Consider the following 61,786-nt stretch of genomic DNA (forward strand, 5'->3'; position numbering starts at 1 on the left):
TGTCATATAAAGGATCTTTGAGTAGCATTTAGGCAGTAAAGTCCCCCTCTCAAATAAAGGATCTTTGAGTAGCATTTAGGCAGTAAAGTCCCCCTGTCAAATAAAGGATCTTTGAGTAGCATTTAGGCAGTAAAGTCCCCCTGTCATATAAAGGATTTTTGACTAGCGTTTTTGGCAGTAAAGTCCCCCTGTCATGTAAAGGATCTTTGACTAGCGTTTTTCTGCAGTAAAGTCCCCCTGTCATATAAAGGATCTTTGACTAGCGTTTTGGGTTGTAAAGTCCCCCTGTCATATAAAGGATCTTTGACTAGCGTTTTGGGTTGTAAAGTCCCCCTGTCATATAAAGGATCTTTGACTAGCGTTTTTCTGCAGTAAAGTCCCCCTGTCATATATAGAATCTTTGAGTTGTGTTTTTGGCAGTAAAGTCCTCCTGTCATATAAAGGATCTTTGAGTAGCATTTAGGCAGTAAAGTCCCCCTGTCATATAAAGAATTTTTGACTAGCGTTTTTGTCAGTAAAGTCCCCCTGTCATGTAAAGGATCTTTGACTAGCGTTTTTGGGCAGTAAAGTCCCCCTGTCATATAAAGGATTTTTGACTAGCGTTTTGGCAGTAAAGTCCCCCTGTCATATAAAGGATCTTTGACTAGCGTATTGGGCAGTAAAGTCCCCCTGTCATATAAAGGATCTTTGACTAGCGTATTGGGCAGTAAAGTCCCCCTGTCATATAAAGGATTATTGAGTAGTGTTTTTTTGACAGTAGGGTCCCCCTGTCTTATAAAGGATCTTTGACTAGCGTTTTTGGCATTAAAGTCCCCCTGTCATGTAAAGGATCTTTGACTAGCGTTTTGGGCAGTAAAGTCCCCTTGTCATATAAAGGATCTTTGACTAGCGTTTTGGGCAGTAAAGTCCCCTTGTCATATAAAGGATCTTTGAGTACTGTTTTTTGGCAGTAAAGTCCCCCTGTCATATAAAGGATCTTTGACTAGAGTTTTGGGTTGTAAAGTCCCCCTGTCATATAAAGGATCTTTGACTAGCGTTTTGGGTTGTAAAGTCCCCCTGTCATATATAGAATCTTTGAGTTGTGTTTTTGGCAGTAAAGTCCCCCTGTCATTTAAAGGATTTTTGACTAGCGTTTTTGGCAGTAAAGTCCCCCTGTCATATAAAGGATCTTTGACTAGCGTTTTGGGTTGTAAAGTCCCCCTGTCATATATAGAATCTTTGAGTTGTGTTTTTGGCAGTAAAGTCCCCCTGTCATATAAAAGATCTTTGACTAGCGTTTTGGTTTGTAAAGTCCCCCTGTCATATATAGAATCTTTGAGTTGTGTTTTTGGCAGTAAAGTCTTCTTGTCATATAAAGGATCTTTGAGTAGCATTTAAGCAGTAAAGTCCCCCTGTCATATAAAGGATTTTTGACTAGCGTTTTTGTCAGTAAAGTCCCCCTGTCATGTAAAGGATCTTTGACTAGCGTTTTTGGGCAGTAAAGTCCCCCTGTCATATAAAGGATTTTTGACTAGCGTTTTGGCAGTAAAGTCCCCCTGTCATATAAAGGATATTTGACTAGCGTATTGGGCAGTAAATTCCCCCTGTCATATAAAGGATCTTTGACTAGCGTATTGGGCAGTAAAGTCCCCCTGTCATATAAAGGATTATTGAGTAGTGTTTTTTTGACAGTAGGGTCCCCCTGTCTTATAAAAGATCTTTGACTAGCGTTTTTGGCATTAAAGTCCCCCTGTCATATAAAGGATCTTTGACTAGCGTTTTGGGCAGTAAAGTCCCCTTGTCATATAAAGGATCTTTGAGTACTGTTTTTTGGCAGTAAAGTCCCCCTGTCATTTAAAGGATATTTGACTAGCGTTTTTGGCAAGTAAGTCCCCCTGTCATATAAAGGATCTTTGACTAGCGTTTTTGGCAAGTAAGTCCCCCTGTCATATAAAGGATCTTTGACTAGCGTTTTGGGTTGTAAAGTCCCCCTGTCATATATAGAATCTTTGAGTTGTGTTTTTGGCAGTAAAGTCCCCCTGTCATGTAAAGGATCTTTGACTAGCGTTTTTGGCAAGTAAGTCCCCCTGTCATATAAAGGATCTTTGACTAGCGTTTTGGGTTGTAAAGTCCCCCTGTCATATATAGAATCTTTGAGTTGTGTTTTTGGCAGTAAAGTCCCCCTGTCATGTAAAGGATCTTTGACTAGCGTTTTTTGGCAGTAAAGTCCCCCTGTCATTTAAAGGATTTTTGACTAGCGTTTTTGGCAGTAAAGTCCCCCTGTCATATAAAGGATCTTTGACTAGCGTTTTGGGTTGTAAAGTCCCCCTGTCATATATAGAATCTTTGAGTTGTGTTTTTGGCAGTAAAGTCTTCTTGTCATATAAAGGATCTTTGAGTAGCATTTAAGCAGTAAAGTCCCCCTGTCATATAAAGGATTTTTGACTAGCGTTTTTGTCAGTAAAGTCCCCCTGTCATGTAAAGGATCTTTGACTAGCGTTTTTGGGCAGTAAAGGCCCCCTGTCATATAAAGGATTTTTGACTAGCGTTTTGGCAGTAAAGTCCCCCTGTCATATTAAGGATCTTTGACTAGCGTATTGGGCAGTAAAGTCCCCTTGTCATGTAAAGGATATTTGACTAGCATTTTTGGCAGTAAAGTCCCCCTGTCATATAAAGGATTATTGAGTAGTGTTTTTTTGGCAGTAGGGTCCCCCTGTCATATAAAGGATCTTTGACTAGCGTTTTGGGAAGGTAAGTCCCCCTGTCTTATAAAGGATCTTTGACAAGCGTTTTTGCCAGTAAAGTTCCCCTGTCTTATAAAGGATCTTTGACTAGCGTTTTTGGCAGTAAAGTCCCCCTGCCATATAAAGGATCTTTGACTAGCGTTTTTGGCAGTTGAGTCCCCCTGTCATATAAAGGATCTTTGACTAGCGTTTTTGGCAGTAAAGTTCCCCTGTCATATAAAGGATGATTGACTAGTGTTTTTTGCAGTAAAGTTCCCCTGTATTATAAAAGATCTTTGACTAGCGTTTTGGGCACCAAAGTCCCCCTGTCATATAAAGGATCTTTGAGTAGTGTTTTTGGCAACAAAAAAAAGTCCCCCTGTCATATAAAGCGGTGGCCCCCAACTACCGAAAGGTACCGGGCCGCACAAGAATTAAAAAATAGATAAAAATAACATTTTTTATTTTTTTATTTTTTATTTTTTTATTAAATCAACATAAAAAATACAATATTTATATTACATATCAATACAGTCTACAGGGATACAGTCCGTAAGCACACCTGATTGTATTTCTTTATGGCCAAAAAAAAAAAAAAACCTTCTCTATACGACAGAAGTGCTCTGCTGTTTTAAGGACCTACTGTACCGTCATTAAACACTGGTCAAAGATCCTCTACACGACAAAAGTGCTCTGCTTTTGTAAGGACCTACTCTACTGCCCAAAAACACTACTCAAAGATCCTTTATATGACAGGAGCACTGCTGATTTTAAGGATCTACAGCAAAACAAAACAAAAGCGAATCAATATGACAGGGGGACTTTACTGCCGAAAACGCTAGTCAAAGATCCTTTATATGTCAGGGGGACTTTAATGCCCAAAACGCTAGTCAGAGATCCTTTATATGACAGGAGCACTGCTGATTTTAAGGATCTACAGCAAAACAAAACAAAAAGCGAATCAATATGACATGGGGACTTTACTGCCCGGAACGCTAGTCAAAGATCCTTTATATGACAGGGGGACTTTACTGCCCAAAACACTAGTCAAAGATCCTTTATATGACAGGAGCACTGCTGATTTTAAGGATCACTGCAAAAAAAAAAAAAGAGAGTCAATATGACAGGGGGACTTTACTGCCCAAAACGCTAGTCAAAGATCCTTTATATGACAGGAGCACTGCTGATTTTAAGGATCTACTGCAAAAAACAAAACAAAAAAGCGAGTCAATATGACAGGGGGACTTTACTGCCGAAAACGCTAGTCAAAGATCCTTTATATGACAGGGGGACTTTACTGCCCAAAACGCTAGTCAAAGATCCTTTATATGACAGGAGCACTGCTGATTTTAAGGATCTACTGCAAAAAAAAAAAAGCGAGTCAATATGACAGGGGGACTTTACTGCCCAAAACGCTAGTCAAAGATCCTTTATATGACTGGAGCACTGCTGATTTTAAGGATCTACTGAAAAAAAAAAAAAAAGCGAGTCAATATGACATGGGGACTTTACTGCCCGAAACGCTAGTCAAAGATCCTTTATATGACAGGGGGACTTTAATGCCCAAAACGCTAGTCAAAGATCCTTTATATGACAGGAGCACTGCTGATTTTAAAGATCTACTACACACACAAAAAAAGCGAGTCAATATGACAGGGGGACTTTACTGCCCAAAACGCCAGTCAAAGATCCTTTATATGACAGGAGCACTGCTGTTTTTAAGGATCTACTGCAAAAAAAAATCGAGTCGATATGACAGGGGGACTTTACTGCCGAAAACGCTAGTCAAAGATCCTTTATATGACAGGGGAACTTTACTGCCCAAAACGCTAGTCAAAGATCCTTTATATGACAGGAGCACTGCTGATTTTAAGGATCAAAGCAAAAAAAAAAAAAAGAGAGTCAATATGACAGGGGGACTTTACTGTCCGAAACGCTAGTCAAAGATCCTCTATATGACAGGGGGACTTTACTGCCCAAAACGCTAGTCAAAGATCCTTTATATGACAGGAGCACTGCTGATTTTAAGGATCTACTGCAAAAAAAAAAAAGCGAGTGAATATGACATGGGGACTTTACTGCCCGAAACGCTAGTCAAAGATCCTTTATATGACAGGGGGACTTTACTGCCCAAAACGCTAGTCAAAGATCCTTTATATGACAGGAGCACTGCTGATTTTAAGGATCTACTGCAAAAAAAAATCGAGTTGATATGACAGGGGGACTTTACTGCCGAAAACGCTAGTCAAAGATCCTTTGTATGACAGGAGCACTGCTGATTTTAAAGATCTACTGCACACACAAAAAAAGCGAGTCAATATGACAGGGGGACTTTACTGCCCAAAACACTACTCAAAGATCCTTTATATGACAGGAGCACTGCTGATTTTAAGGATCTACTGCAAAAAAAAAAAAAGTGAGTCAATATGATAGGGGGACTTTACTGCCGAAACCTCTAGTCAAAGATCCTTTTATATGACAGTGGGACTTTACTGCCCAAAACGCTACTCAAAGATCCTTTATATGACAGGAGCACTGCTGATTTTAAAGATCTACTGCACACTCACAAAAAGCGAGTCACTATGACAGGGGGACTTTACTGCCCAAAACGCTAGTCAAAGATCCTTTATATGACAGGGGGACTTTACTGCCCAAAACACTACTCAAAGATCCTCTATATGACAGGAGCACTGCTAATTTTAAGGATGTACTGCACACAAAAAAAGCGAGTCAATATGACAGGGGGACTTTACTGCCCAAAACGCTAATCAAAGATCCTTTATATGACAGGGGAACTTTACTGCCCAAAACACTACTCAAAGATCCTTTATATGACAGGAGCACTGCTGATTTTAAGGATCTACTGCAACAACAACAAAAAAGTGAGTCAATATGACAGGGGGACTTTACTGCCGAAACCTCTAGTCAAAGATCCTTTATATGACAATGGGAATTTACTGCCCAAAACACTACTCAAAGATCCTTTATAAGACAGGAGCACTGCTGATTTTAAAGATCTACTGCACACACAAAAAAAGCGAGTCAATATGACAGGGGGACTTTACTGCCCAAAACGCTAGTCAAAGATCCTTTATATGACAGGAGCACTGCTGATTTTAAGGCTGTAATGCAAAAAAAAAAAAAAAAGCGAGTCAATATGACACGGACTTTACTGCTGAAAACGCTAGCCAAAGATCCTTTATATGACAGGAGCACTGCTGTTTTAAGGATCTACTGCAAAAAAATAAAATAAAAAAAAGCGAGTCAAAGAGGCTCTGGGCATCAGAACTAAGGACCCACTGCCAGAAACGCTCGTCAAAGATCCACCGATTGAGTTATTAAGCGGAGCTAAATGGGCTAAAAGCCACAGGCTGCCAACTCATTGTCCAGCACAGCTCTTAAGGTCACACTAGCTGGCATCAGTATTGCTTGCAGGCGTCACATCACAGTGGAACCGGGGGGGGAAACGAGCACCGAATCCTGGGCTCCTCTCGTTGAAGACGGGGGCTGGAGGCTCCATGCCGTGTGTCAGCAGGGGCCTGGGGAGGGAGATGTCTGCACCCCTCCATCGTGGTGCTTCTCCTGGGGGCTGCACCTCTCCATCGTGGTGCTTCTCTTGGGGGTTGCACCCCTCCATCGTGGTGCTTCTCCTGGGGACTGCACCCCTCCATCGTGGTGCTTCTCTTGGGGGCTGCACCCCTCCATCATGGTGCTTCTCCTGGGGACTGCACCCCTCCATCGTGGTGCTTCTCCTGGGGACTGCACCCCTCCATCGTGGTGCTTCTCCTGGGGACTGCACCCCTCCATCGTGGTGCTTCTCCTGGGGGCTGCACCCCTCCATCGTGGTGCTTCTCCTGGGGGCTGCACCCCTCCATCGTGGTGCTTCTCCTGGGGGTTGCAACCATCCATTGGAGGGTGACTCCTCCGGTTCTCTGCGGGCTCCTATGTGGCGTGGCTCATCTTCACAATGGAGGCTCCGCCATGCAGATCTGGACCACAGCTTGACTATACTGCCATCTTGTGATTGCATTTAGACAAGATGTAAATGAGACCGTGCGGTGGTCTCCGGAACCTCACCAGATGGAGACGGTGGTGGGGGGGAAAGAAAAAAAACCCCATCAATGGTTGTGAGTCACTGCAATCATTCATCCGTTTTCTGTAGTCCTCATTCAGGACACGGGTTGAGAGGAAGGAAGGGTACGCCCTGGACTGACAACCATTCCAAAGGTTTATGTTGACCAGGGGTGGCCGTCGCGTCCATGGCGGAGGGTGTGTCGGTCAAAATAGACCTAAAAATGAGCCATCATCAATCTTTACCAAGACGTCACTTTCGTCACTTGATTGACATCCACAGCACCCGAGGGTCTTATTAAGAAAAAACGACCGACAGGAAGGCGAGAAACCCTTTTTTTTTTATTTCAACCGTACCTCCCGTCGAAAAACCAAAACCGGGGGGTCAGTGACCTGAAATGTTGAAAAGAGCCATATTGGACCAAAAATACAAAAAAGAAAAAAAATCTGTCTGGAGCCGCAAAAAAATGAAAAGTCTTATATAAGTGTTATAATGAAGGCAACACATGATGTAAGTGTCTATATTAACTATACTGGCCTACTATCAAAATGACTTTAAAAGCCTTATATAAGTGTTATAATGAAGGCAACACATGATGTAAGTGTCTATATTAGTTGTATTAGCCTACTATCAAAATGACTTTAAAAGTCTTATATAAGTGCTATAATGAAGGCAACACGTGATGTAAGTGTCTATATTAGCTATATTAGCCTACTATCAAAATTACTTTAATAGTCTTATATAAGTGTTATAATGAAGACAACGCATGATGTAAGTGTCTATATTAGTTATATTAGCCTACTATCAAAATGACTTTAAAGGTATTTTATAAGTGTTATAATGAAGACAACGCATGATGTAAGTGTCTATATTAGTTTTATTAGCCTACTATCAAAATGACTTTAAAAGTCTTATATAAGTGTTATAATGAAGACAACGCATGATGTAAGTGTCTATATTAGTTGTATTAGCCTACTATCAAAATGACTTTAAAGGTATTTTATAAGTGTTATAATGAAGACAACACATGATGTAAGTGTCTATATTAGTTTTATTAGCCTACTATCAAAATGACTTTAAAAGTCTTATATAAGTGTTATAATAAAGGCAACACATGATGTAAGTGTCTATTAGCTATATTAGCCTACTATCAAAATTACTTTAAAAGTCTTATATAAGTGTTACAATGAAGGCAACGCATGATGTAAGTGTCTATATTAGCTATATTAGCCTATTATCAAAATGACTATAAAAGTCTTATATAAGTGTTATAATGAAGGCAACACATGATGTAAGTGTCTATATTAGCTATATTAGCCTACTATCAAATTGACTTTAAAAGTCCTATATGAGTGTTATGATGAAGGCAACACATGATGTAAGTGTCTATATTAGCCTACTATCAAAATGACTATAAAAGTCTTATATAAGTGTTATAATGAAGGCAACACATGATGTAAGTGTCTATATTAGCTATATTAGCCTACTATCAAAATGACTATAAAAGTCTTATATAAGTGTTATAATGAAGACAACACATGATGTAAGTGTCTATATTAGCTATATTAGCCTACTATCAAAATGACTATAAAAGTCTTATATAAGTGTTATAATGAAGACAACACATGATGTAAGTGTCTATATTAGCTATATTAGCCTACTATCAAAATGTTGAGGACAAACATGACACAAACCTTCCCAATTGTCAGAAAGCCCAGTGTTTAATATGTTTGTGTGTAAGCTTCACTGATTTGGTGAACATCGTTTTGTCCTACTATTTCCGGCCGTTCTTGAACCCATCATAGTGTGGACTGTGTTTGTTTACATGTAAAAACCTTATTTGTCTCATTTTGTCCACCAAACGTTTTAAACTGTGTGTGAATGCACAAAGGTGAGCTTTGTTGATGTTATTGACTTGTTGGAGTGCTAATCAGGCATATTTGGTCAGTGCATGAACGCAAGCTAATCGATGCTAACATGCTATTTAGGCTAGCTGTATGTACATATTGCATCAATATGCCTCATTTGTAGGTATATTTGAGCTAATTTAATATCCTTTACTTTTGTATAAATAATATGTATTGTCAAGGGAAAGCCTGCAATTCCCGAATAGGCTAAACTGTTGAAAAATGTGGAAGGTAGAGCGTGCCAAAATGTGGAGAAGAAGAAGAAGTTGAAGTTGAAGAATAAAGAGATGAACATTTTGGTGTAGAACACCATATGTGTATGGTTTTCTCAAAGCATATAATTACTTGTGGGATCTGAACCGAGGATGTCGTTGTGGCTTGTGCAGCCCTTTGAGACACTTGTGATTTAGGGCTATATAAATAAACATTGATTGATTGATTGAGTTTGTGGACGTTGTCTGGTCCACACAGTAAGTCTTTGCTGTAGTCCAGCATTCTGTTTTTGTTTACTTTGCAGCCAGTTCAGTTTTAGTTTCGTTTTGCGTAGCCATCCCTAAGCTTCAATGCCTTTTCTTAGCGGCCCTCGTCTTTTGTTTATTTTTTTGTGTTTAAGCGTTAGATACCTTTTTCACCTGCACTCTGTGGTATTTTTCCCCGACTATAAGGCGCACTTAAAATCCTTTAATTTTCTCAAAAATCGACATAATTCTGGTTGCGTTCACCGACCTGGAAGCTAATTTTTTTTGGTGCATGGTGCATAATGATAAGTGTGACCGGTAGATGGCAGTCACACATAAGAGACAGGCGTGGACTGAGGAAGCCGGAGTACTCAAACTACCAGCTGCAGCCATAGGCTAAACTGTTGAAAAATGTGGAAGGTAGAGCGCGCCAAAATGTGGAGAAGAAGTTGAAGTTGAAGAATAAACAGATGAATTTTGGTGTAGAACACCATATGTGTATGGTTTTCTCAAAGTATATAATTGCTTTGTGGACGCCGTCTGCTCCACACAGTAAGTCTTTGCTGTCGTCCAGCATTCTGTTTTTCTTTACTTTGCAGCCTGGTCAGTTTTAGTTTTGTTTTGCGTAGCCATCCCTAAGCTTCAATGCCTTTTCTTATGTATTTTATTTTTATTTTTTGGTTCACACGTTAGATACCTTTTTCACCTGTACTCTGAGGTATTTTTCCGACTATAAGGCGCACTTAAAAAATAATTTTATTTTCTCAAAAATCGACATGTACGGATAATAATTCTGGTTGCGTTCGCCAACCTGGAAGCAAATTTTTTTTTGGTGCATGGTGCATAATGATAAGTGTGAACGGTAGATGGCAGTCACACATAAGAGATACGTGTGGACTGAGGAAGCCGGAGTACTCAAACTACCAGCTGCAGCCGTAGGCTAAACTGTTGAAAAATGTGGAAGGTAGAGCGCGCCAAAATCTGGAGAAGAAAAAGTTGAAGTTGAAGAATAAACAGATGAATTTTGGTGTAGAACACCATATGTGTATGGTTTTCTCAAAGTATACAATTACTTTGTGGACGTCGTCTGCTCCACACAGTAAGTCTTTGCTGTCGTCCAGCATTCTGTTTTTGTTTACTTTCCAGCCCGTTCAGTTTTAGTTTTGTTTTGCGTAGCCATCCCTAAGCTTCAATGCCTTTTCTTATGTATTTTCTGTTTATTTTTTTGGTTTAAGCGTTAGATACCTTTTTCACCTGCACTCTGCGGTATTTTTCCGACTATAAGGCGCACTTAAAATCCTTTAATTTTCTCAAAAATCGACATGTACGGATAATAATTCTGGTTGCGTTCACCGACCTGGAAGCTAATTTTTTTTGGTGCATGGTGCATAATGATAAGTGTGACCGGTAGATGGCAGTCACACATAAGAGATAGGCGTGGACTGAGGAAGCCGGAGTACTCAAACTACCAGCTGCAGCCATAGGCTAAACTGTTGAAAAATGTGGAAGGTAGAGCGCGCCAAAATCTGGAGAAGAAGTTGAAGTTGAAGAATAAATGAATTTTGGTGTAGAACACCATATGTGTATGGTTTTCTCAAAGTATATAATTACTTTGTGGATGTCGTCTGCTCCACACAGTAAGTCTTTGCTGTCGTCCAGCATTCTGTTTTTCTTTACTTTTCTCAAAAATCGATATGTACGGAATAATTCTGGTTGCGTTCACCGACCTGGAAGCTAATTTTTTTTGGTGCATGGTGCATAATGATAAGTGTGAACGGTAGATGGCAGTCACACATAAGAGATACGTGGGGACTGAGGAAACCGGAGTATTCAAACTACCAGCTGCAGCCAATCACGATCACTAACAAGAAGTTAACAAGTTAAAATTACATTTTTTCAGTGTTTCTAGAAACTACCAGCTGCAGTCAACCATGGTTGCTAAGGAGTAGTTCACATAGACTGGGACAGAACAGTATAGATTTTTGCCTGTAATAAAAAGCTGTTCAATAATTTGCATCTGGAAAGTTATCAATTCGATCTTTATTAAGTCTGCAAAAATAAGGTTAATATAACAAAAAAGGCAATCGTTCCGTCTTTGGATCATACAAAAACCACATGGTGCCACACTTCAACCCCGGCGGACCACACCAGCTATTCCCCATAAACATTCACAGATGACACCTGCATGACAGGGAGACGAGAAAGGGGGAGGGGCCAAACAAACGTCACTCGTAAACCACGCCCCTAAGCTAGAATTTGGCACACGTAAACGTCGGCGCTGTCAATTTGTATTCAGTCTAAAAGTGGAGGAGCGGCGCCCCCCCGAAACGTGGCGGTGGCCAGAAGGCGCGGCGGCCTTCAGGGCGCGGCCACCTTGTAGGGGCTCCCGGGGACGTTGTCGTCGCCCCACTTGACGATGAGGGTGTAGCTGCCCTTGTCCTTGACGGTGTAGGTGACGTTGTAGAGCTTGTTGCCCATGTGCTTGACGTACACCTCCTCGCACGGAGTCTGGGGGCCGTGCACGCCCACCATCAGCATGTTGCTGCCTGCGCACAAGAAGCAGGATGAGGGTGAGTTAGGGCTGGGGGAGTTGACTTTTTGCCATAGGGCGCACCGGACTATAAGGCGCGCTGCCCACGAATGGTCTATTTCTGATCTTTTTTCATATATAAGGCGCGCCCGACTATAAGACGCACTGCCCACGAATGGTCTATTTCTGATCTTATTTCATATATAAGGCGCGCCCGACTATAAGACGCACTGCCGACGAATGGTTTATTTCTGATCTTTTTTCATATATAAGGCGCACCCGACTATAAGACGCACTGCTGACGAATGGTCTATTTGTGATCTTTTTTCATATATAAGGCGCGCCCGACTATAAGACGCACTGCCGACGAATGGTCTATTTCTGATCTTTTTTCATATATAAGGCGCGCCCGACTATAAGACGCACTGCTGACGAATGGTCTATTTCTGATCTTTTTTCATATATAAGGCGCACCAGACTATAAGACGCACTGCCGACGAACGGTCTATTTCTGATCTTTTTTTCATATATAAGGCGCACCGGACTATAAGACGCACTGCCGACGAATGGTCTATTTCTGATCTTTTTTCATATATAAGGCGCACCGGATTATAAAACGCACTGCCGACGAATGGTCTATTTGTGATCTTTTTTCATATATAAGGCGCACCCGACTATAAGACGCACTGCCGACGAATGGTCTATTTGTGATCTTTTTTCATATATAAGGCGCACCCGACTATAAGACGCACTGCCGACGAATGGTCTTTTCCTGATCTTTTTTCATATATAAGGCGCACCCGACTATAAGACGCACTGCCGACGAATGGTCTATTTCTGATCTTTTTTCATATATAAGGCGCACCCGACTATAAGACGCACTGCCGACGAATGGTCTATTTTTTATCTTTTTTCATATATAAGGCACGCCCGACTATAAGACGCACTGCCGGCGAATAGTCTATTTGTGATCTTTTTTCATACATAAGGCGCGCCCGACTATAAGACGCACTGCGACGAATGGTTTATTTCTGATCTTTTTTCATATATAAGGCGCGCCCGACTATAAGACGCACTGCTGACGAATGGTCTATTTGTGATCTTTTTTCATATATAAGGCGCACCCGGCTATAAGACGCACTGCCGACGTATGGTCTATTTGTGATCTTTTTTCATATATAAGGCGCACTGCAGACGAATGGTCTATTTGTGATCTTTTTTCATATATAAGGCGCACCCGACTATAAGACGCACTGCCGACGAATGGTCTATTTCTGATCTTATTTCATATATAAGGCGCACCGGACTATAAGACGCACTGCCGACGAATGGTCTATTTCTGATCTTTTTTCATATATAAGGCGCACCGGACTATAAGACGCACTGCCGACGAATGGTCTATTTCTGATCTTTTTTCATATATAAGGCGCGCCCGACTATAAGACGCACTGCCGACGAATGGTCTATTTCTGATCTTTTTTCATATATAAGGCGCACCGGACTATAAGACGCACTGCCGACGAATGGTCTATTTCTGATATTTTTTCATATATAAGGCGCACCGGACTATAAGACGCACTGCCGACGAATGGTCTATTTCTGATCATTTTTCATTTATAAGGAGCACCGGGTTATAAGGCGCACTGCTAATGAATGGTCTATGTTTGATCTTTTTTTCATATATAAGGCGCACCGTACTATAAGGCGCATTAAAGGAGTCATATTATTATGATTTTTCTAAATGTAAAAAACTTCCTTGTGGTCTACATAACATGTGATGGTGGTTCTTTGGTCAAAATGTTTTGCATAGATGATTTTTTACAGATCATCTTCAAGCCGCTTTCTGACCGTCGCTTTCCGGATGCGCCGTTTTGTGGGCGGGTCTTATTTACATGGCTCGCCTTCGGCAGCGTCTTCTCCCCGTCATCTTTGTTGTAGCGGTGTAGCGTGCAAGGACGGGAGTGGAAGAAGTGACAAAAAGATGGAGCTAACTGTTTTAAATAATTAATTAATGTATAAACATGATTAATCTGCGTATATACGTGAATAATCTGTTTATATATATGATTAATCTGCACATATACATGACTAATCTGCATCTATACATGATTAATCTGCGTATATACATGAATAATCTGCGTATATACGTGAATAATCTTCATATATACATGATTAATATGCGTACATACATGATTTGTGTACATACATGATTTGTGTATATACACGATTGATCTGCGTATATACATGATTGATCTGCGTATATACACGATTGATCTGTTTGTATACACGATCGATCTGTTTATATACATGATTAATCTGCGTATATACAGTACATGATTTGCGTATATTCATAAATAATGTGCGTATATACATGAATAATCTGCGTATTTACACGATTAATCTGCGTATATGCACGATTAGTTTGCGTATATGCACGATTGATCTGCGTATGTACACGATTTATCTGCGTATATACATGACTGATGTGCGTATATACACGATTAATCTGCGTATATAAACAAATAATCTTCTTATATACATAATTGATTTGCGTATATACACGACTGTTCTGCGTATATAAACAATTAATCTGTGTATATACATGATAGATCTACATAAATACACAATTGATCTGCGTATATACACGATTAAGCTGCGTATATACACAATTGATCTGCGTTTATTGATTGAGACTTTTATTAGTAGGTTGCACAGTGAAGTACATATTCCGTACAATTGACCACTAAATGGTAACACCCGAATAAGTTTTCAACTTGTTTAAATCGGGGTATACATGACTGATCTGCGTATATACATGATTGATCTGCGTATTAACACGACCGATCTGCTTATATACACGTTTGATCTGCGTAGATACACGAATAATCTGTGTATACACACGATTAATCTGCATATATACACGATTAATCTGGTATATACATGAATAATCTGCGTATATACATGATTAATCTGTGTATATACATGAATAATCTTCGTATATACATGATTGATCTGCGTGTATACACAAATAATCTGCGTATATTCACGATAATATGTGTATATACATGAAAAATCTGCGTATATACATGATTAATCTGTGTAAATACATGATTAATCTGTGTATATACATGAATAATCTGCATATATACATGATTAATCTGCATATATACATGATGGATCTGCGTATATACATGATTTTTTTTTTTTTAGATTTCCTTTTTATTGTCATTCAAATTTGAACTTTACAGTACAGATGAGAACGAAATTGTGTGTATACATGATTAATCTGTGTATATACATGATTTATCTGCATATATACATGAATAATCTGTGCATATACAGTACATGATTAATCTGCATATATACATGATTTGTGTACATACATGATTTGTGTATATACATGATTAATCTGCGTATACACATGAATAATCTTTTTATATACATGAATAATCTGTGTATAAACATGATTTGTGTATATACATTATTAATCTAGGTTTACACATGATTAATCTGCGTATATACATGAATAATCTGTGTACGTACATGAATAAAATGCGTATATTCACGACTGATCTGCGTATTTACACGACTAATCTGTGAATATACAGCATGAATAATCTGCGTATATATACACAAATAATCTGCGTATATACATGATTGATCTTTTTATATACATGTTTAATCTGCGTGTATACATGATTAATCTGTGTATATACATGATTAATTTGCGTATATACATGATTAATCTGCGTGTATACATGATTAATCTGCGTATATACATGATTAATCTGCGTATATACATGATTGATCTTTTTATATACATGTTTAACCTGCGTGTATACATGATTAATCTGTGTATATGCATGATTAATCTGCGTATATACATGATTAATCTGCGTATATAATGATTAATCTGCGTGTATACATGATTAATCTGCGTGTATACATGATTAATCTGTGTGTATGCAAGATTAATCTGCGTATATACATGATTAATCTGCGTGTATACATGATTAATCTGTGTATATACATGATTAATCTGCGTATATACATGATTAATCTGCGTGTATACATGATTAATCTGCGTGTATACATGATTAATCTGTGTGTATGCAAGATTAATCTGCGTATATACATGATTAATCTGCGTGTATACATGATTAATCTGTGTATATACATGTTTAATATGCGTGTATACATGATTAATCTGTGTATATACATGATTAATCTGCGTATTTACATGATTAATATGCGTGTATACATGATTAATCTGTGTATATACATGATTAATCTGCGTATATACATGATTAATCTGCGTGTATGCAAGATTAATCTGCGTAAATACATGATTAATATGCGTATATACATGATTAATCTGCGTGTATACATGATTAATCTGTGTATATACATGATTAATCTGTGTATATACATGTTTAATCTGCGTGTATACATGATTAATCTGTGTATATACATGATTAATCTGCGTATATACATGATCAATCTGCGTATATACATGATTAATCTGTGTATATACATGATTAATCTGCGTATATACATGATTAATCTGCGTATATACATGATTAATCTGCGTATATACATGATTAATCTGCGTATATACATGATTAATCTGTGTATGCAAGATTAATCTGCGTAAATACATGATTAATCTGCGTATATACATGATTAATCTGCGTATATACATGATTAATCTGCGTGTATACATGATTAATCTGCGTATATACATGATTAATCTGCGTATATACATGATTAATCTGCGTATATACATGATTAATCTGCGTGTATACATGATTAATCTGCGTATATACATGATTAATCTGCGTATATACATGATTAATCTGCGTATATACATGATTAATCTGCGTGTATACATGATTAATCTGCGTATATACATGATTAATCTGCGTGTATACATGATTAATCTGCGTATATACATGACGGCTCTAGTTCTAACGCGCTAATTCGTAACATTCCTTTTTTATATGAGGGGAATGGCAATTTCTCGTTGCCTCACAGCTGACATGTTTTTCCCACAACATGAAATTGGATCATGTTGACCTGTGCAAATTGGTAAAAAAAAAACCATTTCCTAACACGGGTGCAAAGGAAACCACGTCTGCTTTCCTTTCCAACACATCTGCCAGCTGCATCATGAAACGGGGAGCCGGGAGCTGATCTGTGTGTTGCAGGTCAGCAGCAGGTCAACATGCTTCCATGTGCAGCAGCCAGATGTTCCCGCCCAAAAAACATCCCCCACACTGCAGCCAACGAGGCAAACTGAAAAGGCGGCGTGACACGATGACTTCTTGAGGTGTGAGTACAAGACCGGCACCTGCGGGGGTGACCGCCTCACCTGCTTTGCCGCAGTCGACTGTGAAATTGTTTTTCTGGCCCACCGCCGCCTTGCTCAGACCCGTCCCGCGACAGACCACCTTGCTGGCGTCGGACGTCAGCTTGGACGTGGCGGTGGTGGACGAGGAGGAGGAGGAGGCGGAGCTGTAGGCGCCGCCCACTTTGGAGGATTTGGTAACGGTCTCAACCAGGACGGATGACGTCTCGTGGAGGCTGTGGCCGCCAGAGAGTCGGGCGCCTGCAGGGAGACGGAGAGGAGCAGGTCAGCTAATGGCATTATGGGTCAGTGCGGATGTTGCGCAACCGGGCGGATGGGAGGCGTTTCCCTTTTCTCACCAGCATTGAAACAACGTTGACAACTTGTTGAATTAGGTCCTGACATTCAGCAACTCAGAGCTAACGTTGAAACAACATACTTTTAACAACATTTAATCAATGTTGGGTTCTGACGTTGTTTTGGTCATTTCCTAACCAATTTCAAGTTGGAGTACTCCCTTTATATCTTATCTGTATTAGAACAATGAGGCTGTATTCCTTTCTGGACAGGGTGGGGGCTGTTTTCGTATTCAATAAGTTGTCTCTTCCCGTTTGAATGTTAGACCACTTCGAAATGCCGGTATGACCGCATTTGTGTGGACTGGTCTCCTAAAGCTTTAGTAAAACTTGATAATATTCCTATTCTGTCTTGATGGTCCTTCTTACTCAGCATATATGTCATCTAAAGAACTGGGGATTGACCAGTGACTTTAATTCCCGGAGAGGGAATGTTGGTCAGACGCAACACAACGTTTAATCAATGTTGGGTTCTGACTTTGATTTGATCATTGAAATTTGGTAATTTCCTGACCAATTTTCTTCAACACAAATACAACGTTGAAACAACATACTTTTAACAACGTTTAATCAATGTTGGGTTCTGACGTTGATTTGACATTGAAATTTGGCCATTTCCTAACCAATTTTCCTACAACACAACGTTGAAACAACATGCTTTTAACGACGTTTAATCAGTGTTGGGTTCTGACGTTGATTTGATCATTGAAGTTTGGTCGTTTCCTAACCAATTTTCTCTAACACAAATACAACGTTAAAACAACATGCTTTTAACGACGTTTAATCAATAATGGATTCTGACGTTGATTTGACCATTGAAGTTTGGTAATTTCCCAACCAATTTTCTATGACGCAAATACGACGTTGAAACAACATGCTTTTAACGTTTTATCAATGTTGGGTTCTGACGTTGATTTGACCATTGAAGTTTGGTCATTTCCTAACCAATTTTCTTCAACACAAAGACAACGTTGAAACAGCATGCTTTTAACGACGTTTAATCAATGTTGGGTTCTGGCGTTGTTTTGACCTTTGAATTTTGGTCATTTCCCAATTAATATTCTACAACACAAATACGATCATTGAATTTTGGTCATTTCCTAACCAATTTTCTTCAACACAAATACAACGTTGAAACAACATGCTTTTAACGACGTTTAATCAGTGTTGGGTTCTGACGTTGATTTGACATTGAAATTTGGTTATTTCCTAACCAATTTTCCTACAACACAGGATTGAAACAACATGCTTTTAACGACGTTTAATCAATGTTGGGTTCTGACGTTGATTTGACCTTTAAAGTTTGGTCATTTCCCAACCAATTTTCTTCAAGACAAATACAACGTTGAGACAACATCCTTTTAACGACGTTTATTCAATGTTGGGTTCTGACATTGATTTGACCATTGAATTTTGGTCATTTCCCAACCAATTTTCTACGACGCTAAAACAACGTTGAAACAACATGCTTTTAACGACGTTTATTCAATGTTGGGTTCTGACATTGATTTGACCTTTGAATTTTGGTCATTTCCCAATTAATATTCTACAACACAAATACGATCATTGAATTTTGGTCATTTCCTAACCAATTTTCTTCAACACAAATACAACGTTGAAACAACATGCTTTTAACGACGTTTAATCAGTGTTGGGTTCTGACGTTGATTTGACATTGAAATTTGGTTATTTCCCAACCAATTTTCCCACAACACAGGATTGAAACAACATGCTTTTAACGACGTTTAATCAATGTTGGGTTCTGACGTTGATTTGACCTTTAAAGTTTGGTCATTTCCCAACCAATTTTCTTCAAGACAAATACAACGTTGAGACAACATCCTTTTAACGACGTTTAATCAATGTTGGGTTCTGACATTGATTTGACCATTGAATTTTGGTCATTTCCCAACCAATTTTCTACGACGCTAAAACAACGTTGAAACAACATGCATACTTGCCAACCTTGAGACCTCCGAATTCGGGAGATTCCAGAATACTGGACGACAGCAAAGACTTACAGTGCGTGGAGCAGACGGCGTCCACAAAGTACATCCGTACATGACAATCAACAACGTCCCCACAAAGAAGGATAAAAACAACTTAAATAGTCTTGATTGCGTAAACAAAGCAGGTGCGGGGAAGAGCGTACAAGGAAGACATGAAACTGCTACAGGAAAATACCAACAAAACAGGAAAAGCCGCCAAAATAGGAGCGCAAGACAAGAACTAAAACACTACACACAGGAAAACCTCAAAAAAACTCAAAATAAGTCACGGCGTGATGTGACAGGTGGTGACAGTACACCTACTTTGAGACAAGAGCTACAGTGATGCATGCTTGGTTATGGTTTAAATTCAATGAAACATTTTTTGCCTTGGCTCAAAAAAGGTTGAAAAACACGGCTTTAAAGACAGCATAGTGCTCATGTAACTCTGACAAAATAAACGGACCAAAACCAAAGGTCTACTGTCGAGGACGCTGGTTCTACGGCATGTTCAAAATAAGACCTCGGTCCTTGGTTTTCTGGAAACAGTTTAGTTGACTATCCCTGCCTCCCCTTAACCTAACCCTCTCATTAATTCTACCCTGTTTCTATCTTGCATGGATAAAGAAGTACGGAGTAAAACTTGAGGCAGAATATAACAGAAGACGCTCACCGAGCATCATGAGCGAGGACATTTGATCCACAACGGAGACACGAGTCATCCGCAGACCAGCTACTAAACAGACCTGTGACTTTGGCTTTGAAGGGGCTGCCCATGATGTGCTGCGGCCCGCCGTATTTGATGGTGATGAGATAGTTTCCGGGCGCCATGGGGATGTAGGTGATTTTGTAGCCTTCGGGAGACTCGCAGCAGTCCATCTTCACCTTGGACGGCCCGTCGATGTTGACCGATAAGGTGCCCGGGCCGGCGTTGCAAGTGTTGACCGCAAACTCCGAGGGCACACCTGGACAAACAAGTCGGGTACGATTACAAGTCGACTCGCCCGGAGCTCGGTCACCTTCGGCGGCTTGTCGCAACGCACCTGTGGTTCCGCCCAGCAGGCCGGGGCCGTGCGCGGTCACCATGCCCGGATCTCCAATCAGCCCCGGGTCTCCCACCCGCACGTTGAAGGGGCTGCCGGGAATGTGGCACCCGTTGAACTTGACGTCTATGGAGTGAACGCCGTTCTCCCGTGGAATGAAGCGGATTGCGGTTTTGTCTGAAAGAAGCAGCAGACACAAGTGAACACCAAGGATGGACAGGATTGTTGTCTTAAAGCAACTGAGGGCAAATGGATTGCACTACTTGGGCGACAACCAGCGGAGGCGCTGTGGATTCAGTCTCAACTGGTTTGCTATGCATTGAATTGAAATATGAGAGCAGCCAGCATGGACGAATAGAACAGACAAGTCATTGTATTGTCTGCTCGTGGAAAACGAACATCCTAATCTACGATTTGACTCCCTCGAATGGCCTTGACGCTGGGAACAACAGGAACAGGCTGTTCTGAAAACACCCCCGAAGACACCTCAATGATGGACGCTTTTGACCTCCCTCGGCCTCAGTCTATAAACATTACATCATCACACCCAAGACAATTGGGCACATACACACACCCCCCTCCCCCACCCCACGCCTTCACCACCGCTTGTTTCCCCTCGGGGTGATGGTCGGCTGGCAGCGCTTCATAGCAGCAGTCGACCTCCGGGCCCCCCAACTCCCCGCCCCTCTGTTGCGAGTTTGTCTTGATTAAATGTAACGTGTTTATGTGTGCATTGCATGGAGGTTTTTTCCCACTCCCGACCCCCTTAGGAGCCCAGTCTAGATTGTATTTTTTTACTCATCTTCTTCCCCAGCATTTTACCTTTTTCTTATCTTTGGCGACCCATCAGCGTTCCTGTTCTGTAACCCTGTACACTGTTTGTTTGTCTAATCTTGAACGGGTTTGTGCTGAAAACATAATTTCGTTGTACTTGTGCAATGACAATAAAGTCATATCCTATCCAATGAAGGAAAGTATGAGGTCAACGATGGAGAACGCGGGAGACTTCAGTATTTTTGTGCATTCTCCCCTATTTCTCTTGATATTTTTGGACTTTTTTTTGGCCTTAAAGAGTATATTGGCTATTATTGGACTCCAGTGACCCAGTTCATGGCTAAAATGTATCGGGTCTCCTCGGATCAGAATCAGGTCTTGAGCTTAAGAGTAGAACTTTTTGAAAGAGTGGCAGCACATCACAGTAGCTCCTATGACTTCCTTCATTTTACTTTATTTTTGGTATTATTTTCAACTTTTCTTGCTTTTTTTTTATCACTTATCTTTTCCATAAACCAGTGGTCCCCAACCACCGGTTTTTTATTAAATCAACATAAAAAACACAATATATACATTATATATCAATAAAGATCAATACAGTCTGCAGGGATACAGTCCGTAAGCACATATGATTGTATTTCTTTCTGAAAAAAAAAAAATAAAAATAATGTTTTTAATTTTATTACCTATTCTGTGTTATATGTGTTTCATGTTGCACGATTGCGCCAAAAAAAATTCCTAGTTTGTGAACCCGTTCTCAAACAATGGCAATAAAACTATTCTGATTCTGATTCTGCTTGCCAGGCAACAGACCAAACACCCCGATGCCCTCGTTCTCATGCTTCTTTGGACTCAATTTTATTTGGAACAATTTCCCTTATGGTTCAATAAAGTTTGTCTAATAGACGGCAGTGTGATAGCAGAGTACGCAGACCAATCGGATACCTCGTCTTTGTCTTTTTCCAGATATGGCTGTTTTTTTTATTTTTTATTTTATTCAACTTTTATTTAACCAGGGAAAAATCAGGGTTTTGACAATTGTTCACAATTTTTTTGTGCAGAGGTTGATGAGGGGAGTTGTACCATGTGACAAACAATTTGGAACTTCTGGCTGTTGGGATTTGACCATATTATTTGCCAAGGGAGTTTACTTCTGTAATCTTCATCGGAGTGTACATCCCTCCTTCTGCAGACGAGGCTGCTATCAGACACATGAACAATAACAAGATCGGATAGCTCAGCTAGTTACAGCCCATTTTATTACCTATTCTGGGTTGTATGTGTTTCATGTTGCACGATTGCGCCAAGAAAAATTCCTAGTTTGTGAACCCGTTCTCAAACAATGGCGATAAAACTATTCTGATTCTGATTGCTAGGCAACAGACCAAACACCCCGATGCCCTCGTTCTCATGCTTCTTTGGACTCAATTTTATTTGGAACAATTTCCCTTATGGATCAATAAAGTTTGTCTAATAGATGGCAGTGTGATTGCAGAGTCCGCAGACCAATCGGATACCTCGTCTTTGTCTTTTTCCAGATATGGCTGTTTTTTTTATTTTTTATTTTATTCAACTTTTATTTAACCAGGGAAAAATCAGGTTTTTGACAATTGTTCACAATTTTTTTGTGCAGAGGTTGAGGAGGGGAGTTGTACCATGTGACAAACAACCCCGGACATCGAACTTCTGGCTGTTGGAATTTGACCATATTATTTGCCAAGGGAGTTTACTTCTGTAATCTTCATCGGAGTGTACATCCCTCCTTCTGCAGACGAGGCTGCTATCAGACACATGAACAATAACAAGATCGGATAGCTCAGTTAGTTACAGCCCATTTTATTACCTATTCTGTGTTATATGTGTTTCATGTTGCACGATTGCGCCAAGAAAAATTCCTAGTTTGTGAACCCGTTCTCAAACAATGGCGATAAAACTATTCTGATTCTGATTCTGCTTGCTAGGCAACAGACCAAACACCCCGATGCCCTTGTTCTCATGCTTCTTTGGACTCAATTTTATTTGGAACAATTTCCCTTATGGATCAATAAAGTTTGTCTAATAGATGGCAGTGTGATTGCAGAGTCCGCAGACCAATCGGATACCTCGTCTTTGTCTGTTTCCAGATATGACTGTTTTTTAATTTTTTTTAACCATTATTTAACCAGGGAAAAATCAGGGTTTTGACAATTGTTCACAATTTTTTTGTGCAGAGGTTGAGGAGGAGAGTTGTACCATGTGACAAACAACCCCGGACATCGAACTTCTGGCTGTTGGAATTCGACCATATTATTTGCCAAGGGAGTTTACTTCTGAAATCTTCATCGGAGTGTACATCCTTCCTTCTGCAGACGAGGCTGCTATCAGACACATGAACAATAACAAGATCTGATAGCTCAGTTAGTTACAGCCCATTTTATCACCTATTCTGGGTTATATGTGTTTCATGTTGCACGATTGCGCCAAGAAAAATTCCTAGTTTGTGAACCCGTTCTCAAACAATGGCGATAAAACTATTCTGATTCTGATTCTGCTTGCTAGGCAACAGACCAAACACCCCGATGCCCTTGTTCTCATGCTTCTTGGGACTCAATTTTATTTGGAACAATTTCCCTTATGGATCAATAAAGTTTGTCTAATAGATGGCAGTGTGATTGCAGTTAGTTACAGCCCATTTTATTACCTATTCTGGGTTATATGTGTTTCATGTTGCACGATTGCGCCAAGAAAAATTCCTAGTTTGTGAACCCATTCTCAAACAATGGCAATAAAACTACCGTATATTACCAAATAGTAGCCCGGGCGTTTTTTATTTCACAAAATCGATTTTGGAGACAGGCGGTTATTTGCACAAGGCTTTTATTTATTTTTGCACCAGCCTGCACCAGGCCATTATTTGGTTACAATGGTTACCGTCCAGTTTTTGTTTTTTTTCGTACAAAAAACTTTAAATGTAAAAGCTATTGAAAACATACAAACAAAAAAACAAGAGATCAACATGAGGTAGGCTATCAAAAGACAAGAGATCAACAAGGCCTCAACATAGCAGTAGTGCAACAATTGTCAAATAGAATACCAATACTAAAAATAAATAAACTTTTTAAATAAAGCAGCCTACCGGGAAAAATAAAATGATGGTACCAAGTACTCAAGTATAAAACCCACCATCAAAACAGAACAATAATACTGTCACTTAAATAAAATAAAGGCTACAGTACTCCAAGTTTTAAATAAAGCAGCATACAGGAAAAATAAAATTATGGTACCAAGTACTCTATAAAACCATCAAAACAATAATACTGCAGCAAACGCAACCCCAGTAGCATTTTAATCTAAATTATGCAAATAACAGCCCATGGGCGGCTATTTGGACATATGCGGTTATTAGGAAGAGGCGGTTAATTCACAAAATGGGGTCAGACCCCGGGCGGCTATTAGGACATGGGCGGTTATTTGCCCAAGGGCGTTTATTTGGTAATATACGGTATTCTGATTCTGATTCCGATCCTGCTTGCGACACCATTGATGCCGCTGTTGCAAGGCAACAGACCAAACACCCCGATGCCCTTGTTCTCATGCTTCTTTGGACTCAATTTTATTTGGAAAAATTTCCCTTATGGATCAATAAAGTTTGTCTAATAGACGGCAGTGTGATTGCAGAGTCCGCAGACCAATCGGATACCTCGTCTTTGTCTTTTTCCACATATGACTGTTTTTTAATTTTTTTTAACCATTATTTAACCAGGGAAAAATCAGGTTTTGACAATTGTTCACATTTTTTTTGTGCAGAGGTTGAGGAGGAGAGTTGTACCATGTGACAAACAACCCCGGACATCGAACTTCTGGCTGTTGGAATTCGACCATATTATTTGCCAAGGGAGTTTACTTCTGTAATCTTCATCTGAGTGTACATCCCTCCTTCTGCAGACGAGGCTGCTATCAGACACATGAACAATAACAAGATCTGATAGCTCAGCTAGTTACAGCCCATTTTATTACCTATTCTGGGTTATATGTGTTTCATGTTGCACAATTGCGCCAAGAAAAATTCCTAGTTTGTGAACCCGTTCTCAAACAATGGCGATAAAACTATTCTGATTCTGATTCTGCTTGCTAGGCAACAGACCAAACACCCCGATGCCGTCGTTCTCATGCTTCTTTGGACTTAATTTTATTTGGGACAATTTCCCTTATGGATCAATAAAGTTTGTCTAATAGACGGCAGTGTGATAGCAGAGTCCGCAGACCAATCGGATACCTCGTCTTTGTCTTTTTCCAGATATGACTGTTTTTTAATTTTTTTTAACCATTATTTAACCAGGGAAAAATCAGGGTTTTGACAATTGTTCACACTTTTTTTGTGCAGAGGTTGAGGAGGAGAGTTGTACCATGTGACAAACAACCCCAAATTGACCTTTAAAATAGGACAACTACAGTCACTCTAGTTTTCTGTAACGGCATTGCAGTTGATGTGCATTTTTCAAGTGCTGGCACAACAAATGTAGATCTGATAAGGTAAAGGCACTCAGTTCAAAAAGCCAGTGTTGTGCTTTGAAGTGCGGGCGCTTACCGCCATCCAGCTCGGTGACATAACATTCCTCGGAGCAGCCGGAGGGGGTGTGCACTTTGGCGTCCACCGCGCCGCGAGCCCCGCTGCGCTGCACCATAAACGAGGCTTCTTGGTTTACCTTCAAATCCTTCTCCTAAAAAAAGAACAGGTAAAAAATGTGGTCATATTATACGCACGTATTAGTGTGTGTGCGCGCTCTGTGGCCTCGGCGGGGACACCGGGCGTGTGATTCATCGTGGCCGGGGGACGGGGGACGGGAATAGACCGAGCCGTTGGGCGTTGAGAGGCAGGAAAGGTCAGAGTTTACAGCGAGGCGTTTAGTGTTCGTGCCCCGCAGGATGAGCGGCCGGAGCAGACATAAGAGCTTGCCTGACATTTCAAACGCTGCTCTGATATTGCACTTCATCCGGCGTGTAGTGGAGCCTGAAGTGGCTTTTTTTTTTTTGCTCCAGTTGAAAAAAAAAAAAAAGTGTTTTAATATTGCTGGCAGTGTGAAAGAAAATAAAAACGACCATCTGTGAAGCGAGTGGACCAATATGGTGAGTCACAGGGACACTTTAAGATCACTCACACTATTTTTTTTTATTTACACATTTGCTATGTTAACACGGACACTGCTACTCGGTACGCACTGCTACTACAACTTTAATAAACATGGTGTGGAGGGAAGTGCGTCAGCGTGCCTGCAGGAGCAAAGGTCACCGCCTCTGGCAATGGTGTCGAGGGCGGAGCACCATCAGCTAGGGCAGGGGTGGGAAATTAATTTTTACCGGGGGCCGCATGAGCAACCCGAGCACTGCTGGAGGGCCACATCGACAATATTCCAATTAAATTTTGCTCAATATTATTTTTGATATATACCGTAAGATAAATAATAATAATAACAAGACCTAAATAGAGGTATTTGTTTCATGTCTCTACGACGTTCCTACCGGAAGTTACAAGCAGTTTTGTCAGAGTTTTCCTCTGAGGAGCAGTTTTTTCTCTGTTTTTTCCAAAAATTATGTAGAGCACAATTTTGAGTTTTGGGATTCGGTTTTTTTTTTTAGATCGCAGTTTCCACCAGTCCCGATGTGTGTGAGAAATTTGGTGAGTTTTGAAGTATTTTAAGGGGGTCAAATTACAGCTCAAAAATCAAAAATGAGTGTTTTTAGTCATTTTTTGTCTTGAAGGGGAAATTGCCAACTTCCTGTTGATTTTAGCCCGAAGAAATTAATTAATGAAAAGTAGGTCTAAGCGAGACCTACATACAGGTTTTGGTTTCATGTCTCTACGACATTCCTACTGGGAGTTAGAGGCAGTTTTCTTCCTAGGGGGCGCTAGAGAGCAATTGGGATTTTTGGGGTTTGGTTTTTTCACCAAAGAGTTTTGTTCGGGTTTTTTTATTTGTGCGAAAAATTTGGAGAGTTTTGAAGCATGTTAAGGGGGGCAAAGTAGTCCGCAAAGCTGCGGAATAATAATAATAAAGAATAATAAAACATTACAATTTCAATAGGGTCCTTTCGTCCCATTGCAAAAGGACTCCCTTTGGGATTCCTTTTGAAAAGGTCCTGTGCGGACCCTAATTAAAGCTGCAAGCAGCGTTGGTCGGGCCCGCATATTTGGCTGGTGCAAGTCCTAAGTGTCCCAATACTTTTGTCCCGTGGTAGTCCTGAGTGAGACCTACATAGAGGTTTTTGTTTCATGTCTCTACGAAAGAAAGTTGTGTCTGTGTTTTTTTCCTAGGTGCTGCGGCACAGTGGTTGTTTTCTTTGAAGGCTCGTAAAATCACAGCAGCGGAGCAGCATCAGCGCAGTGGTTCTTTGAAGGCTCGTAAAATCAAAACCATAGCACTTATCCAAACTCTTTCGTCAACTTTTAATCAGAAGGGTTCAATCTCTCTCCTGTAGTAGTTTGAAGCCGAAACGACAAACGCGCTCAGAGGAGATAATGTTTGATGTTTGGTGACCGTTTTTTTTACAAGAATTTAGTTTTGAAGGAGAGATTGCAAACTTCCTGTTGATCTTTGCTGAAGGATGTCAATCTATGAAATGTAGGTCTAAGTACATAGAGGTTTTTGTTTCATGTCTCTAAGACGTTCCTACCGGAAGTTACAAGCAGTTTTGTCTGTGTTTTCCTCTGAGGAGCAGTTTTGTCTCTGTTTTATGAGCGCAATTTTGAGTTTTGGGGTTCGTTTTTTTTTTTTATTAGATCGTAATTTCCACCAGTCCTGGTGTGTGTGAAAAGTTTGGTGAGTTTTTAAGTATTTTAAGGGGGTCAAATTACAGCTCAAAGAGGCAAAAATGAGTGTTTTTAGTCAATTTTTGTCTTGAAGGGAGAATTGGCAACTTCCTGTTGGTTTTTGCCCGAGGATGTCAAATTATTATATGTAGGTCTAAGTGAGACCTACATAGAGGTTTTTGTTTCATGTCTCTACAACATTCGCACTGGGAGTTACAGGCAGTTTTCTTCCTAGGGGGCGCAATTTTCAGTTTTGGGGTTTGGTTTTTTGACTAAAGAGTTTTGTTCGCGTTTTTTTATGTGTGTCAAATTTGGTGAGTTTTGAAGCATGTTAAGGGGGGCAAAGTAGTGCGCAAAGCTGCGGAAGAATAATAAGAAAGAAAGAAATAATAATAATACAACCTTACAATTTCAATAGGTTCCTTTCGTCCCATTGCAAAAGGACTCCCTTTGGGATTCCTTTGACAATGGTCTGTGCAGACCCTAATAATAATAATAATAATTGATAATAATAATAATACTTTCATTTAACCTAACTTAACTTTATACCAAAAGCACTGCTTTGGAAATCATTTGTACCCCTTTCAGAGATCACATTTAGTTCCCCTTAAACATCCTCATGTTGCACAATGAAATGTAAGCATAGGATGAAGTGTGCATTCCTGTAACTTTCTCTAGTAACAGCATTCCATGATTAATATCAATATGTGACTGCGCTGACAAAAATAAAGGTTTCAAAAAAGTACCTTACACACCAGAATAATGTACTTCAAGCACTTATTGATACACTTACACAATTATTATGCTTTGACCTAAAATACCGGTCAAAATTGTCCAAAGATGTATCGCACCGATAAATGTGAGGATTTTTGCATTGAATTAAGAAACATTTATACAATTTTATTTAACACAAAAAGCACACTATGGTGGTAAAATAAGTGTAAAAGGTAAACAAAACAAAATTAAAAACAGATGAAACAGAAAAACGTATTGTTATTGTTTTTTTTATATTGCTATTGATATTCCAATGTATTGTTATTACTATTAGTACTTTACTTGTTGTGGATTATTTGTTACTAATTTATATCCGTTTAAAAATATATACATATTTAAAGTAAAATTTTGTTGGTACAATATTAATTTTTCAAAAATGTATGAATAATCGTGTAATTAATTGTGATTACAATAATCGTGATAATTATTTTACCCATAACTGTCCAGCCTTAACACACATGGTCACGCATTAGACAAACTTTAGTATAATAAAGAAATGTCCAAGCAAACAGTTAATTCAAAATTACACCCTTTTGAATCCCCTGCAATGCATGCTGGGAAAAAATGAATTGGGGGTTTAATCACTAAAAATGATTCCCGAGCACGGCCAGCGCTGCTGCTCACTGCTCCCCTCACCTCCCAGGGGGTGGAACAAAGGGGGGTGGGTCGAATGCAGAGGGTAATTTCACCACACCTAGTGTGTGTGTGTGTGACTATCAGTGGTACTTTTTAACTTTAAATAGTCCGTCTGCGTCAGCGCTTATAATAACAATATCACTCCCATTTGGTTGGTTTTCAGGTCATGACATGTAAATGGAGTATTGTTGGCAGTTCCTGGATGTTTTTAGAGAGTACAATGAGAGGAGCCTCCATCTGTTGCATTAATTGTTAGATATTGATTTACCATTTAGAATGCATAAAAAAGCCAAGCATGTGTTCTTGTCTTACATATACGGACTGTGAATAATAAGCACCACATCTCCTTCCAAGTTTGGCGTATTTCCAGTATGACTGTTCTGTAATATGGTCAAAATATTTGGATCGCAATATTTAAAATGGGCGACTGAATTTGCGGTATTTGGTGATGTTAAGACTAGAGATGTCCGATAATATCGGCCTGCCGATAAATGCTTAAAATGTAATATCGGAAATTATCGGTTTCAAAAAGCAAAATGAATGACTTTTTAAAACGCCGCTGTACGGAGCGGTACATATCCGGTAAAACACGGACGTAAGAAGAAGTGCAGAGCAGTTGCGTCTCCCAGTCAGCAGGGCCTCCCCTCTCCCCTCTCCCACACACAACAAGAGTGTGTTGTTGCCGGTGCTGTAGCCGTGGCTAACAACCCAGACATGGTTTGGGATTATTTTAAAGTGTCTCTGACGGATAAAAAACTGGCAATTTGCAATGACTGCAAAAAGTTGGTTATGCGAGGAGGAGCCAAGACGCCTTCCTTTAATACGAGCAATTAGATCTCCCGCCTCTTCAAGAATTATAAGGAGATACACGACGAATACAAGCGGAAGATGGATGCGAGCCCGGTTTATAATTCCCTGTTATACAGTATGCCAGCCAGCATGCACTAAAGGAGGACTATGTTATTGTTTACTTTATCACTCTAGTGTACTCTGGACTGAAGCTGTGTGCCTTCATTGTTTTTGTAGCTGTTGTTTTGAGGCATGTTCAAAAAAAATAATAATTATGCATTTTGTGAAAGTAAAAGTTTTAATAAATATGGCATTTTTTTCCCATAACTTGAGTTGATTTATTTTGGAAAACCTTGTTACATTGTTTAATGCATCCAGCGGGGGCATCACAACACAATTAGGCATAATAATGTGTTAATTCCACGACTGTATATATCGGTATCGGTTGATATCGGAATCGGTAATTAAGAGTTGGACATAATCGGATAACGGCAAAAAAGACATTATCGGACATCTCTAGTTCAGACGGTATTTTCCCATTTTGTGGATTGGATGTGTTTTAATGGATCCAATGAAACACAATGTTTTTCCACTCCACTGCTACTTTAAAGTATCGGCCTTCTCGGGAAATACCTAAGCGGACGAGGACAAGTGGCACCAAAATTGTGACATTGGAACCGAGGTATGTAACGAACCGTGACTGTGGTGGACTTGCACCCTTTAGCTCTTTAACCTCTAAAGGCTTAGTGGCCACATGCGTGGACAGCACCTTTAAGCTCTTATTTCCAAAAATTGTGTACACTACTGAATTGGGGTCTTATGGCCACTTATGTGGACACTTATACTGCCATCTGGTGGTGTCAGAAGAGTATAACATATAATGGAATTTGGAGAAAAAAGTGTAAAAATAAGAATTAGCATGTCAATAAACATGAACTACACGTTTGTGTACTTATGGACTAAGTACATCAGGGGTGTCCAAACTTTTCCCATTGAGGGCCGCACACGGAAAAATTAAAGCATGTGGGGGCCATTTTGATATTTTTCCTTTTCAAAACATAACAAAATATATGGATTTTTTAAATTATTTTACCTTTAGGGGTCCCGGGGACCATAAAGGGTCTCAGTCATTAAAATTTAAAAAATAAGTCAAATTATTATTAATATTTTTTATTTAACGCTTACAGTAAATCTCTATATCAACTTCAAGTTGATATAAAGTAAGAAAAAAAAAAGGTTTTATGGCTTTTCTGTCAAAAACAACTTTGTTTTTTATAGTAAAACTGAAATATGCAGTATTTAGTAATTAGAGCCCTAAAAGATAAATAATGCAGGACACCATTGATTTTAATTCTTTAATATTTTTGAGTAATCACAGTGAAAAAATAAATAAAATACCACTAAATATATTTGGGATCCAAAAGGTGCCCCACTCATAAAGTGATACATTTTTATTAGGTTTTTCTTTTACTTTCAACACTTAAGTTACGAGATCAACTTCAGATATATCTGGTCGATTTTACGTTTGAACTATTATTTTGTTTGTTTTATGCTCTTTTGTCAAATAAAACTTTGATTTATAAGGCAACTATAAAATATATGCAATATTTACCACATAAAACATTTTAAAGTGAAATATTTGAAGTAATTGGAGCTTTGAAAATAATTCATTATAGCGTGGATTTTTTTGTCATTATTTTTTTTTTTGAGCAATGGCAAAAAAAGAAAAATAAAGAAAGACAAAAGAAAGAAAAAAAACAGCCTGCATGGCAGCTTTGTGTCAACATTGCAACTTTTTCTCATTAGATTTCACCTCGTTTCACTTTTTTTTAATGTTCTTTTTTATTTTTGCAATAACATTTCCAGAATGTGTGGCGGGCCGGTAAACAATTAACTGCGGGCCGCAAATGGCCCCCGGGCCGCACTTTGGACATATCATACAATGGAATTTGGAAAAGAAAAGTGTAAAAATAAGAATTAGCATGTCACTAAACATGAAGTACACGTTTGTGTACTTATGGACTAAGTACATCAGGGGTGTCCAAACTTTTCCCATTGAGGGCCGCACACGGAAAAATTAAAGCATGTGGGGGCCATTTTGATATTTTTCATTTTCAAAACATAACAAAATATATGGATTTTTTAAATTATTTTACCTTTAGGGGTCCCGGGGACCATAAAGGGTCTCAGTCATTAAAATTTAAAAAATAAGTCAAATTATTATTAATATTTTTTATTTAACGCTTACAGTAAATCTCTATATCAACTTCAAGTTGATATAAAGTAAGAAAAAAAAAAGGTTTTATGGCTTTTCTGTCAAAAACAACTTTGTTTTTTATAGTAAAACTGAAATATGCAGTATTTAGTCATTAGAGCCCTAAAAGATAAATAATGCAGGACACCATTGATTTTAATTCTTTAATATTTTTGAGTAATCACAGTGAAAAAATAAATAAAATACCACTAAATATATTTGGGATCCAAAAGGTGCCCCACTCATAAAGTGATACATTTTTATTAGGTTTTTCTTTTACTTTCAACACTTAAGTTACGAGATCAACTTCAGATATATCTGGTCGATTTTACGTTTGAACTATTATTTTGTTTGTTTTATGCTCTTTTGTCAAATAAAACTTTGATTTATAAGGCAACTATACAATATATGCAATATTTACCACATAAAACATTTTAAAGTGAAATATTTGAAGTAATTGGAGCTTTGAAAATAATTCATTATAGCGTGGATTTTTTGTCATTATTTTTTTTTTGAGCAATGGCAAAAAAAGGAAAATAAAGAAAGACAAAAGAAAGAAAAAAAACAGCCTGCATGGCAGCTTTGTGTCAACATTGCAACTTTTTCTCATTAGATTTCACCTCGTTTCACTTTTTTTAATGTTCTTTTTTATTTTTGCAATAACATTTCCAGAATGTGTGGCGGGCCGGTAAACAATTAACTGCGGGCCGCAAATGGCCCCCGGGCCGCACTTTGGACATAACATACAATGGAATTTGGAAAAAAAAAGTGTAAAAATAAGAATTAGCATGTCACTAAACATGAAGTACACGTTTGTGTACTTATGGACTAAGTACATCAGGGGTGTCCAAACTTTTCCCATTGAGGGCCGCACACGGAAAAATTAAAGCATGTGGGGGCCATTTTGATATTTTTCATTTTCAAAACATAACAAAATATATGGATTTTTTAAATTATTTTACCTTTAGGGGTCCCGGGGACCATAAAGGGTCTCAGTCATTAAAATTTAAAAAATAAGTCAAATTATTATTAATATTTTTTATTTAACGCTTACAGTAAATCTCTATATCAACTTCAAGTTGATATAAAGTAAGAAAAAAAAAAGGTTTTATAGCTTTTCTGTCAAAAACAACTTTGTTTTTTATAGTAAAACTGAAATATGCAGTATTTAGTAATTAGAGCCCTAAAATATAAATAATGCAGGACACCATTGATTTTAATTCTTTAATATTTTTGAGTAATCACAGTGAAAAAATAAATAAAATACCACTAAATATATTTGGGATCCAAAAGGTACCCCATTCATAAAGTGATACATTTTTATTAGGTTTTTCTTTTACTTTCAACACTTAAGTTACGAGATCAACTTCAGATATATCTGGTCGATTTTACGTTTGAACTATTATTTTGTTTGTTTTATGCTCTTTTGTCAAATAAAACTTTGATTTATAAGGCAACTATAAAATATATGCAATATTTACCACATAAAACATTTTAAAGTGAAATATTTGAAGTAATTGGAGCTTTGAAAATAATTCATTATAGCGTGGATTTTTTGTCTTTTTTTTTTTTTTTGAGCAATGGCAAAAAAAAAGAAAAATAAAGAAAGACAAAAGAAAGAAAAAAACAGCCTGCATGGCAGCTTTGTGTCAACATTGCAACTTTTTCTCATTAGATTTCACCTCGTTTAACTTTTTTTAATGTTTTTTTTTATTTTTGCAATAACATTTCCAGAATGTGTGGCGGGCCGGTAAACAATTAACTGCGGGCCGCAAATGGCCCCCGGGCCGCACTTTGGACACCCCTGAAGTACATCATATAAAAAGATGATTCTTAGTTTTTAATTCTACAAATGTAATTAGGGTCCAATAAGCCCAAATAGCAAAGAGAAATAAAAAAAAAGCATGTAAACAAACCAGTTAATCTAGAACACTGGATTAGCAATGAAATGCTCCCCAGCGCCATAATCCAAATAAAGCCGTGTTATTGTTGTCCTTGTACCCATTGACTAGCAGCCAGCGCTGCTCCACATGAGCAAGGCACAGTTAATCCTGACCTTCATCGTTGGCCAGCTTCATCCTATTCCACTGGCGACTCTGGTCCATTACCACTTCCCGGGCAAAACGCGGCTAAACGCAGCGTGTTACACGCCTCAGTCAAACACTTTTTCTTTCTTTTTCTAAATGCAAGAGATCCAAATTCTCCATGTGGGTCGTGCGGAGGTTCTCACCTGCAGGCTTGTGAAGGTGAGCCTGCGGGCTTCGTCTGACAGCGTCGCGATGGGAACAATGAAGGGGCTGTCGGGGATGTGCTCGTTGTTGAACTTAATTGACACCTCGTAGTCACCTGGGGGGGGGGGGGACAGATGGCTCATTAGTTTTCACTAGCAGGGCGAAACTGGAGCAGATTATAAGACCAAATCTAGATCAGGACCAACGTTCCCTCTAAGGTGCGCCTGTCCTCTGTGCACGGCAAATCCATGCCGCGCACAAAATCAAATACAAGGATAAGCGCGTGACAATTTTCAAAGTAACTGACGACAAACTTATTGTAACGTCTGTCGCGGAAAAAGTTTCTATCTAGCAAAACTGGTCCTTTTCTGCCGTACGAACCAGACCAAAACCAACTTTGTCATCGGTCGTATCAACAGCACCCGCTCGCTCTTTCTCACTTGCACCAACACATGCACTTGTTAAGTCACTTAGCCGGTGATGCGTTTACAGCAGTCCTGGGCAAATTAAGGCCCGCATGCGGCCCGTTAAGCTTTTCAATCTGGAACCGCCGGACATGCCCAAATATTTTTTTGGTAACACTTTATATGGGGAACATATTCACCATGCAAATTAGTAACATATTGGCTCTTAATTAGTCATTATTAAGAACTTATTAATGCCTTATTCTGCATGGCCTTATTATACAACTAACCCTAACCCTAACCCTAACCCTCTAACCCAGAGGTGTCAAACTTACGGCCCGAGGGCCGGATCAGGTTTTATCCGGCCCGCGGGATGAGTTTGCGAAGTATAAAAATTAACCTGAAATTTTTTTTATGAAAGAAACTGCTGTTCTAAATGTGTCCACTGGATGTCACAATAGCAATTCTTTGTATCTTTGTAGATGATGCTACATATGTACAAAATAAACCACATGATGTTAGTACATCAGTCGAGAAAAATGATCAAACTACATAAATAACATACTGTAATTTGATTTTGATATACATTTTTTATCTTGACAAATTGGAAATTAACACCAATGAGTTGACTGATGAAAATAAAAATAACGACTAATAATGTATACTATTAACCGCAACAGGTAATTGTAAAAGAAACCCAACAACATTATGATTTGTACAATTTCAGAATGTGCTTGTTCTATTTTTAAACAAAGAAAACAATCTGAAGTTGTCTTTATTTTTAAGTTATCGTGCCGTGATTTTACCAGTCCGGCCCTCTTGGGAGTAGATTTTTCTCCATGTGGCCCCGATCTAAAATGAGTTTGACACCCCTGCTCTAACCATAACCTTAACCCTAACCCTAACCCTAACCAAATAACTCTAAATTAAGTCTTTGTTACTTAAAATATGTTCCCCATACTAAAGTGTTACCAATTTTTATTAGATCTTTAAGATAGAAACTGCCATTATGATGTTTTTAAATGACCGTAAGTCTTGAACTACACAAAGTATTTCAATGGTTGGAATCTGCGCTTTTGCATGATATACTTACCAAGCCCCTAAAGGGACATGGGCGAAAAATTTTTTTAAAAATATATATATATATTTTTTTTTTAGACATGTATCTTGTGCGCACGAGAAACTTTCTTGTGTGCACGAGATACATGTCTACAAAAAAATAATAATAAAATATACATATAAATTATTATTTTTTAATTTTTTTTAGACATGTATCTCGTGCGCACAAGATAGTTTCTCGTGCGCAGGAGATACATGTCTAAAAAAATAAATAAATTAAAAAAAAGCAAAAATGTTTTTGATTTTTTTTTATAACTTAATAAAAAGGAGATACATGTCTACAAAAAAATTATAATAAAATATATATATAAATTATTATTTTTTATTTTTTTTTAGACATGTATCTCGTGCACACAAGATAGTTTCTCGTGCGCAGGAGATACATGTCTAAAAAAATAATAATAATAAAAAAAAAATCTAAAAAATTTTTCTTTTTTTTTTATAACTTTATAAAAAGTTTCTCATGCGCACGAGATACATGTCTAAAAAAAAAAAAATTTAATAAAAAAATATTTTAAAAAAAAATTCCCCCATGTCCCTTTAGGTTACTATGGTAGTCTAATTAGTTACGATGGTAATCTAAGTCACAGCAGCTCAGACGAGGTACCAAGCAGTGTGGAACAGACGCGGAAGGAGATTTTTACAACAAAGTTCTAAAGCTTAGTGATATATCAGATATATCAGATTATAGGTGGGGTTTTTATTTTTACCCTTTGCGTTCATATTTCGCTGTTTGTTGCATTTTTGTCGCGTGTTGCTTGATTGTAAAACATGTCATATGTTGTCAATATTCAGTGTTTTATCGTTCATAGTTAATATTGTAAATCCCACATTCTTTATGTTCATGTACATTCTGGGTGTCTCATTCAGTAAAAAAAAATTAAAATTCCATCCCGTTTTTTAAGGCGGTCTGTCGTAACATTTTAAGTATTCAATCAGACATTATTGTGAGATTTTGTATTAGAATAGGACCCAAACACACATACTGTATAGCAGATTTTCACAGTTTACATATATATATATATATATATATATGTATATATATATATATTTTTGTATATATATATATACACTACCGTTCAAAAGTTTGGGGTCACCCAAACAATTTTGTGGAATAGCCTTCATTTCTAAGAACAAGAATAGACTGTCGAGTTTCAGATGAAAGTTCTCTTTTTCTGGCCATTTTGAGCGTTTAATTGACCCCACAAATGTGATGCTCCAGAAACTCAATCTGCTCAAAGGAAGGTCAGTTTTGTAGCTTCTGTAACGAGCTAAACTGTTTTCAGATGTGTAAACATGATTGCACAAGGGTTTTCTAATCATCAATTAGCCTTCTGAGCCAATGAGCAAACACATTGTACCATTAGAACACTGGAGTGATAGTTGCTGGAAATGGGCCTCTATACACCTATGTAGATATTGCACCTAAAACCTGACATTTGCAGCTAGAATAGTCATTTACCACATTAGCAATGTATAGAGTGTATTTCTTTAAAGTTAAGACTAGTTTAAAGTTATCTTCATTGAAAAGTACAGTGCTTTTCCTTCAAAAATAAGGACATTTCAATGTGACCCCAAACTTTTGAATGGTAGTGTATATACACACATATATGTATATATATATATATATATATATATATATATATATATATATATATATATATATATATATATATATATATATATATATATATATATATATATATATATATATATATATATATATATATATATATATATATGTGTGTGTATATACATATATATGTATGTATGTATATATATATATATATATATATATATATATATATATATATATATATATATATATATATATATATATATATATATATATATATATATATATATATATATATATATATACTCCCACTAGGAAGGTCGTAGAGACATGAAACAAAAACCTATATATATAAATATATATATATATATATATATATATATATATATATATATATATATATATATTATACACATATATGTATTAATACATATATATATATATATATATATATATATATATATATATATATATATATATTATACACATATATGTATTAATACATATATATATATATATATATATATATATATATATATATATATATATATATATATATATATATATATTTATATATATAGGTTTTTGTTTCATGTCTCTACGACCTTCCTAGTGGGAGTTACAGGCAGTTTGTTTTTGTTTTTTCCTAGGGGGCGCTAGAGCGCAATTTTGAGTTTTGGGGTTGTTGTTTTTTATTAGATGGCAATTTTCGCAGGTCCTGATGTGTGTGTCAAATTTGGTGAGTTTTGAAGCATGTTAAGTGGGTCGAATCAGAGTTTTTTGTGGCGGCGGAATAATAATAATAATAATAATAAAACCTTACAAATTCAATAGTGTCCTTTGTCCCTGTACAAAGGACTCCCTGTGGGAGTCCTTTATACAGGGTACATGCGGACCCTAATAATAATAATAATAATAGATTTTATTTGTAAAAAGCACTTTACATTGAGTAAAAAACCTCAAAGTGCTACAGTGTATTAAAAAAAATAAAAAAAATAAAAATAATACAAAATAAATACAAATTAAAAAATAGAACAGCCAAATAGCTAAAACTAGTATGCATATACAGTATCTAAAAAAAGGCTTTTTTCAAAAGAAGGGTTTTTAAGCCTTTTTTAAAAGCATCCACAGTCTGTGGTGCCCTCAGGTGGTCAGGGAGAGCGTTCCACAGACTGGGAGCGGCGGAGCAGTTCTTATTTAGAGGGAACATTGATCAGGACCATTTGACAACGTGTAAGTTCTACCTGGTTCTTTTACAATGTAGGAGACGCCGCAGGAACCGTCCTTCCTGTCCTCAAAGGATATCTCCGCCTTGCTCGGCCCCTCGACGGCAATGGAAAGCCCTCCAGCACCGGCCTCTCTGGTCCAGATGCTAAATTCAGCTGGAATACAAAAGAAATTAAACCCAGTAAATTCCAACTCGTACGGCACCACGCCGCGACTTACAAGGTGCTCCAGCCACGCCTCTCTCCAGCCCGGAGCCTCCGGCACGGACCTTGTGCGGCCCTCCCTCCCCCATGGGCCCCACGGTGAACTGGAAGGGGCTCCCGGGGACATGCTGGCCCCTGTACTTGACGTTGACAGTGTGCGCCCCCATTTCCTGGGGGATGAAGCGCACGCTGTAGGTGCTGTTTCCTCCGTCCACCAGGTCGGCGTCCGTTATCTTCCCGCTGGGGCTGGTCACCTGGGCTGTCATGGCCTGCGAGCCTCCCTCCGCTGGAGAGGTGGAACCGCACGGCGGGTGAGGTAGGAAAATAGCTCAAAGATACGTGAAGATGTAAGAGGAGGGCGGAGCGTCTCACCCTCAGGTCTGGCGGTGATGCCGGCGAAGCTGCTGAGGCTCTCTCGGCCCAGGAAGTCTCCAAACACATCTCTGAAGGGGCTTCCTCCTCCGCCCACCTGGGTGCTCTCCTCCACCCGGACCTCCCGCTTGGTCTCACCGCCGCGGGTTTTGCTGATCTCTGTGCGCTCGGTGCGGGTGTAGGTGTGGCTGCTGCGGGTGAACGTCCTCGTTAGTCTCTCCTGGGCGGACACCATCTGGAACCAGTTTCCTACGACAAGGAGAAGGATGTGAGGATACAGCTCAGTTCAACTTGGACTGCATATGACGTGATAGATTTACGTTGTTCGAGAGCCAATATTGGTGACCTTTCGGTATTGAACTGCAGTGATTTGGTGCCACTCCAACAATCCTTCCCGTTAAAATCGTGAATGAAACGGGAACTAACTAAATCATTACAGTGCACTGTTTCGTAATGCACTTGTCACCGGTCCTGTTCATTAACTTTAACAGAATTTCTAGGCGCAGTCAGGGTGTGGAGGGTTTCCAGTAGAGATGTCCGATAATGGCTTTTTTGCCGATATCCGATATTCCGATATTGTCCAACTCTTAATTACATATTCTGATATCAACCGATACCGATATATACAGTCGTGGAATTAACACATTATTATGTATAATTTTGTTGTGATGCATTAAACAATGTAACTTTACCATGAATTGATTAACGTGGACCCCTGACTTGGTGGTAGCGGGGGGGTGTATAGTGTAGCGTCCCGGAAGAGTTAGTGCTGCAAGGGGTTCTGGGTATTTGTTATGGTGTGTTTAAGTTGTGTTACAGTGCGGGTGTTCTCCCGAAATGTGTTTGTCATTCTTGTAATAATGCTCATTGTCATTTCTGTATTTTTTTTTTTTTTTTTTAATTTTCACTAACTGCTTATTTGCTATTACTTTTACCATCATATTTGTACATGTCGTATTTGCTGATGTTGCTCTGTTGTTGTTGTTGTTGTTGTTGTTGTTGTGTTTGCTGTTGTTGTTTTTGTCTCTCTGTCTAATCCCCCTCTTGTCCCCACAATTCCCCCCTCTGTCTTCCTTTTTCTCTCTTTCTATCCCCTCCTGCTCCGGCCCGGCTGCACCAAATGATAATATAAATACATTTAATAAAGTCATAATACAAGTAAGGCAACAAGAGAAGTATCCTACACTTCTCTTTTGTAAAGTAAATCTGAACAGCCGATATGGGCATCTACATCTGCTATATGATTTGCCCGAGAAGCTGGGCAGGACATTATAAAAAAATAAAAAAATAAAAATTAAAAAAAAATAATTAATTACCGATTCCGATATCAACCGATACCGATATATACAGTCGTGTAATTAACACATTATTATGTATAATTTTGTTGTGATGCATTAAACAATGTAACTTTACCATGAATTGATTAACGTGGACCCCCGACTTGGTGGTAGCGGGGGGGTGTATAGTGTAGCGTCCCGGAAGAGTTAGTGCTGCAAGGGGTTCCGGGTATTTGTTATGTTGTGTTTAAGTTGTGTTACAGTGCGGGTGTTCTCCCGAAATGTGTTTGTCATTCTTGTTTGGTGTGGGTTCACAGTGTGGCGCATATTTAAAACAGTGTTAAAGTTGTTAATACGGTCACCCTCAGTGTGACCTGTATGGCTGTTGACCAATACATAGCAGGGGTTTGTAACCTTTTTTGCCCTTTGCGGCCCAACTTTTCCACCACAGAGGGGCCCTGGGGTCCACTCCAATATTAACACTGAGAGGTTTCTCATTGTCATCCCATTGGGTTGAGGTTTTTTCTTGCCCTGATGTGGGATCTGAGCCGAGGATGTCGTTGTGGCTTGTGCAGCCCTTTGAGACACTCGTAAATTAGGGCTATATAAGTAAACATTGATTGATTGATTGATTGATTGAAATAGTAACCATATTTTTTATTGTATTCAATAATTTAACTTACCCACTTAAATTTTAACAGGATAAACATTGACAAATGATACGAAAGCATGTGTTAATTATTATCCAGGCTTAGGTCAGGCTGATTGAAAAATAAATTCTAATCAAACATGCTGCAAACGACTCATAGAAACTGATGAAAAACTAATTTACGTAGATGTGGAGTGCTAAAATAAATTTATTCTAACTGAATGAATAATAATTAATAATAATGTATATGTTTCTTAAATAAACTGTCAATAAAATTGAAGTGTAAATGAAAATATAAATATAGCTTCACCACTTTAGTCCTAATTTTTGCGCTAAATAAACTTCTGTAAGACTTCCGTTTGAGATTGTCATTACTGCCACCAGTGGTGGAAAAGTGTATTACAGGTGAGGACCGCTCAGGCCCTTATGGTCCAGAGCTGAGAAACAGATATTTTTTGGAGGCCCTGAAGGTTGCACTTGCGGCCTAACACTGGTTTATATATCAAAATTTAAAAAAATTTAAATTTATTACCACATGACCTCCATCCTCAACCCTCTAAGGCAGGGGTGTCTAAAGTGCGGCCCGGGGGCCATTTGCAGCCCGCAGGTCATTTTTTAACAGCCCCGCGGCACATTTTAAAAATACGATTGAAAAAAATAAAAAAAACATAAAAAGTGATATAAAAGCATAACAGGTGAAATGTAACAAGAAAATGTTGCAATGTTTACTCTAATAACACAAAGCTGCCTTGCAGGCGGTTTCTTTCTTTAAAAAATAATATTGAATCAAAATCAATGTCATTATGAATTATTGACCTATTCAAGGCTCCAATTACGCCACATTAAATATTCCACTTTGAGATATTCTTTGGGGAAAATGTTACATATTTTGTGTTTGCCATATAAAAAACTGAGCTGTTTTTTTTTTTTTAAAGAAGGGCCTAAAACGAACAAACAAAAAAACATAAAAAACGTATAATTGACGGATAAATCTGAAGTTGATCTCGAGATTATTGTTTTAAAAGTAAACAGTAAAAAAAAATTATATAATTCATTTTTTAACACTTTAATGAGTAGGACCCTTTTGGATCCCCAATCATTTTAGTGTGATTTGTTTTTAAGTGTCATTGCTCAAAAAATAATAATGAATTAAAATCAATGGTGTTATGAGTTCTTGACCTTTTTAAGGCTCCCATTATTATATAATCTCAAATATTCCACTTAAAAATGTTATTGGGTGAACATATTGCATATTTTGTGTTTTTTCCATAAAAAAAACAGGGTTTTCTTTGACAAAAAGAGCATACGACTTAAATCTTTAAAAATGTTATATTGACATATAGATATACCTAGTGTTGATTTAGAGCAGGGGTGTCCAAAGTGCGGCCCGGGGGCCATTTGCAGCCCGCAGGTCATTTTTTAACAGCCCCGCGGCACATTTTAAAAATACGATTGAAAAAAATTAAAAACATGACAAGTGGTATAAAAGAGCAAACAGGTGAAATGTAACAAGAAAATGTTGCAATGTTTACTCTAATAACACAAAGCTGCCATGCAGGCTGTTTCTTTCTTTAAAAGATAATAATTAATCAAAATCAATGTAATTGTGAATTATTGACCTATCCAAGGCTCCAATTACGTCACATTTAAGATATTTTTGGGGAAAATGTTGCATATTTTGTTTTCGCCATATAAAAAACTGAGCTGTTTTTTTAAAGGGCCTAAAATGAACAGACAAAAAACATAAACAACAATAAAACGTATAATTGACGGATGGATCTGAAGTTGGTCTCGAGATTATTGTGTTAAAAGTAAACAGTAAAAAAATATATATATAATTTATTTTTTAACACTATAATTATTTGGATCCCCAATAATTTTAGTGTGATTTGTTTTTAAGTGTCATTGCTCAAAAAATAATAATGAATTAAAATCAATGGTGTTATGAGTTATTGACCTTTTTAAGGCTCCCATTATTATATAATCTCAAATATTCCACTTAAAAATGTTATTGGGTGAAAATATTGCATATTTTGTGTTTTTTCCATAAAAAAACTGGGTTTTCTTTGACAAAAAGAGCATACGACTTAAATCTTTAAAAACGTTATATTGACAGATAGATATACCTAGTGTTGATCTAGAGCAGGGGTGTCCAAAGTGCGGCCCGGGGGCCATTTGTTCGCCGCAGGTCATTTTTTAACGGCCCCACGGCACATTTTAAAAATACGATTGAAAAAAATTAAAAACATGACAAGTGGTATAAAAGAGCAAACAGGTGAAATGTAACAAGAAAATGTCGCAATGTTTACTCTAATAACACTCTTTCTTTAAAAGATAATAATGAATCAAAATCAATGTCATTGTGAATTATTGACCTATTCAAGGCTCCAATTACGTCACATTTGAGATATTTTTGGGGAAAATGTTGCATATTTTGTGTTTGCCATATAAAAAACTGAGCTGTTTTTTTAAAGGGCCTAAAATGAACAAACAAAAAACATAAACAACAATAAAACGTATAATTGACGGATGGATCTGAAGTTGATCTCGAGATTATTGTGTTAAAAGTAAACAGTAAAAAAATATATATATAATTTATTTTTTAACACTATAATTATTTGGATCCCCGATAATTTTAGTGTGATTTGTTTTTAAGTGTCATTGCTCAAAAAATAATAATGAATTAAAATCAATGGTGTTATGAGTTATTGACCTTTTTAAGGCTCCCATTATTATATAATCTCAAATATTCCACTTAAAAATGTTATTGGGTGAAAATATTGCATATTTTGTGTTTTTTCCATAAAAAACAGGGTTTTCTTTGACAAAAAGAGCATACAACTTAAATCTTTAAAAACGTTATATTGACAGATAGATATACCTAGTGTTGATCTAGAGATTTAAAACTTGAATGATAATAATAATTAAAGCTGCAAGCAGCGATGGACGGGACCGACTTTGAAGGCTCATAAAATCCAAACCGGAGCAGTAATTAAAACTCTTTCATCAACTTTTAATCAGAAGGGTTCAATCTCTCTCCTGTGCTAGTTTGAAGCCGACACGACAAACGCGCTCAGAGGAGATCATGTTTGGAAAAAGGTGACTGTTTTTACACAACTTTTGTTTTGAAGGGGAAATTGCAAACTTCCTGTTGATTTTTGCTGGGGGTTGTCAGTGTATGAAATATAGATCTAAGTGAGACCTTCATAGAGGTTTTTGTTTCATGTCTCTACGACATTCCTACTGGGAGTTACAGGCAGTTTTGTCTGTGTTTTCTTCCTAGGGGGGCGCTAGAGCGCAATTTTGAGTTTTGGGGTTTGGTTTTTTGATTAGATCGCAATTTTTACCAGTCCTGATGTGTGTGTCAAATATAGTGAGTTTTGAAGCATGTTAAGGGGGTCAAATTACAGCTCAAAGAGGCGGCGGTATAATAATAAAACGCTAGAAATACAGTAGGGTCCTCTGTCCCAACTTTTGTTTTGAAGGGGGAATTGCAAACTTCCTGTTGATTTTTGCTGGGGGTTGTCAGTATATGAAATATAGGTCTAAGTGAGACCTTCATAGAGTTTTTGTTTCATGTCTCTACGACATTCCTACTGGGAGTTACAGGCAGTTTGGTCTGTGTTTTCTTCCTAGGGGGGCGCTAGAGCGCAATTTTGAGTTTTGGGGTTTGGTTTTTTGATTAGATCGCAATTTTCGCCAGTCCTGATGTGTGTGTCCAATGTGGTGAGTTTTGAAACATGTTAAGTGGGTCAAATTACAGCTCAAAGAGGCGGCGGTATAATAATAAAACGCTAGAAATACAATAGGGTCCTCTGTCCCAACTTTTGTTTTGAAGGGGGAATTGCAAACTTCCTGTTGATTTTTGCTGGGGGTTGTCAGTGTATGAAATATAGATCTAAGTGAGACCTTCATAGAGGTTTTTGTTTCATGTCTCTACGACATTCCTACTGGGAGTTACAGGCAGTTTTGTCTGTGTTTTCTTCCTAGGGGGGCGCTAGAGCGCAATTTTGAGTTTTGGGGTTTGGTTTTTTGATTAGATCGCAATTTTTACCAGTCCTGATGTGTGTGTCAAATATGGTGAGTTTTGAAGCATGTTAAGGGGGTCAAATTACAGCTCAAAGAGGCGGCGGTATAATAATAAAACGCTAGAAATACAATAGGGTCCTCCGTCCCAACTTTTGTTTTGAAGGGGGTATTGCAAACTTCCTGTTGATTTTTGCTGGGGGTTGTCTGTGTATGAAATATAGATCTAAGTGAGACCTTCATAGAGGTTTTTGTTTCATGTCTCTACGACATTCCTACTGGGAGTTACAGGCAGTTTTGTCTGTGTTTTCTTCCTAGGGGGCGCTAGAGCGCAATTTTGAGTTTTGGGGTTTGGTTTTTTATTAGATCTCAATTTTCACCAGTCCTGATGTGTGTGTCCAATTTGGTGAGTTTTGAAGCATGTTAAGTGGGTCAAATTACAGCTCAAAGAGGCGGCGGTATTAGAGATGTCCGATAATATCGGCCTGCCGATATTATCGGCCGATATATGCGTTAAAATGTAATATCGGAAATTATCGGTATCGTTTTTTTTCATTATCGGTATCGTTTTTTATTTTTTATTTTTTTTGTTTTTTTTTTATTAAATCAACATAAAAAACACAAGATACACTTACAATTAGTGCACCAACCCAAAAAAACCTCCCTCCCCCCATTTACACTCATTCACACAAAAGGGTTGTTTCTTTCCGTTATTAATATTCTGGTTCCTACATTATATATCAATATATATCAATACAGTCTGCAAGGGATACAGTCCGTAAGCACACATGATTGTGCGTGCTGCTGGTCCACTAATAGTACTAACCTTTAACAGTTAATTTTACTAATTTTCATTCATTACTAGTTTCTATGTAACTGTTTTTATATTGTTGTACTTTCTTTTTTATTCAAGAAAATGTTTTTAATTTAGTTATCTTATTTTACTAATTTTTAAAAAAAGTACCTTATCTTCACCATACCTGGTTGTCCAAATTAGGCATAATAATGTGTTAATTCCACGACTGCATGTATCGGTTGATATCGGTATCGGTTGATATCGGTATCGGTAATTAAAGAGTTGGACAATATCGGAATATCGGCAAAAAGCCATTATCGGACATCCCTAGGCGGTATAATAATAAAACGCTAGAAATACAATAGGGTCCTCTGTCCTAACTTTTGTTTTGAAGGGGGAATTGCAAACTTCCTGTTGATTTTTGCTGGGGGTTGTCAGTGTATGAAATCTAGGTCTAAGTGAGACCTACATAGAAGTTTTTGTTTCATGTCTCTACGACATTCCTACTGGGAGTTACAGGCAGTTTTGTCTGTGTTTTCTTCCTAGGGGGCGCTAGAGCGCAATTTTGAGTTTTGGGGTTTGGTTTTTTGATTAGATCGCAATTTTTACCAGTCCTGATGTGTGTGTCAAATATGGTGAGTTTTGAAGCATGTTAAGGAATTCAAATTACAGCTCAAAGAGGCGGCGGTGTAATAATAAAACGCTAGAAATACAATAGGGTCCTCTGTCCCAACTTTTGTTTTGAAGGGGGAATTGCAAACTTCCTGTTGATTTTTGCTGGGGGTTGTCAGTGTATGAAATATAGGTCTAAGTGAGACCTACATAGAAGTTTTTGTTTCATGTCTCTACGACATTCCTACTGGGAGTTACAGGCAGTTTTGTCTGTGTTTTCTTCCTAGGGGGCGCTAGAGCGCAATTTTGAGTTTTGGGGTTTGGTTTTTTGATTAGATCGCAATTTTCGCCAGTCCTGATGTGTGTGTCCAATGTGGTGAGTTTTGAAGCATGTTAAGTGGGTCAAATTACAGCTCAAAGAGGCGCCGGTATAATAATAAAACGCTAGAAATACAATAGGGTCCTCTGTCCCAACTTTTGTTTTGAAGGGGGAATTGCAAACTTCCTGTTGATTTTTGCTAGGGGTTGTCAGTGTATGAAATATAGGTCTAAGTGAGACCTACATAGAGGTTTTTGTTTCATGTCTCTACGGTATAATAATAAAACGCTAGAAATACAATAGGGTACTCTGTCCCAAAGGGACTCGGTCCCTAATAATAATACTGAATAATGACACATTTTTAATATTTTTTTTGACCAAAACCCTTTGTGGTCCCCCTGAGTGGAGGCCTAAATGTAAAAAATATCAAAATGGGCCCCGCTTGCTTTGATTTTTCAGTGTGTGGACACCCCTGCTCTAAGGTAAACACAAGCCAGACATAGTTGTAGTCCCAAAGCCTACTTAGGTGAACTGAACTGTTTGGCGGGATCTTAGCTTTAAAGTGTGCTGACCTGGAATCTTGAGGTTTAGTCCACAGGTGCTTCCCACTGAAGCGATAGAAGACGCTTGTCTCTTCCTGGTTATGCTCTCCTTGATCCTTCCTTCGCCGGTCACCTTGACTGTGAACGGACTCCCTGGGAGGACATTATTCACCAAGGTTTTAGAAGGGTTTGCTTTTCTTTTTCAGTGAAACGTTACCAAGCCCCAGATTCCCGCCGCACCTGGGATGTGCTTTTCTGCAAACTTGATGTTGACGGTGTAATTTCCGGGCTCTGTCGGACAGTAGGTGACTCTGCACGTCCCGTCCTCCATATCTTCACAGTTGATGTCCACTTTGCTCGGACCCTCGATGGACAACGCGAGTCCACCATAACCTAAAAGGACAAAAAGACTCATAAAGGTCTAGACCAGGGGTCACCAACGTAAGGACCAGATGAGTAGCCTGCTGGACTGTTCTAAAAAATAGCTCAAATAGCACTTACCAGTGAGCTGCCTCTATTTTTTTTAATTTTAATTATTTACTAGCAAGCTGGTCTCGCTTTGCTTGACATTTTTAATTCTAAGAGAGACAAAACTCAAATAGAATTTGAAAATCCAAGAAAATATTTTAAAGACTTGGTCTTCACTTGTTTAAATAAATTCATTAATTTTTTTACTTTGCTCCTTATAACTTTCAGAAAGACAATTTTAGAGAAAAAAATACAACCTTAAAAATTATTTTAGGATTTTTAAAAACATATACCTTTTTACCTTTTGAATTCCTTCCTCTTCTTTCCTGACAATTTAAATCAATGTTCAAGTAAATTAATTGTTTTTATTGTAAAGAATAATAAATAAATTTTCATTTAATTCTTCATTTTAGCTTCTGTTTTTTCGACGAAGAATATTTGTGAAATATTTCTTCAAACTTATTATGATTAAAATTTTTAAAAAAATTCTGGCAAATCTAGAAAATCTGTAGAATCAAATTTAAATCTTATTTCAAAGTATTTTGAATTTCTTTAAAAAAATTTGTTCTGGAAAATCTAGAAGAAATAATGATTTGTCTTTGTTAGAAATATAGCTTGGTCCAATTTGTTATATATTCTAACAAAGTGTAGATTGGATTTTAACCTATTTAAAACATGTCATCAAAATTGTAAAATTAATATTAATCAGGAAAAATTACTAATGATGTTCCATAAATTATTTTTTTAATTTTTTCAAAAAGATTCGAATTAGCTAGTTTTTCTCTTCTTTTTTTCAGTTGAATTTTGAATTTTAAAGAGTCGAAATTGAAGATAAACTATGTTTCAAAATTTAATTGTCATTTTTTTTGTGTTTTCTCCTCTTTTAAACCGTTCAATTAAGTGTAAATATCATTAATTATTAATAATAACATAGAGTTAAAGGTAAATTGAGCAAATTGGCTATTTCTGGCAATTTATTTAAGTGTGTATCAAACTGGTAGCCCTTCGCATTAATCACTACCCAAGAAGTAGCTCTTGGTTTCAAAAAGGTTGGTGACCTCTGGTCTAGACTCTTGGCTATGAAGGTTCTCGCAGAAGGTGACCAGAATGCCATTTGTTTACTAGTGAGTGGAATGCTAACGCGGAGGATTCCGACTATTTTGGACTGGTAGTAGTCGACCCACAGCGATGGTTCTGCCACACAATAATACTTCAATGCTAACGAGGGGGAATGACACTTCGACGACTGTCCTTGGCTTTGACAGTTCGGATTGATTGTTTGTATCTCACTACAATAGGGGCAAAACCATCCTTGCCCAGGCACACCCTCCTGGTTTTTGGAGTATATATATTTGGGGTTTTGGCACCAACCGCTAGACTAGATCTGACCAATTTAAGTCTAAGACTAGATCTGACCGATCTAAACAATCTAAGTGTAAGACTAGATGTGACCAATCTAATTATATGACTAGATCTGACCAAACTAAGTCTATGACTAGATCTGACCAATCTAAGTGTAAGACTAGATGTGACCAGTCTAGGACTAGATCTGACCACTCTAAGACCAAGAACAAATCTGACAAATCTAAGTTTAAGACTAGATCTGACCAATCTAAGTGTAAGACTAGATCTGACCAATCTAAGTCTAAGACTAGATCTGACCAATCTAAGTCTATGACTATATCTGACCAAACTAAGTCTATGACTAGATCTGACCAATCTAAGTCTAAGACTAGATCTGACCATTCTAAGTGTAAGACTAGATCTGACCAGTCTTAGTTTAAGACTAGTTCTGACCAATCTAAGTCCAAGACTAGGTCTGACCAATCTAAGTCTATGACTAGATGTGATCAATCTTAGTCTAAGACTAGATGTGACCAATCTAAGTCTAAGACTAGATGTGACCAATCTAAGTGTAAGACTAGATCCGACCAATATAAGTCTAAGACTAGATTTGACCAATCTAAGACAAAAAAGAAATCTGACAAATCTAAGTTTAAGACTAGATCTGACCAATCTAAGTGCAAGACTAGATCTGACCAATCTAAGTCTAAGACTAGATCTGACCAATCTAAGTCTATGACTAGATGTGATTAATCTTAGTCTAAGACTAGATGTGACACCAATCTAAGTCTAAGACTAGATCTGACCAATCTAAGTGTAAGACTAGCTCTGACCAGTCTAAGTGTAAGACTAGATCTGACCAGTCTAAGTCTAAGACTAGATGTGACCAATCTAAGTATAAGACTAGATGTGACCAATCTAAGTCTAAGACTAAATCTGGCCAGTCTAAGTGTAAGACTAGATCTGACCAATCTAAGTCTAAGACTAGATCTGACCAGTCTAAGTCTAAGACTACATCTGACCAGTCTAAGTCTCAGACTAGACCTGACCAATCTAAATGCAAGACTAGATCTGACCAGTCTAAGTCTAAGACTAGAACTGACCAATCTAAGTCTAAGACTAGATGTGACCAGTCTAAGTGTAAGACTAGATCTGACCAATCTAAGTCTAAGACTAGCTCTGACCAGTCTAAGTCTAAGACTAGATCTGACCAATCTAAGTGTAGGACTAGATCTGACCAATCTAAGTGTAAGACTAGATGTGACCAATCTAAGTCTAAGACTAAATCTGACCAGTCTATGTGTAAGACTAGATCTGACCAATCTAAGTCTAAGACTAAATCTGGCCAGTCTATGTGTAAGACTAGAACTGACCAATCTAAGTCTAAGACTAGATCTGACCAATCTAAGTGTAAGACTAGATCTGACCAATCTAAGTCTATGAGCACGAACTGACGAAGACCAACCAAGTCTCCCAAGACCAACCAAGCAGTCCAGTTGCTTGAGACTCTGGACTCTTGTCCTTCTGGCACTTGCCTGCGTTCCTCGTGTCCACAAAGAACTCGGCCATCTCGAAGGTGTGCGCCTCCACCAGGCCTTTGCCGAAAGCTTTGACCCGGCTGGCCTCGCCGATCTCCGACTGTCCGACCATGATCTTGAAAGGGCTGTTGGCCACGTGCACGCCGTTCTTCCTCACGCTCACTTCATGCTCGCCAACTTCCTTCGGGGTGAAGGAGATACCTGCCAGGGAAAAAATGGAAGATAAGTCACCCGGACGCACGAATCCAGGTTGTTGGTTCTAATGCTTCCCCACCAAGATGTCTGTTGGGCAGCCTTTTGAGCAGGCAGGGTTCCTCGTTGCCCGACGGCGCCCGGATACTCGCGCTGAGCGAGCTCAGGTCCGTTTCGGCGATCTTGAGCGAGACGTCGGCGGACGTGCCCACGTTCAGCTGCGAAGTCCTGGTAATGGTGTCGTCCCCTGGACAAGGCACAAGACGTTGCGTTCAGATGTTTGCCCAGCCGGCAGAAATCATCCATTTCCCTCACCGGTGATCTTGGCGGTGAACGGGCTGCCGGGAATGTGCTTGTTGTCAAACTTGACAATGATGTTGTAGTCTCCGGGCGCCGTGGGCAGGTAGGACACGGCGCAGGTGCCGTCCTTGTTGTCCTTACAGGTGATCTCTGCCTTGGAGGGACCCTCCACTGCTAGCGACAGACCGCCTGGCAGGGGAAAATAAGCCGTTTCTCACATGCACCTTCTCTCTCTCTCTGTGTGTTACTTTGAAGGAGAACTGCACTTTTTGGGGGTTTTTTTGCCTCTTATTATGAAAATGCCTTCTAAAAAGAGATGTCGGATAATGGCTTTTAAACAGAAACAAAATGCTGGACGACAGCAAAAACTTACGGCGTCCACAAAGTACATCCGTACGTGACATGACAATCAACAATGTCCACACAGATAAGGATAGCAACAAGGTAAATAGTAGAGATGTCCGATAATGGCTTTTTTGCCGATATCCGATATTGTCCAACTCTTAATTACCGATTCTGATATCAACCGATACCGATATATACAGTCGTGGAATTAACACATTATGATGCCTAATTTTGTTGTGATGCCACGCTGGGGGCATTAAACAATGTAACAAGGTTTTCCAAAATAAATCAACTCAAGTTATGGAAAAAAAAAATGCCAACATGGCACGGAATCGGTAATTAAGAGTTGGACAATATCGGAATATCGGATATCGGCACAAAAGCCATTATCGGACATCTCTAATAATAATGTGCCATTGCTTAGTGTGTGTGCTGTGTAGAGCTCGGCAGGGTAACCACGTAACACTCCGTGTCAGTAGGTGGCAGTGCTTTTGGAAAAGTCGGAATGTGTCGGGTGAGACGAGGGTGGTTTTGTCGTGACCAGGGTGCAGGTAAAAAGGTATGCAATGCTTAAACCAAAAATGGACTTAAAAGGGAAAGGGAAAGGAAAAGGCGATGGCTATGCCAGACGAAAGTAGAACTGAACTGGCTACAAAGTAAACAGAAACAAAATGCTGGACGACAGCAAAAACTTACACCGTCCACAAAGTACATCCGTACGTGACATGACAATCAACAATGTCCGCACAGATAAGGATAGCAACAAGGTAAATAGCAGAGATGTCCGATAATGGCTTTTTTGCCGATATCCGATATTGTCCAACTCTTAATTACCGATTCCGATATCAACCGATACCGATATATACAGTCGTGAAACTAACCCATTATTATTCGTAATTTTGTTGTGATGCCCCGCTGGATGCATTAAACAATGTAACAAGGTTTTCCAAAATAAATCAACTCAAGTTATGGAAAAAAAAATGCCAACGTGGCACGGAATCGCTAATTAAGAGTTGGACAATATCGGAATATCGGTAAAAAAGCCATTATCGGACATCTCTAATAATAATGTGCCGTTGCTTAGTGTGTGTGCTGTGCTTTTGGAAAAGTCGGAATGTGTCGGGTGAGACGAGGGTGGTTTTGTCGTGACCAGGGTGCAGGTAAAAAGGTATGCAATGCTTAAACCAAAAATGAACATAAAAGGGAAAGGGAAAGGAAAAGGCGATGGCTATGCACGACGAAAGTAAAACTGAACTGGCTACAAAGTAAACAGAAACAAAATGCTGGATGACAGCAAAAACTTACCCCGTCCACAAAGTACATCCGTACGTGACATGACAATCAACAATGTCCGCACAGATAAGGATGGCAACAAGGTAAATAGTAGAGATGGCCGATATTGTCCAACTCTTAATTACCGATTCCGATATCAACCAATACCGATATATACAGTCGTGAAACTAACACATTATTATGCGTAATTTTGTTGTGATGCCCCGCTGGATGCATTAAACAATGTCACAAGGTTTTCCAAAATAAATCAACTCAAGTTATGGAAAAAAAAATGCCAACATGGCACGGAATCGGTAATTAAGAGTTGGACAATATCGGAATATCGGATATCGGTAAAAAAGCCATTATCGGACATCTCTAATAATAATGTGCCGTTGCTTAGTGTGTGTGCTGTGTAGAGCTCGGCAGGGTAACCACGTAACACTCCGTGTCAGTAGGTGGCAGTGCTTTTGGAAAAGTCGGAATGTGTCGGGTGAGACGAGGGTGGTTTTGTCGTGACCAGGGTGCAGGTAAAAAGGTATGCAATGCTTAAACCAAAAATGAACATAAAAGGGAAAGGGAAAGGAAAAGGCGATGGCTATGCCAGACGAAAGTAGAACTGAACTGGCTACAAAGTAAACAGAAACAAAATGCTGGACGACAGCAAAAACTTACACCGTCCACAAAGTACATCCGTACGTGACATGACAATCAACAATGTCCGCACAGATAAGGATGGCAACAAGGTATATAGCAGAGATGTCCGATAATGGCTTTTTTGCCGATATCCGATATTGTCCAACTCTTAATTACCGATTCCGATATCAACCGATACCGATATATACAGTCGTGGAATTAACACATTATGATGCCTAATTTTGTTGTGATGCCCCGCTGGATGCATTAAACAATATAACAAGGTTTTCCAAAATAAATCAACTCAAGTTATGGAAAAAAAAATGCCAACGTGGCACGGAATCGGTAATTAAGAGTTGGACAATATCGGAATATCGGATATCAGCAAAAAAGCCAATACATATATACTTACATCATGTATATACTACATGTTATTATGAATATTACTACATTACATATATACTTACATCATGTATATATTACATGTTATTATAAATGTTACTACATTACATATATACTTACATCATGTATATACTACATGTTATTATGAATATTATTACATTACATATATACTTACATCATGTATATACTACATGTTATTATGAATATTACTACATTACATATATACTTACATCATATATATATATTACATGTTATTATGAATGTTACTAAATTACATATATACTTACATCATGTATATATTACATGTTATTATGAATGTTACTACATTACATATATACTTACATCATGTATATATTACATGTTATTATGAATGTTACTACATTACATAAGTAATTACATCATGTACATATTAGATGTTATTATGAATGTTACTACATTACATATATACTTACATCATGTATATACTACATGTTATTATAAATGTTACTACATTACATATATACTTACATCATGTATATATTACATGTTATTATGAATGTTACTACATTACATATATACTTACATCATGTATATATTACATGTTATTATGAATGTTACTACATTACATAAGTAATTACATCATGTACATATTAGATGTTATTATGAATGTTACTACATTACATATATACTTACATCATGTATATACTACATGTTATTATAAATGTTACTACATTACATATATACTTACATCATGTATATATTACATGTTATTATGAATGTTACTACATTACATAAGTACTTACATCATGTACATATTACATGTTATTATGAATCTTACTAAATTACATATATACTTACATCATGTATATATTACATGTTATTATGAATGTTACTACATTAGCTATATACTTACATCATGTATAATAATAATAATAATAATAATAGATTTTATTTGTAAAAAGCACTTTACATTGAGTAAACAACCTCAAAATGCTACAGTGTATTAAAAAAATAAAAATAAAAATAAAATAAAAAATAAAATAAAATAAAAACTACAACAGCCAAATAGCAAAAACTAGTATGCATATATCTAAAAAAAGGCTTTTTTTTTTTTTAAAAAAAGAAGGGTTTTTAAGCTTTTTTTAAAAGCATCCACAGTCTGTGGTGCCCTCAGGTGGTCAGGGAGAGTGTTCCACAGACTGGGAGCGGCGGAGCAGAAAGCCCGGTATATAACATGTATATAATACATGTTATTATGAATGTTACTACATTACATATATACTTACATCATGTATATAAAACCCTAATGGAGGTGTTTGGATGTTTTTTTAGGGGCTTTATAGGCAGAGTAGAGCGGCTTCCATAGGCTCCATTGTTAACAGACTTTTGATCGCATTAATTTAGTATTTAGAATGCATTAAAAAAAATCCATCTGTCATGTCTTTCATAATGATTGTGAACGATAGGACTAAATTCCCCCCAAAAAAGTGCACTTCCCCTTTAAATTGCCAATTCGTTCGTACCTTCTCCTGCATTCTTGGTGATCACAGTAAAGGTGGCCGCTTTGTTGACCATCCCGTAACTCAGACCAGGACCGTAGGCCGACACCACTCCACTGTTGACCGCGTCCACAAAGAACTGCAGCGGGCTTCCTGTCAGCCAAAAAAACAAAAACAAAAGTGAAGCAGTTTATAACGAGTGTGTTCTAATTAGCATTTGGTGACGGGCAATAAGTTCATTATTGTTTATGAACGTCTCAAGTAATTATGTGGACCAAGGCGTGAAATTGTCTGACGCCGCGTTAAACCCGAGTCGATGCTCAAACAAGGTGCGAGGTAACACAATGCTATGACTCGGGTAACGCTTGTTTTATTTCATGCTAATTAAACAAGTTGTCATTGTTACATTTCCTTTGAAATCCCCGACATTTCATGCAGATTGCTGAACATAAAATCAGACTTTAGAAGTAACTTCAACCAGAATATCTGAGGATAACATAAACTGGTGTACAGTCGTGGTCAAAAGTATACGTACACCTGTAAAGAACATAATGTCATGGCTGTCTTGAGTTTATAATCATTTCTACAACTCTTATTTTTTTGTGTTAGAGCAGTGGTCCCCAACCACCGGGCCGCGGCCCGGTACCGGTCCGTGGACCGATTGGTACGCGGCCCGGTACCGGTCCGTGGACCGATTGGTACCGGGCCACGACCGCACAAAAAAAAAAAAAAAAAAAAAAAAAAAAAAAATTTTTTTTTTTTTTTTAATTAAATCAACATAAAAAATATATATATACATGTATATATATATATATTTTTTTTTTTTTATTAAATCAACATAAAAAACACAATATATACATTATATATCAATATAAATCAATACAGTCTGCAGGGATACAGTCCGTAAGCACACATGGTTGTATTTCTTTATGAAAAAAAAAAAAAAAAAAAAAAAAAAACTTTTTTTTTTTTTTTTTTTAATTAAATCAACATAAAAAATATATATATACATATATATATATATATATATATATATATATATATATATATATATATATATATATATATATATATATATATATATATATATATATTTAAATTAAATCAACATAAAAAACACAATATATACATTATATATCAATATAAATCAATACAGTCTGCAGGGATACAGTCCGTAAGCACACATGGTTGTATTTCTTTATGAAAAAAAAAAAAAAAAAAAAAAAAAAAAAATTTTTTTTACTAACCCCCCGGTCCGTGGGACAAATTTTCAAGCGTTGACCGGTCCGCAAGTACAAAAAGGTTGAGGACCACTGTGTTAGAGTGATTGGAGCACATACTTGTTGGTCACAAGAAACATTCATGAAGTTTGCTTCTTTTATGAATTTATTATGGGTCTACTGAGAATGTGAGCAAATGTGCTGGATGAAAAGTATACATACAGCAATGTTAATATTTGCTTACATGTCCCTTGGCAAGTTTCACTGCAATAAGGCGCTTTTGGTAGCCATCCACAAGCTTCTGCTTGAGTTTTTGACCACTCCTGTTGACAAAATTGGTGCAGTTCAGCTACAATTGTTGGTTTTCTGACATGGACTTGTTTCTTCAGCATTGTCCACACGTTTAACCCTTGTGTAATGTTCATATTGTTGTTACTCAGCCAGCGTTTGTGGGTCTGATGGACCCGTTGCCTCACAATCAAACACTTTTATGTTAAAATACTGAACAGATGTTGACCTTATCTCAAAAAAACATATGTTCAGTATTTTAACATAAAAGTGTTTGATTGTCATTTCAAAGCAGCTTAAGGTCCCAAGAGCAACTGTGCAAACAATTGTAAGTATAAAGTGCATGGCACAGTTTTGTCACTGCCACGATCAGGAAGAAAATGCGAGTTATCATCGGCTGCTGAGAGAAAATTGGTCAGGATGATGAAGAGTCGACCGAGAACCACCAAAAAGTAGGTCTGCAATGAATTGGAAGCTGCTGGAACACAGGTGTCAGTGTCCACAGTCAAGCATGTTTTGCATCGCCATGGACTGAGAGGCTACCATGTAAGAAGGAAGCCCTTGCTCCAGAGGCTCGTCTAAAGTTTGCTGCTGATTACCTGGACAAAGATAAGACCTTCTGGAGGAAAGTTCTGTGGTCAGATGAAACAAAAATTAAGCTGTTTGGCTACAATACCCAGCAATATGTTTGGAGGAGAAAAGGTGAGACCTTTAATCCCAGGAACACCATACCTACCGTCAAGCATGGTGGTGGTAGTATTATGCTCTGGGCCTGTTTTTGCTGCCAATGGAACTGGTGCTTTACAGAGAGTAAATGGGACAATGAAAAAGGAGGATTACCTCCAAATTCTTCAGGACGAGCTAAAATCATCAGCCCGGAGGTTGGGTCTTGGGCGGAGTTGGGTGTTCCAACAAGACAATGACCCCAAACACATGTCAAAAGTGGTAAAGGAATGGCTAAATCAGGCTAGGAATAAGGTTTTAGAATGACTTTCCCAAAGTCCTGACTTAAACGTGTGGACAATGCTGAAGAAACAAGTCCATGTCAGAAAACCAAACTGCACCAATTTTGTCAAGAGGAGTGGTCAAAAAGTCAATCAGAAGCTTGTGGATGGCTACCAAAAGCGCCTTATTGCAGTGAAACTTGCCAAGGGACATGTAAGCAAATATTAACATTGCTGTATGTATACTTTTGACCCAACACATTTTCAGTAGACCCATAATAAATTCATAAAAGAACCAAACTTCATGAATGTTTTTTTTTGTGACCAACAAGTATGTGCTCCAATCACTCTATCACAAAAAAATAAGAGTTGTAGAAATGATTGGAAACTCAAAACAGCCATGACATTATGTTCTTTACAAGTAATAATAATAATAATAACATATTTTATTTGTAAAAAAAAAAAAGCACTTTTATAAATAATAAATAAATAAAAATAAAAACTAGGATAGCCAAATAGCTATAACTAGTATGCCAGTGTTTCCCACACATTCATTTATTTGTGGCGGCCCGCCACGAAAGAATTACGTCCGCCACAAATAAATAAAAAATTTAAAAAATTTAAAAATTAAAAATTTAAAAAATAATTAAAAAAATGTTTTTTTTTGTTTGTTTTTTTGTCCTGTCCAGCTTCTCAGGCAAATCATATAGTTGATGTAGAAGCCCATATCGGCTGTTCAGATTTAGAAGTGTAGGATACTTCTCCTGTTGCCTTATTTGTATTTGACTTTATTAAATGTATTTATATTAGAAACACAACATGTGTATATAACAAAGGGTGCAAAGTCTGCAGGCAGTAGGAAACACATGGTTAAGTGTAGGGAGTAAAACTGATGGCAGTCTAAAGTTCAAGATTTTTGGAGCTCTTTGTTCAGTGGATCAGATGTTTGATGAAGCTTTGTGTCTATCTACCACCACTACTGTGTTCTGTTTATTTGTTACTGACTGTGGCAGGACACCTCTGCCTCTGTTTCACTTTATGTTGCTGGTAAATAATATGGTTGTAGTAGTAGGCTAAAGTTAAATTATTTAGTATGCACTAATTAAAGGGGCAGAGCTTTAAGAGACATTTTAGCTTTTATATTTTATAAGATTTATTTTTTGTAAAAACCACAATTAATAAATATATTTCAGTGAATAACTTATTGTTCAAATCTGTATATAAATATGTACAAAAAGTGTTGTAATTATATTGTAAAATGGATGGATGGATGGATGGATGGACGTTTGAAACAAAACTGTTATTATTAATTAGTAAGTACACATTTTTTTAGCCTTTTTAGAGAAAATCAAATCATTGTAGTAAATTATGCAAATTACTCGATGATGTCATGGTGACCACACCCATAGCCACGCCCCCACCGCCACAGGTATCTTGGCAGTATATGGGAAACACTGTATGCATATATCTAAAAAAATGCTTTTTTAAAAAGGGCTTTTAAGCTTTTTTTAAAAGCATCCACAGTCTGTGGTACCCTCAGGTGGTCAGGGGGAGCGTTCCACAGACTGGGAGCGGCGGAGCGGAAAGCCCGTTCTCCCATTGTTCGTAGCTTTGTCCTCGGAGGTTGGAGTGTATGTAAACTTTTGACCACGACCGTATGGTAATCCCATTCCCCACCTTTACAGCTTTTTCTGACCTGGAATGTGGTTGCCTTCATATTTGATGTCCATCTCGTGCAGCCCTCTCTCCGTGGGCTGGTATTTGATGGTGATGGTGCCGTCTTTATTGTCGGTGATGTGCGGACGGGCGGTCTTGCCCGAGGGCATCCGCACCTCGCCTAAAAAAAAACCAGGCGGTTTGGTGAGCACGTAGCGTGAGGTTTACTTTTCCGCAGGTGGGGTTAGTCGCACCTGAGATCTCTCCTTGCTGCGGCGTGAAGGGCACGAGGAAGCTGACGGGCCTGAAGAGAGGATCCACGGTGTCCCGCGGGGCCACGGGCTCATTTGAGGCCTGTCGGAGAAAGTCGCGTCAGAATCTCAGTTGCTAACGGAACATTTCCCGTGATTCGTGCACCCTACCACCACGTGGAAGGGGCTTTTAGGGATGTTCTGCCCTCCGAAGCGAATGGTGATGACGTATTTCCCAGGCTCGGGGGCCGTGTAGTAAATGTCGAAGGTCCCGTCGCGGTTCTCCACCACGTCCATGTCCAGCTCCATCCCTTGCGGGGTCAGGACCTTGCAGGTGACCTTGCCCTTGCCGGCGGCCTTGGCGTCCACGGTGATTACCGTGTCCTCCGAGGTCTGCAGCTTCTGAAGGCCCGCTGTTGTAGAGGAAAAAAGGTATGAGCGCGTGCAGGGGGAGAAGACGGTTTTCTAGCGATGGTTTTAAAAACAAAAAGGTCACTTACACACGCCGTGTCCTCCTATTGACACTGCAAAGGAAAAAGTCATGGTAGTTACTGGTGTAAAACTGCATACCATGTGAAATAGTGCTGATTGTATTCCACCAGGGTACGGTATTTTACGGACTATAAGGCGCACTTAAAATCCTGCGCCGTATAACCCGGTGCACCTAATGTAAGGACTACGTTGGGTTGAGCTTACCCACCTCGAAGCTATTTTATTTGGTACATGGTGTAACGAAAAGTGTGACCAGTAGATGGCAGTCAAACATAAGAGTGTAGACTGCACTATGACGGCAATATGACTCAAGTAAACGACATCAAAATTTTAAATGTTCCATTGAAAATATGCGCTTTATAATCCTGTGCGCTTTATAATCCGGTGCGCTGTATATATGAAAAAAGATCAAAAATAGACCATTCTTGGCAGTGCGCCTTACATATGAAAAAGATCAAAAATAGACCCTTCTTCGGCAGTGCGCTTTATAATCCGGTGCGCTTTATATATGAAAAAAGATTTTAAAAATGGACCATTCATCGGCAGTGCTCCTTATAATCCAGTGCACTTTATATATGAAAAAAGATCAAAAATAGACCATTCATTGGCACTGCGCCTTATAATCCGGTGCGCCTTATATATGGAAAAAAGATCAAAAATAGACCATACATCGGCAGTGTGCCTTAAAAGCCGGTGCGCCTTAAAATCCGGTGCGCTTTATATATGAAAAACATTGAAAATAGACCATTCATCGGTAGTGCGCCTTATAGTCCGGTGCGCCTTATATATGAAAAAAGATCAAAAATGGACCATTCATCGGCAGTGCTCTTTATAATCCGGTGTGCCTTATATATGAAAAAAGATCGAAAATAGACCATTCATCGGCAGTGCGCCTTATAATCCGGTGCGCCTTATATATGAAAAAAGATCGAAAATGGACCATTCATCGGCAGTGCTCCTTATAATTCGGTGCGCCTTATATATGAAAAAAGATCGAAAATAGACCATTCATCGGCAGTGCGCCTTATAATCCGGTGCGCCTTATATATGAAAAAAGATCGAAAATAGACCATACATCGGCGGTGCGCTTTATAATCCGGTGCGCTTTATATATGAAAAAAGATCAAAAATAGACCATTCATCGGCAGTGCGCCTTATAATCCGGTGCGCCTTTATATGAAAAAAGAATG

General features: G+C 38.2%; 1 protein-coding gene across 1 annotated transcript; it reads right to left on the bottom strand.

The window, feature by feature from the left end:
* Nucleotides 1–11,179: 11,179 nt before the first annotated feature.
* LOC133645973 (filamin-C-like) lies at nt 11,180–60,647 on the bottom strand. The gene is made up of 19 exons (XM_062040896.1): nt 60,605–60,647; nt 60,276–60,517; nt 60,108–60,207; nt 59,894–60,034; nt 55,770–55,898; nt 51,628–51,801; nt 51,395–51,559; nt 51,118–51,321; nt 48,011–48,163; nt 47,801–47,923; nt 39,550–39,798; nt 39,194–39,463; nt 38,992–39,129; nt 34,648–34,763; nt 25,745–25,877; nt 20,404–20,580; nt 20,107–20,325; nt 17,041–17,277; nt 11,180–11,685 (listed from the first exon to the last, which is right to left on the bottom strand). Exons 1-19 carry the CDS (start codon nt 60,645–60,647, stop codon nt 11,498–11,500), a joined length of 3,201 nt encoding a protein of 1,066 aa, XP_061896880.1. The 3' UTR covers nt 11,180–11,497.
* Nucleotides 60,648–61,786: the final 1,139 nt, after the last annotated feature.

Source organism: Entelurus aequoreus, linkage group LG03 (assembly GCF_033978785.1).
Source record: "Entelurus aequoreus isolate RoL-2023_Sb linkage group LG03, RoL_Eaeq_v1.1, whole genome shotgun sequence".
Lineage (NCBI taxonomy): Eukaryota > Metazoa > Chordata > Actinopteri > Syngnathiformes > Syngnathidae > Entelurus > Entelurus aequoreus.

Bases quoted from the DNA above. Each gene is read 5' to 3' on its own strand.
- LOC133645973 (XM_062040896.1), bottom strand. From the start codon at position 60,647: ATGACTTTTTCCTTTGCAGTGTCAATAGGAGGACACGGCGTGT. The intron at 60,518-60,604 runs GTAAGTGACCTT...CCTCTACAACAG, and splicing joins AATAGGAGGACACGGCGTGT to CGGGCCTTCAGAAGCTGCAG. The intron at 25,878-34,647 runs GTGAGAACCTCC...TTCTTTTTTTAG, and splicing joins TCACCTTCACAAGCCTGCAG to GAGAAGGATTTGAAGGTAAA.